This window comes from Eleutherodactylus coqui, chromosome 3 (assembly GCF_035609145.1).
Source record: "Eleutherodactylus coqui strain aEleCoq1 chromosome 3, aEleCoq1.hap1, whole genome shotgun sequence".
NCBI lineage: Eukaryota > Metazoa > Chordata > Amphibia > Anura > Eleutherodactylidae > Eleutherodactylus > Eleutherodactylus coqui.
In genome coordinates this window covers 184,040,543-184,112,102 of record NC_089839.1, presented here as the reverse complement: position 1 = coordinate 184,112,102, position 71,560 = coordinate 184,040,543, and the positions used below count along the sequence as shown (strand labels likewise).

Sequence of the window (71,560 nt, the reverse complement as noted above, 5' to 3'; positions counted from 1 at the left end):
TAGCCTGGCAGGCATCTATATTGTTATCAGCGATATTCTTTTTTTCCATTACTATTACTACTAACAATATAAGTGACATGACAATTTGATTCATTTATACAAAGTCAAAAATATTGCCACTTCTCTTCTTTATTGTGGCAGCCATTTTGACAACAGGAAGTGCAGCCATATTGGTTGTCACTTTTTAATTGTCCTCTCGGCAACTGACAATTAAAATTATCAATTTGTTAAAAACAGAACATGATAACAAAATATTTATCACAAGTTTCTGAGAAGATCATTCTAAAGTGACCACCAATATGACTGCGCTCCCTATTGCCACTTTCGCTAAGATGGCTGCAATGACCGAATGCTAAAAGGGTTTTTCCAGGACTCAAAATTATTTATATATGGCTGTGGAAGGTTGTGAAATAAATAGAAAAAAGACATACCACCTTTAGTAGCCCCCCTATCCAGCAGTGGAGTCCCAGTCCCTCCTCCAAAGCTGGAAGAAGCTGACTGCAGTCATTCGGTGTTCATTATGCGTATGATCGCTCAACCAATCACAGTCTTCAACAGTGATGGCTGAAGCCTGTAATTGGCTGAGTGGTCACATGAACAGAACGTGACCACAGATGGCTCCTTCCAGCTTTGGAGCAGGGATGGGGTCTCCAGAGTTGGATGGGATGCCTTCAAATGCGGGGTGAATGCCATGTCAAAATCTGTACAGCATTGTAGAATATGTTGGCAATATAAATAAATGTGTCTGATCATTGAGTGAGAGAAAAGGTACTAAGAAAGGAGTCATATGATACCAATCAACTGAGAGAGATGTGGTTTTCATTATACAATACAAACTCTCTCTATGCCTGGTGTGAGTGATGATCTATACAGAGTATGTTGGAACTAAGAGAGAATTTATATTTTGATTTGTGTCAATTTTGTGGCATAGAAAAGTCACAGACCACACTGAATGTGTGCAAAATTGTTCATATTTTCTTGCCACTTCTCAGTTTTGAAAACAGGCCAGAAAACAGGAGAGAAGTGAGTATAGGGTCTCTGGGGGTTCCGGGTCTGATTCTGCTGCGATATTTCGCAGGCGGTATCCGACCCGGCCATGGGCATGAGGCCTAAGTGTACGTTTCTGCATAAGAAAAACTTCTTGTGGCTGACCTTATTGGCAAGTTCATGCTTCCACTGGCTGCCACGGCTGGGTGGAGTCTCAGTCGCAAGCAGTTTTTGTTACATGGGAGCACACCCTAAGTTTCAAGTTCTTGAAAAGCAAGAGCATACCGTCGAGGCACACTATGTAGCGGTTATGGGGCCCCTGAGTGTAAAGGAAATGGATGGAGGCATTAAGGAAGCACATAGTTTTCCTGTCCCAGGGGTGAAGAAATATTAGACACCACTAGAAAAAGGCCCAATTTTAAAGAGGTTGATAAGGTGATAAAAGTCTAGTAGATGCAGGTCTCACCACTGAGACCCCCACAAATCCCAAGAACGGGGACACTGAGCCCCACCCTTCTGTCACTGCAGACTCATTACACCAACACCGCAGTGACATCAGATTGAATAGAGCAGTGGTCAAGCATGTATAGTCACCACTCCATTCATTTTAATGGGGCTGATGGAAATAGCCAGGTAGAAGTGCTCAGCTATCTCTGGCTGGCCCATTGATTGTCTGGCAGTGCTGCACATGTGCGACCACCACTCCGTTCCATCTCCACCTCATTGCGGGAGGCAGAGGCGTAACTTAAAGCTTCTGGGCCCCGGTGCAAAATCTGTAACAGGGCCCCCAACTGTAATGCTTGTAATATGGAGAAGAGAGGCCTTCTCCCTAAGGCTCCTGGGCCCGTGTGCAACCGCATCCCCTGCACCCCCTATAGTTACGCCCCTGGTGGGAGGAGCAATAAGCAAGCAGTGAGGAGAAGGGGGATACAGGAACCCTGTTCTCAGGATTGGTTATACAAGTTAATCTTGTTACAACCCCTTTAACTTGCTATGAGACATTTTTTCTATTTGTTCACGGTTGATTCTAAGGAAATGTTTTCTTTGGCTTTACTTTCTTGGCTTTTCCTTGGCTGTCTTTATATTCCTTGTGATCTGATTGGATGCTCTGGAGAATACTGACTCTTTTTGTTACAACAGCTTATATGTGATGCACCAGGCTAATGTTGTATATGGCAACCAAATCCTAGCTTCCGGCACCGATTAGAAAATTAAAGCAGTAATGCGATTTGTTGCTATGGGCAACACTGACCCTTTTTGTTGGCCCCAATTTTCATGGAGGCCTAAGTGACTCACTCATGTAGAGATGTAGCATAGTTAAACTTGACTATTAGAACTTTCTATGACAGCTTATCTTATTGTAAAACATTGACAAGCTATTCATCTTAACCAAAGACAACAAAAGCCATTGGGAAGCCTTTGAAATGACAAAATAAACTAAGGCACAGGAAGTTGTCAAAACTTGTCAAGTTTAGCTTTGCTTATTATGTATGTAACACTGTGGAGCATATCATTAAAAGCATCCTGATAACACCTCCTGGAATTAGATATATTTTTCTCTCCTAATATGTGAATTACAACATTCGCAGCATCTGAAAGCAGAAAACTGAAAAATCCATGTATAATGGACTTCACAAAAATATATTTTTTAAAAATTGCTTTGAAAATCTACTAAAAAAATGATAGATTAATAATAAGGCATAGGAGAAGGAAATGTGTTAATTTACTGTTGTAGATGACAGACCGGTTAATTGCATTCCAGCATTATGGGGCTCTGTTTGGATATATAATTTATTAATCATGAAAATGTTGAGGTGGTGAAGGGAAAATAGAATACAAAGTGGACTATCTATCTACCTCATATCTATCTATCTATCTATCTATCTATCTATCTATCTATCTATCTATCTATCTATCTATCTATCTCATATCTATCTCTATCTATCTCATCTCTATCTATCTATCTATCTATCTATCTACGTCATATCTATCTATCTCTATTTATCTCATATCCATCTATCTATCTCATATCTATCTATCTATCTATCTATCTATCTATCTATCTATCTATCTATCTATCTATCATCTGTCTCATATTTATCTATTCATATCTCTCTCTCATATCTATACATCTCATATCTATCTCTCATATCTATATCTATCTTTCTATCTCTCATATCTATCTATCTATCTATCTATCTATCTATCTATCATCTATTTCATATCTATCTATTTTCTCATGTCTATATCTATCTCATGTCTATATCTATCTCATATCTATCAACCATCTATCTCATATCAATCTATCCATATCTATCTATCTATCATCTATCTCATATCTATCTATATATATCATGTCTATATCTATCTCATATCTATCAATCATCTATCTCATATCAATCTAGTCATATCTATCTATCTATCTATCTATCTATCTATCCCATATCTATCTATCCATCTATCTATCTCTCATATCTATATCTATCTTTCCATCTCTCATATCTATCTATCCATCCATCTATCTATCGCTCATATCTATATCTATCTTTCTATCTCTCATATCTATATCTATCCATCTCTCATATCTATCTATCTATCTATCTATCATCTGTCTCATATTTATCTATTTATCTCTCTCTCCCATATCTATACATCTCATATCTATCTCTCATATCTATATCTATCTTTCTATCTCTCATATCTATCTATCTATCTCTCATATCTATCTATCTATCTATCTATCTATCTATCTATCTATCAATCATCTATTTCATATCTATCTATATATCTCATGTCTATATCTATCTCATGTCTATATCTATCTCATATCTATCAACCATCTATCTCATATCAATCCATCCATATCTATCTATCATCTATCTCATATCTATCTATATATATCATGTCTATATCTATCTCATATCTATCTATATATATCATGTCTATATCTATCTCATATCTATCAATTATCTATCTCATATCAATCTAGTCATATCTATCTATCCCATATCTATCTATCCATCTATCTATCTCTCATATCTATATCTATCTTTCCATCTCTCATATCTATCTATCCATCCATCTATCTATCTCTCATATCTATATCTATCTTTCTATCTCTCATATCTATATCTATCCATCTCTCATATCTATCTATCTATCTATCTATCTATCTATCTATCTATCTATCTATCTATCTATCTCATATCTATCTATATATCTCATATCTATATCTATCTATCTCATATCAATCTATTCATATCTATCTATCTATCTATCTATCTATCTATCTATCTATCTGTCTATCTATCAACTGAAACCCCCTTTAAGAACTGTAATGATGACTTTGACATATTTAATAATTAAAACCAGATAGTGAAATATTTTCCGTTTTCTAATGTGTTTTTATTTTCTGATTGCAGATCCTTTAATTCTATTCTTTACATGATTATGTAGGCAGTTACTTTGCCTAAACTGCAGTTTAGAACACTTAGAGATGGGACTGTCATAAGAATAATAAACTGACAGATTTTCCCACTTCTGTGACCTCTAAAGATCTGCTGTAATTTATGGTGGGACCTAGCAGCAAGTGCTTTATGTCTCTACAGCGCACCTACAGGATAAAGGAAGTATTACACAATTTGCATTGGAAATTAATACACTGTCCATGCAATGCACATGCTGGGTCCTGCAGAGTGAAAAATATTCTTTGTGGCCACTCTGGCTAAAATAAATTAAGGTTCCAAATGAGTAAAGATTGACAGTTCTAGCGATCATTTTGCATAAAGTGCTACAGGACATTAATGTCCATTAGGACTTTATCAGCTTTATTTGAGTGTAAATGAGCCTCCGGAGCTGATTGCTGAACACAGCAGGTGGTCTTAGCTCTGCATTCAGCTCCTTTGTTCTCACATGAGCTGTCACGGGCTGTCAGCACGAATTCAATGTAATCAGCAGCTCCCGTGGAGAATCACAGTGTGCGGTCCCTGTTATCTCTCTTCGGCTGAAGAGTACATGATGGCAGCATTTACACGCAATGATTATCGCTTATATGCTATTGTTTGAATGAATTTTGAGCTATAATCGTTGCGTGTAAATGGAGCTTAAGGCCTCATGTTCACGTGGGACAGATCTGCAGCGGGTCACCCGCACGTGTGATCCGCGCCCTATAGGGATGCATTGAACACCCGCAGGTAATTAAATACCTGCGGATGTCATTAAATACCTGTGGATGTCATTTTTCCTTGAGGCGCGGATTGCGTGTGCGGGAAAACACCCACAGCATGCTCCATTTTAGTGCGGGTCTCCCGCAGAGACGGCTCCCGCAGGCTTCTATTGAAGCCTATGGAAGCCATCCAGATCCGCGGCACACCCGCAGCTGAATTCCTGCTTTCCGGCGCGGAAGCACGGGAGAGCAGGAGTTGAAAAAAAAATGGAGTGTACGGCGCTGGCGTGCCGAGCACATCCCCCGGGCAGAAGAAAGAAGATCCGGCCGCGACGGAGGGCAGATCTGCAGCATCCGGACAGGTAAGAAATGCTTACTTTTTAGCCTCATGTCCGCGGGAAAGGAGGGACCTGCTGCGGGATTCTGCATGAAGAATCGGCGACGGGCCTGATTTTACCTGTGGACATAAGGCCTTAACCCCTTAGTGACGAAGCCTGTTTGCGCCTTAGTGACGGAGCCAAATTTTGGAAATCTGACATGCGTCGTTCAACGTAGCATAACTCCGTAAAGGCTTTACATATCCAAGTGATTCTGACATTGTTTTTTTCGCCACATGTTGTACTTCATTTTGGTTGTAAATAGAGACCGATATAATTTGTGTATATTTATTAAAAGTACCAATATTGGAAAAAGTTTGCAAAAATTGTCATTTTTTTCACATTTTCAACTGTAATATCTCAAATATGTCCAAACATACTGTACAAATTTTTGATAAGATATATATTTCCATCTGTTTACTTTATTCTGAATGCACACTTGAAAAACTTTTGTGTTTTTTTTAACCATTTATAGGACGTACAAATTTAACATTACTTTTCAGCATTTTGAGGAACACTTTGTTTTCCTGCACCAAGTGTCAGAATAATAGATACCCCCCCAAATGACCCCATTTTAAAAACTACACCCCTTAATGTATTCACTGAGGGGTGTCATGAGTATTTTGACCCCACCAGTTTTTTTCAGGAATTAATTCAATTTAGAGGAGAAAAAATAAAATTTCATATTTTTGCACATATGTCATTTTAAATACATATTTTTTTCCTATAGTGCCCATGAGAATGAGGATTTACACCCCAAAATGGATACCCCCGTTTCTCCCCTGTTCAGAAACATACCCATTGTGGCCCTAATCTTATGTCTGGATGCACAACGGGACCCAAAGTGAAAGGAGTAGTAGGTGTCTTTCAGAACATAAATTTTGCTTGAAGGCGTTTTAGGCCCATAGCACTTTTGTAGAGCTCTTGAGCGGCCAAAACCAAAGATAACCCCCACAAATGACCCCATTTTGAAAACTAGACCCCTTAACGAATTTATCTAGAGGTGCACTGCCCATTTTGACCCCACAGTTTTTGAATGAATTCAAGCAAAGCAAAAGGAAAAAAAATGTGATTTTCGTTTTTTTGGCAATTCTGTCGTTTTAAAAACTGCTTTTTTGTACAGCACACACATAAATGAAGACTTGCAACCCAAAATGGATACCCCTGTTTGTCCCGTATTCAGAGACATACCCATTGTGGCCCTAATCTTATGTCTGGATGCACAACGGGGCCCAAAATGAAAGGAGTAGTCGGTGGCTTTCAGAACATAAATTTTCCTTGAAGGCGTTTTAGGCCCCATAGCACTTTTGTAGAGCTCTTGAGCGGCCAAAACCAAAGAGAACCTCCACAAGTGACCCAATTTTGAAAACTAGACCCCTTAACGAATTTATCTAGGGGTGTACTGCCCATTTTGACCCCACAGTTTTTGAATGAATTCAATCAAAGCAAAAGGAAAAAAATGTGATTTTCGTTTTTTTGGCAATTCTGTCGTTTTAAAAACTGCTTTTTTGTACAGCACACACATAAATGAAGACTTGCACCCCAAAATGGATACCCCTGTTTGTCCCGTATTCAGAGACATACCCATTGTGGCCCTAATCTTTTGTCTGGATGCACAACGGGGCCCAAAATGAAAGAAGTAATCGGTGGCTTTCAGAACATAAATTTAGCATGATTTAGGCCCTATTGCCCACTTGTAGAGCCCTTGAGCGGCCAAAACGACAGAGAACCCCAACAAATGACCCCATTTTGAAAACTAGACCCCTTAACGAATTCATCTAAGGGTGTACTGTGTATTTTTACCCTACAATTTTTAAATAAATCTAAGCAAAGCAGTAGGAAAAAAATTACAATTTTCATTTTTTTGGCAGTTGTATCAATTTAAAAACTGTTTTTTTTGTACAGCACACATAGGAATGAAGACTTTCACCCCAAAATGGATACCCCTGTTTGTCCCGTGTTCAGAACCATACCCCTTGTGGCCCTAATCTACTTAAAGGACACATGGCTAGGCCTATAATGGAAGGAGCACCCGTTGGATTTCAGGGTACAACGGAATAAATTCCAGGCCCCATTGCCCACTTGTAGAGCCATTGAGCAGCCAAAATGATAAAGAACCCCCTCAAATGACCCCATTTTAAAAACTAGACATCTTAATGAATTCATCTAGGTGTGTATTGCATATTTTGACCCCACAGTATTTGAATAAATCTAAGCAAAGCAGAAGGAAAAAATTACGATTTTCATTTTTTTGGCAATTTTGTCCCCGGTATAATATCTCTGCTCCTGGCTACACATGGCAGCCAGGAGCAGAGGAATTTTAAATTTCCCCAGGCTCTAGCCCCTCTGTGCACGCGCCCGATGTCAATCATCGGGCGCGCATGCGCAGACGGGGATTCGGGTCCCGGGACATCGAGACATCGGGGAGGACTTAGGTGAGTATTTTCACCTCCCCTCATGGATCCGATCCATGAGGGGAGGTGAAACTGACTTTTTAAAAAACTTTTTAAAAACTTTTTCGCGATCACCGCTATCCAGTGGATAGCGGCGATCGCGTGCCCGGGGACCGCTCACAGCGGTCCCCGGTAACACCTCCTGGTTCCCGGCTACCTTCAGGAGCCGGGAGCCAGGAGATTTCAAATTTGCCGGGGGCTCCCAGGCTTCTGCGCATGTGCATGACGTCATCGTCTGGCGCGCATGCCCAGAAGGCCGCCGGCGGGTCCGGGAGGACCAGATCTCCGGGGGACACTGCCGACATTACTACATTTTTACACATTTTTGTTTACTTTTTTGCGATCGCCGCTATCCATTGGATAGCGCCGATCGCAATACCGGGGGGGACTGCCCGCATCCTGGGATGACAGCTCCATGCTGTCGGCTACCTGCGGGCACCGACAGCATGGAGCTGTCACATCCTCAGGCAAGTGGGCATTAATCCAAAGAGGATGCATAAAACTACGTCCTCTAGGATTAAAGCCCACTTGCTGAGGACGTAGTTTCCCGATCGGGCAGTCGTTAAGGGGTTAATCCCTCACCCTGATTATTTACTAATTTTCTAACAGGTTGTTTAAAAAACAGACAACCTATTGTTGATAATGATAATTTTTGCATATGTACACTATCCTACCAAAAATGTATGATGTTTTATTAGCATGTCACAAGTCCTAAACCATACTACATAAAATGCAGATCCTTGGAGATGTCAGCCATGGTTTGTGATTGAAACTGCATGCTATTGGATATATGGGTTATGCCGATGCCCATAAATCATCCATCACAAAGCTCAAAGCATCAGCCCATGTACAATACTGCAAGGAATGTCATCATTGGATAGTTGAGCAATGGAAGAATGTTCCATGGAGTGATGAAGCACACTACCTGGGTGTGGAGGATGCTGGGGAACGCCTTTTACCTGAGTGTGTTGTGCCAACAGGTAGGTACTGCAGAGGTTCTGTTATGTTCTGGGGATGTTTTACGTGGCATGGTCTCAGTCAGTTGGTTGTAACGGCAAGAACCATGAACACAGAGGTGTACCCTGACACTCTAGACACTAATGTGCTGACGACAATGTGGCAATACTCTAGGAATGGTCAGCCATACTTCCAATAAGACAACGAGCCTTGTCACTAATCCAACACTGTTTTACATTGATTTGAGGATATAGATGTTCCACGATTGGACTGGCTGCACAGAGTCTGACCTCAACCCTAGTAAACATCTTTGGGATGAACTGAAATTTGATCAGAAAATATGTAGTGTCCATCTTCTTTGAGAATACTCGTCAGACATTTGCAGGAAGAATAGAGAGAAATACCAGCTGAAGAGTATCAGATGTTACTAGAAACTATGCCATGGAGAGCATCCAATGTCATTAGGGCCAATGGAGGTCCCATTAATATATGTTAATAAATACTAATTTTGATTCTTGCAGTGTCCAATTACTTTTGGTAGGATAGTGTACGTACCCCTGAGACCTGTACAGGGTCACTGAACCACTTTCATCTGCACTAGTTTTAATAAATCTCATGATATACTGGTCTTTTATATTTTAGTGGACGATGCTCTTTCAGTAATACACCACTAAGACACTCAGAAAAAAAAAAGAAGTAAAAATTCCTTTTTTTCTAGGTAATAGACAGTGAATTGGTGTCTGATGGCCAGTTGTGTCCAGGTGGATTGCAGATTTTCCTGTCTAAATAATTATCAGTAGCCCCACAGAGATCCTGAGCCTGCTAAGGAGAGCATTTGGCCCCTGCTGTTCCAGCGTTGTTACATTACAGTGGAGCTAATGTAGGCGATTTCTCCAGTTACTCTTGAGCTCAATGACTTGTTTGTTTTGTTAACGAGTTATTTGGATAGAATGAATAGAGAGAATGGATGGGAAAGCGGTCATACAGAGTGGAAATTTGTGCTATGCAGCATGCCAGCAAATCTGTAGCAAAAAGGGGGATTTGGTTATTGATTTAATTTCTTGCAATGTCAAGGGTATCTAGATAATATACAGTATATGTGAGTAAAGGGCATTGAAGAATGATCAGTCTCCTCTCAAATCTGTACTGATTTTATATGCAGCATTTCAGTGATGTTTTGTAAAACTCAATTCAATTGCATTGTACATATACAAATGCAGAATGTGTGAAGACGGTCTAGCAGTGATGCCGAATATGTATGGAGCCTAGTACAGGTGAATCCATGAGAGAAAAAAGATATACTGCATAACAGAAGGTATTCTGTCCCAGAAGCATCACTTTTAGGTTATCTACACACTGGCGAGCCCGATATTGGGTCGTGAAACTTGGCCTGATATTGCGCTCGCCAACGTGTAGTATACCTGTGGATGCAAGATGTTTTTCTGTCAAAAACGCCTCCCATCACTTCAGTAAAGTAGCAATTAGAGATGAATACTCGTTTAGAGTAATTACTCGATCGAGCACTGCGATTTTCGAGTACTTCCGTACTCGGGTGAAAAGATTCGGGGGGCGCCGGGGGGCGGGGGGAGGCGTGGCGGAGCGGGAGGTAGCAGCAGGGAACAGTGGGGAGCCCTCTCTCTCCCTCTCCCCCCACTCTCCGCTGCAACCCCCCACTCACCCACGGCGCCCCCTGAATCTTTTCACCCGAGTACGGAAGTACTCGAAAATCGCGGTGCTCGGGCGAAAAAGGAGCGTGGCCGAGTAGGTTCGCTCATCTCTAGTAGCAATCCTATGGTGTGGCTTTCAGCTGCATAGGAGGATCGGCAAGTGTTGCCCATTGTTTTCAATGGGAAACCTTGCATCACATGTGCAGATCACATTGAAAATAATGGGCGATGCCTTCCAAGGAAAGCGAAAAGCTAGAGCCTGTCATGATTTTTTCCTCACCGCGATGGGATGTGGTGCTGGAAAACATTGCTCATATAAATACATTAAGGGACAATACAAAGATCTCTCCCATGATCTGTTTATACCCAGGACTGTGACGGTAACAAGAGGGCATCCGCTACGTTTAGAGGAAAGCAAGTTTCATTGCCAACACAGAAAAGTGTTCTTTACTGTAAGAAAAGTGAGACTGTGGAACTCTCTGTCTGAGGATGTGGTGATGGCAAAATCCATAGAGGAGTTTAAGAGGGAACTATATGCCTTTCTAGAGCGCTATTTCATTACAGGATATAGACATTAAATAACCAGAAGGGTTGTTGATCCGCGGATCTTCTGACTGCCGGACATGGAGTCAGGAGGGAATCTTCTCTGAAGACTGTTGATCTAGGGATTATTCTGACTGCCATTATGGAGTTTGGAAGGATTTTTTCCCTGGATGAGGCAAATTGGCTTCTGCCTCATTAGGGATTTTTTGCATTCCTCTGGATCAACATGGGGTGGGCAAACAGGCTAAACTAGGTGGACAGTGTCTCCCTTTAGCCTAGCATACTATGTATATTGCTGCATTCAAAAGAATGGGATTCATATTCATGCGTCTTGCAACACACAAATCTCATGCAATTTTCTCAGCCATGTGAAAGCGGCTTGAGTTAGCAATACTATGTCTCAAGTAGGCATTATATTGTGACATGCAAACTGCCTGCAAGTCCTAAACACAAACTCTTAGTGGGGCAACAAAGCTTCAATGGACACAGAAATGCCATTACCAAAACCCCTTCCATGACTGGAGGGGCAATACTGACACCCTCTATTTGCATTCTGTCATACTGTTCTAGTTCCTGGACCCAGTGGCGTACATAGAAGATATGACGCCCCATACCAAAAACCATAAATGGGCCCCCATTATGGTGTCTGGTTTTATGATTGAGGACAGGAGGGCCCAGCGTTGGTTTTGGATTCTACATGTTTTAAAATGACCTTTCAGCCAATTCTCTTTGCTAACAATGCAGTTCCTCTTTGGAGGACTCTTGTTTAAATGTTCTTGCTACCTGGTAGCAAAAGGGATAGTGTAATCAGAGCTGGAGCTCCCTCTCTCCAAGGGTCCCATAGCAATCGCATGGTTTGCCTCTATGGTACATATGCCCTTGCTTGGACACTTCTTCCATCTTCTAAGCTGTGCATTAGTAGTCTAAGTCACAACATACTGCTCTCTCATTGGCCAGGGCTGCTCACATGAGCAATAATAGCCAATCTGAAAGCAGAATGTAGTGCCTCAGACTCTTGATGCACAGAATGTATGGGCTAGTGAGTATAGCACTGTGACCATCGAAAAACCGATGAGAGGCTCTGGAACTGGTAGATCTATGGCAGAACAATGCACCCAGAAATTTTGACCCTGGAACCAGATCGTCACTTTAAGATAATTTACCAAATTTCCCACACTCTAATATAAAACCACTGGTACCTCATAATGCAAATGGATTGGTTAGTCTGTAAAGTGACAATACAGCCTAAGAACTTGGGTATACTGTACAATGTTCTAGTTGTAATATAGAATTGAATGCACTCAATGGGGCCCTACTGTATGTCTGCAGTTTTCTATGGATGATTAAAGGAATTTTCTTCTACCCAGTGGTCATGGGCATAGACAGAAATTGAAGGGCCCCATTGCAATCGAAAAGCAGCCACTGAGCAGGCTGAACAGAGTGACAGCATATAGATGCCAACAACGTAAATTATGACAATTCCTGGCATTCTCACTAGGTACAGATATGTACTCCCAGAGCCGGCTTGTGAATGTCACAGTTAATAGAAATAGTGACGAAGAGATGACAAGAGCTGTGAAATTCATTGAGGGCAGATTGTTCTACATCATCTGTGCAGAGAAACAGGAAAGAAAATAAATAAAAACTCTATGAAATAGTTTTAGATTTTATTACATAGTATAGTACATTGACTCATCCTCAGAGCTTGAAACAGGATAACTCTGGGGCATACAAATACACCCTTAGGCCAGGCCTCTACTGTGAATTTACAAGACACAACTATTGCACTTTGCAATCATGGCAGATTGCAGTGTAATATGGCTTGTTATCACTGCTAATCAGGGATAGGCTGGGGCTATAATGTCTAAAGGGTTAGAAAGCAAAAGCAATTTTGTGGGCATATCTATGCAAATAAAGGGTGTTGGTGAAGGCCCTGGTGTAACTATAGGGGATAAAGGGGTGGGGTTGCACCCGGGCACAGGAGCCTTAGTGGACCCATAAGGCCTCTTTTTTCCATATATGGAGTCCAGTACTATGAATAAAGCATTATAGTTGGGGGCCCTGTTACAGATTTAGCACTGGGGCCCAGGAGTTTCAAGTTACTCCTCTGCGTTAACGGGTTAAGAGAAGTTTAGGAGCCCAAGATAAACTTTTGCACCGAGGCCCATGAGCCTTTAGCTATGTCCCTGGGTGAAGGAACCCTAATAGTTCCCCACTGACTTTCAAGTATTGTGATCTCGTCATGTGATCATGGTTGCAAATTCCCAGTCTGAACGTTAAAGGAGTTGTCGGAGTAGTAGCTTCTCTGTAAAACCCCATTCTCCATGTGCTAACAATTAGGCTTATTCCCCTCAGCTCCCTGCTGTGCCCTGCGCTGCTGCTCAGTCCTCTGCACCTCGCTTGTTTACACGCTGCAGTCCTGCATGGTTTACAGGCGCTTCAGCCAATGATGGAGCTCAGCGTCCTCTTAAGCTCTAATATGTCCTTCTAGAGTACAGGCGCCCAAAATTGTACACAATATTCCATGTGTGGTCTGACCAGTGACTTGAAGGGGAAGAACAATGTTCTCATCATGTGCCCCTAGCTAAGGTGACTAGACATCCCGATTTAGGGGGGACAGTCCCACTTTGGGACCCTGTGTCCCGCTTTCCCCAGGGTCCCAAGCAGAACAGCCATTTATCACACTTCTGAGACATCTGTCCTGCTTTTGTCGCAATTTCAGGACGTCTGCTTATCATGAAGGTGATTACCAACCGGGGTTCCGCAGCTTCCCGGCTGGTAATCACTCTGCTGTGTTGCTGTGGGATGCACACTCTGATGGCAGTGGGTGCACCTGGGATCATCCTCCCCTCACCTTTCCTCGTTGATTCTGCAGAAGTCCAGTTGCACACACTGCGGCCAGTGTATGCATCCCGCAGCAACGCCGAGCAAAGGAGCAGGGGAGCTCTGAAGACAAGGGAAAAATGAGTATATCGGTCTCAGGGAGGCTCTATTACTATTTGTGCTACAGTAGGGGTTACTGTTACCACTGGTGTCAATATAGCTGACACTATTAGTAATAGTGCCCCCTATATCAGCCCCAGTAGTAATAGTATTACTTCTGAGGCCATTGTGGTGGTCACTATTACTACTGGGGCGAATATAGGGGACATTATTACTACTGATGCCACTGTGGTAGTCACTATTACTATTAAGGCTGATGTAGGGGTCACCATAACTACTGGGCCCAATATGAAGGTCACGGTTACTGATGGGGCTAATAGAGGGGACACTACTAGAGATGAGCGAGCATACTCTATAAGGCAAACTATTCGAGTGAGTAGTGCCTTATTCGAGTACCTGCCCGCTCGTCTCTAAAGACGGCAGGAGGAGGGGAGATCTCTCTCTCCCTCTCCCCCTCCCCCTCCCCCCCCCCCCCCCCCGCGCTCCCCGCTCAACGCTGCATCTCACCTCTCACCCGCTCCGGCAGCCGAATCTTTAGAGACGAGCGGGCAGATACTCGAATAAGGCACTACTCGCTCGAGTAGTTTGCCTTATCGAGTATGCTCGCTCATCTCTAGCCACTACTACTGGGGCCACTGGGGACAATATCACTACTGTGGCCAATACAGGGGACATTATTATTACTGAAGCCATTGTGGGGGTCACTATTACTCCTGGGGCTAATATATGGGACACTATTAATACTGGGGCTGATATAGGGGATACCATTACTATTGAAGCGATTCTGTACGTGGCAGCATAGCTCAAGCTGACCTAGGGTGCATTTACACATGGCGGAAATGCTGTGAAGTTCTGAATTGAAGAGAGGGAGAGAGATTTCCCTTCCGTTCCTCCCCGCTCTCCCCCGCCGATCCCCACCCCCGCAGAATCGTTAGACGAGCGGGGAGATACTCGGCTAAGGCACTACTCGCTCGAGTAATGTGCCTTAGCTAGTATACTCGCTCATCTCTATTCCTAAACCTTTCCCATTTATTGTCTGTACTGTTATTTCTGAGGACACTGGCCCATTCGATAAGGTTAAGGGCTGGTCGAAGGTTGACTTCCTAAAGTTTAGCATTTTCGTAGCTCACTGATAAAACTCCCTTTTGAAAGACAAGTGCAAATTTATTATCTTACCTTCGACTTAAAAAAAGACTCCTCCCCTAAATGGCATCTAAAATTGAACACAAATATGCACAAGCAATTTCTCATAAAGTGCTATTTCCTTAGGTTTTACTGTGCATAGTCATCTGAGGTCACATTGCAAGGCATCACATGGGGAAGGTCGCTGTAGGACCCAGGCCTTAAAAAGATGTGACTCTTGATTATGCTTTCTGCTTTCCACTATCGATCTTCTTTGTCATTCACACTACAAATAAAGCTGTTTAATTTTCTAGATTTCCTTCCATTTGCTAGTCATTATTAGTATGTGTTTAATCAACAGTTATTTGGCTTAGCGAATGATGTTCTTGAGAGTCTGTTGAACATTACAATGACATCTGGTGGCCATCAAGGATTTAATGAACAGTTCTATTAAGTCCATTAGGCTTCCTTCACATACTTTTATGTAGCTTCTTGTGCTTGTAAAACACGCCATGAATTTCATGAGCTTTTTTTGTGCTTTTTTTTTTGGTTCTGATGTTTTTGACTTACGCTTTTTCATGCATTCTTTTTGCTATAGAGAAGTCTATCGAAAAATGCCTGAATAAAACGCAACAAAAACATGCTGGGTTTAAAATAAAACAGCAAAACGGTAAAAACACCCAGACAACAAAAGACTACAAAAAAATACTGTTTGTAGTGCGTTTCATAACTCCATCTCAGCAAAATATTTAAGGCTCAGACCCTGTGTACCTGAATAATCTGTAGTGCGGGTGACTGCGGTGGCTCGCCATTGGTCATGTGCAGTTTAGTTTGTTTTCTTTAACGTTTGTACTTCCCATGCTGTCGCTAAGCAATGGCGCGGGTATCCACAGCCCACACGCAATGTTAATTGTGGGCATACTACATATAAAATTGCAGTAAAAAAAGCAAATATTTTGTGATGTAAATCAAATCCTGGACATTTATGGCATATAAACAGGATACAGTAGGCCATAAATCTCTGATAGATGCAGGACCCACACCTGTGTGAAGAATGGGGGCCTTCCAACTCATCTGGGGAGGCTGCTCCGCGGTTGATGTAAATTCCATAGAAGAGAATAAAGAGATCCACACACATACACAACCACCTCTTCACTCATTCTCCACCTTGATACAACAGCAGTGGGCAGCCTCACCCATACATGGCATGTGTTCAATTTCTTTCAACGCACACATTGAGTTCAATGGGAGTTTAAAATTATCTCAGTTGGGCCACCTTCTGTTTTCTTTTTTCACGAAAGTGAAAAAACGTATTGCACTCGGATGACACGTGTGCGCTAAAAATGCAAAAACTGAACAAAAACTGATGTAAAACCCACATATACTCGCATTAGTATATAACCTAACAGTCATGCATTAAAGTCAATAGGTACTGAGAAAAAAGAAAAAAGGAGTGAACATGGATGATATTCGTACACTCCCTTTTTCACAGGTCATTGCTAAACAATGGTAGAAAAAGAACTGTGCACCCTTTCCATTTTGTTCTTAGTGCATGAATAAAAATGGATGACACATGGAACAAAACAAAGGGCACATGCAATGCATACGGATGCAGAGAGGATATACAGATAGCTCAAAATAGGTCTGTTTTTCAAAGACCAAAATCAGATAAGCTTGTCTGAATCACACAGTCCGGCACGGCACACAACCAGTATGCTGCCCATCTATGGTGGCCAATGGCTGCACGATTTTGCAGTAAAATAGTTCAGTCATTGGCCATTGCAGGTGGGTGGGGTTTGGCCGAATTTGACAGGCCAGACCGTGTGTCCTTAGTCTTAGTGTACAATCTGCAACGTATGAGTCTGCCCTAATGCTGAGGTGCAGGTGAAGAGTTAGAAGTCTCACCCAAGACCTAAAGGGGTCTGTAGACTGCTCTATCGCATGAAAATGAAACATTCTCCGAGTACAGCCTGTTTATTGCAAGCGCCTTGTGGGCGTATTTTTTTCACCCATATTATGTATAAGTGTCCCAGACCGGCCATGGGTGTACTGACCTTGAACTCATACAGCATTACAAATTTCTATAATACTGTGAGTTCGGGTCAGTAGACTCCAAGTTGGTCTGGAGGTGGGGGGCTTCTAGCGAAATTTAATTTCTTCTTTGCGTCTTGTCTCAGAAGTAGCCTTCCGGTTTCAGGACAAAATTCTGTCCTAGGAGCAGATGAGAGGCGGGTATATAACCAGCAGTTCTTCTTCTTTGCCGCCCACCCTGATTCACCAGTCTTGGGTCTTGTTTTCAGCAGTCCAAGATGGGCTAACACAATCTTTAGACTACCTAATCCTCATAGTGCATTGGTAGTGTTAGACTATTAATACACTATACCTGCTCTCTGATTTCCCAGAGCTGCTCATGTGATCAGCACTATCCAATAAGAGAGCAGTGTGCATTGAAGGAGATAGAGAATTGCTGCAGCCATCTTTGATGGCCAAAAACAAGGCCTGAAATTGGCAGATCAGAGGGGTGGCAAAGAAGAACTGCAGGTAATATACCTCCTGAGGGTCACTTTAAAGTCAGTACGTGGAATATGCTCACCTATAGAAGTGCAGAATATTACACCTATGGCTACTCCTAGTCGATAATACTGCAGAAAAAAATGTTGTGCTATTTAGCTAATAAGAGTGGCGAAAGAATAGATCAGACTGTAGTGATGAGTCCACTGTATTCACGAGGAGACGCTTTCCTGCCTTCTGCGTTGACTGATAGGTTGGCGATGGACAAGCTACTGTGTACATGTGCATATACGGCAACCTGACAGGCAAGGGAAGCATCTCTTCATGTTTGCATTGGACTTATAGCTATCAATCAGCTGTATTCTTTCTGCGTTCCTATTACATTTTTTTTCGCTGTTTTGGTTAGTTGCAGTACGGACCTGTAACTGACATTCTGTCCATACACTGGAGAGCACAGCAGCTGATAGTCACTTTAAAGGGGTATTCTAGCAATGGGACATTTTTCTTCAGTTCCACTGGATGGGTGAAAACGGATAGATTGGCGGAGGTCCAACTGCTGAGACTCCACAGATCCTAAGAATGGGGAACCCATGCACCCCCTATTTCACAGTTCAAGTTACAATCTCCCATTTCTGTAGTGTAGTAAAACAAGAAGTAATAAAATTCCATGAGAGATTCAATGCATTCCACCCCACCATAAACCTGACATTAAGCTACTCATATACTGAAATCAACTTTTTGAACACCACCATAAAAATTTTGAACAACTCAATACCGACATCCCTATACCGAAAACCTATTGATCGGCCCACATACCTCAGATGGGACAGTTACCATCCTAAGCACATCAAAAAGTCCATTGTCTACAGCCCGGCCATCAAATACAACCGGATCTGCTCCAACCCAACAAACAGAGAGGAACATCTATACGGTACCATCTTAAAATTACATTTCACCTCAACTGATGACCAAATCACCAGAGCCACCAAGATACCCAAAAATCAACTACTCCAGTACACAGAGAAGGAAGGAAACAATCATGTACCTCTAGTAGTGACCTACAATCTGCAGCTAGGGGTACTAAGGAAAACCACAAAGAAACACCATCACACCCTACACAAGCATGACCATCTGAAAAACATATTCCCAGACCCTTCCCTTCTGTGTTACAGACAAAACCCAAATTTGAGGAACTTTATAAATCTGGAGTGAATTGCCCTCTGACACACAAAAAGTAACTTATCCCTATAATGTAAGGAGCTGCCAGACCAGCTCACATGTACAGACCGCATATACAAATCCCCAACACACAGCAGGACTATAACATCCCAGGGACATTCACATGTTCCACGTCTGATGTTGTGTACCTGATCCTGTGCAGTAAATGTCCTGTTGCGGCCCTTTTATGTTGGAGAAACAGGACAAAAACTGAAAGCGAGGATGAGATCTCACCACCATATAATTGAAGAGAGAAAGATAGAACTACCTGTGGCGAAGCCCTTTTCTAGTCATGGACACAACATAGAACATATGAAAGTTATTATACTTACCTCAATTTCAAATCACAAAGCCACAGAAGAATTTGGGAGTACAAATTTATAACAACTTTTGACACTTTCAACAGAGGGTTAAATTGTTCAAGAGGATTCATGTGTGCATGGGAAGTATGAGAAATCTATAGCAGAGATAACACTCGGGCCTGGTGACCCCCTAACACTAATTTAGAGACCATAAAACCTTCACATCTTTAGCAGAGGACTATTTAAGCATTTATTTATTTCTCTACCCATCCTGTTGTAGTATACTTTCAAGTGCAAATTGATCACATCCATGTCTGTGCCTTGTTATAAGTGTGTGTATATATATCCATGCCTCTCCTGATCTATTTCATTATCCCTGAGAGGTTTGAAAGCTTGCTATAACATCGTGTATTTTTGTTAGCTATTAAAAGGTATCATATCTACAGGATTACTTGGTTTCTTTTGCTGGGAACAATCACATGTAGCATAGTGAGGAATGGAGCCACTGGTTGCACATGCGCTCAGCGATTTCTAACAGGTGGTTGGAAACAGAGGGATGGGTTTTTCTATACCGGCCACGAAACGTGGAGATGCGAAAAAATCCTTTAATTGAAAGCGTGAAATCAGCTTCAAATCAAAAACAATATCAAAAACTGCATGCTGTGGTTTTTGATGCAGATCCACGTCAAAGTGTCAATGTGCTTTGGATTTTGTCGAGGACCTACAACATATAATCTATGTGTAAAAATACCATAAAAGCTCTGAAGACCCCCTTTAAGATTAAGGCTGGCTGCACGCGACTGGGTTGGATTCCGAATGTGGGAGCCCGCAGCGGAATCCAACCCTATGCCCAGCCGGCATCCGCGTGTATCTGTTTTTCTTCTTCTTTTTTCTCTGTACTGTGGATGGACCGCACGGCAAACTGTCGGACATGTGAAATACAGTTGTTTTTTTAAAATCCCAGCTTTTCCGGCGTTGTTGCTAGTCAATGACGTGGAATCCGCAACCTTTCCACAATGTCATTGCGGAAGGGCTGCGGGTCAGATAGCTTCTATTGACTTTAATGGAAGCTGTCCGTGCGGAATCTGCACTGACATAGAGCATGCTACTTTTTTTTTTCTCCGCAGGCGGAACATTGTAATTGCTTTCCACAGCATGTTATGGGCGGTATTTGCTGCAGAATCCGAAGGCGAACACTCGCTCCAGATTCCACAATGCAAACCCGTCCATGTGCAGCCGAACGTACTCAAACTATGCTGAAAACTAGATCAAATCACTTTCCTCCTTGGTGTCTGCATCTGATAGGCAACATTGAAGCTTTGTATCAGATTTCTTTGATGCCCACAGTACTTTTGTATTCCATTACCTAGAGTTTTACATGCAACATCTGAGTGGCGTGGTTTCTATATGCAGAATGTCCCTCTGTGTGATCGCAGTTTGGCTTCATGGGGCACACTTTGCAACCTGCAAGCTGTGTGCACATTATATTCGTTTTTTTTTTGTTTTTTTTTAACTTAAACATTAAGACAAAAGCTTTCAGCTGGACGTCCATTTATTGTGGGACTACAATCCCCACTGTCCTTCCATGTACACAATCTATAGTTTCACCAGATATACTCAGACTGTGGACCATAGACTCCAAGCAGTGCATTCACTATAGGAAGTGGTAGAGCAAGACCGCAGTCCTATCCTGTGATATGAGGCTATCTCGGGAAAGTGCTTGAACTGTAGCCTGAAGGAGGCAGGTGGTTCTCTCTCTTTGGTGTCTGCAGAGTTTGGGAACCTTTTGGCTTTTGCTGGTTACGGTTCATACCGAGGGGCGACTGAGATTTTCCAAGTAGAAACTGCTCCCATTTGGGTAGTTCTTGTTCCACAGATTTCCAATACTGACTCTGAAAGACATAAAAAGAAAGAAGTCGTCCTTTGTTACAATGTTACCTGGGACTTTCAACAACACTATTCTCTACTCCAGATCTAATGGAAATGAACGCAAACACTGTCAAATGGACTTTGTTAATAACAATAAATAGATCTGTTCTTTCCCATTCAAGGTCCTGTTACAATACTCCGGCATCCAATAATGTGGTCTCACTATAAAAGATTTACAGAGGTTGTCCTGGGTTAGAAAAACATAGCTACTTTCTTGTAAATACAGCGACACCCTTGCCCATGGGTTGCGTCTGGTATTGCAGCTCAGCTGCCATTCACTTCATAGCAGCTGAACTGCAGTACCGCATACAACCCTATAGCCAAGGGTGGTGCTGTATTGGGAAGAAAGCAGCCATGTTTTTCTAACCCTGGACAACCTCTTTAGGAAAGTTTATTTAGAAGAAGTATCTTAAAGGCGATTTTCACGTGCGTTGTAAGATGCATAGAAATCGCACATGAAAAGAACCCATTAATTTATGTCTGAGATAGAAAAATCACAGCATGGTTTGGGCGATATCGATCATTATTCTCTATGGAACCCAAAAAAATTGGATCGCAATCACATGCCATAACATTTTTCTACTTTTTTACTATTGGTATGAAAATCACATGTGCAGTGATGCGTTTTTATTTTTAAAAAACATCCCGCTCACAATAAAAAAATTGCATGTTTGCAAGTGCGATATCATTTCGAATCTCTCAGAAAGATATCGCACTTGCCCATGTAAATACAACCTCACCCTGAGGTGGGGGCTTAAGAGGAAGGATTCTGGCGAACTGCCAACAGGAACCACCTTATATATTGATTCACCCACTACTGATCTGTCATTGATGACTTAATAGAATAAACACATTCTTAGTCACATTGGGTTGTTTTAGTTGGAGTTAGACTCAGACTTTTGTGGGTCAGACAAAACCTTAAATTGTGTACATAGAGAAGGAATTGTGTATATTAAGATTACATGAAGGACACTTAAAGGGGTTGTCCCGCGCCGAAACGGGTTTTTTTTTTTTTCACCCCCCCCCCGGTCGGCGCGAGACAACCCCGATGCAGGGAGGTAAAGAAAGCTTACCGGAGAGCTTACCTTAATCCCCGCGCTCCGGTGACTTCAATACTTACCGCTGAAGATGGCCGCCGGGATCCTCTGTCTCCGTGGACCGCAGCTCTTCTGTGCGGTCCATTGCCGATTCCAGCCTCCTGATTGGCTGGAATCGGCACGTGATGGGGCGGAGCTACACGGAGCCTGCATTCTGCACGAGCGGCTCCATAGAAGACTGCAGAAGACCCGGACTGCGCAAGCGCGGCTAATTTGGCCATCGGAGGGCGAAAATTAGTCGGCACCATGGAGACGAGGACGCCAGCAACGGAGCAGGTAAGTAAAAAACTTTTTATAACTTCTGTATGGCTCATAATTAATGCACAATGTATATTACAAAGTGCATTATTATGGCCATACAGAAGTGTATAGACCCACTTGCTGCCGCGGGACAACCCCTTTAAGGCCCATTTACACGGCCCGATGATTGCTCAAAGATCGCTCAAACGACAGTTTGAGTGACAGCTTTGAGCGATCATTTTGCATAAACTATTAAGTAGCTACTCAACTACTTAAGAGCAATTAAGTGTGCAAATGAAGCCTTGGCTGAAAGCAGTTAATAGCCTGAGGGCTCTTATCTGCATTCAGATCCTTTGTTCTCCAGCAGGAAACAATGCTATCAGCATTCCCTGTGGAGAACTGCTGATAAGGCTGAACTATGATTTTTAGGTTGAACTGAATTTAACAATCAGCTAGCAGTGCAAGATTGGTGCACATTTAGACGCAACGATTATCGCTAAATGATCGCCTTTTAGCGATATAGATATATATATATTTTTTTATAGCGATCATAGCTCGATGTAAATGGGCCTTTAGAGCGGTTGTCCGAGTTGTTATTTTATATTAAAACTCTGTTCGCTGAGCTCCATCATTGGCTGCAGCAGCCTGTGACACGACACACGCACGTGGCGGCAGCCTGTAAACATGGCATCAGGGGGGACTAATAGCAGTTGTGCGGTACACAGTGGGGATAGGGGAGTATATACTATATACTGGTTAGTTATGTTACTACATGGGAAACTGGATTTCAACATAAAAAAACAACTTGAACAACCCCTTTTAAGGAAAATGTCAAACTAGTATACAGAATTATATATCTTGAACTCAAAATATATTGACTTTTAATTATTACAAAAACTAGATTGTTGATTTTCTTTTTTTTTTTTTTAGTTCAGAGACTTCTGGTATTGGTAACTATGCCGCCCAATCTGCCAGTGGCATCTCCTGTCATCAGATTTAAAGGGCTTGTTCAGTTTAAAATTAACTTTTTAAAACGTTTTTTGAATTATCTAAAACAATAAAACAAACAGTGCTTACCCGTCCTCAGCCCCAGCGATCCAGTGTTGAAGCCCCATGATTCTACCAGTCTGTGCTGACAGCACAAGTCAGGTGACCTATGCCAGCCAATCTGAGGCCATAGCGTCACTGGCTGTTTTCCTGGCATCAGAGCTAACACTCTGGGTGCTATGATGGCAGAATGGCCTCTGATTGGCAGGAAGTGGTCACCTGACTTCCGCTGTCCATACGGACCGGGAGAATCGTGGGGCTGCAGCGTTGGATCGCTAGGGCTCAGCTGGGCAAGTACCATTTGATTTATTGTTTCAAACTTCTGGCAGATGACGCACTCAGGAGCAGCGCGGGAAATACATTTTGTATGCGATTAGATGTTCACAAAATCTAAAAGGGGCCACCAGCTGTCGACTATTGACAATGCTACTTTCATGCACTACATAAGGACAGTTGGCACACAACACATATAGTGGGTTCAGACATTCCAGCAATGATATGGTTGCTTCAGACCTACTACATGCTGAACCTGGTGCTAATCCTGAAGGGAGGTAGAAGAATAAGCAAATTTTCTTAATCGCCAGAAAGTAGCCAAATGAGCGGACAAAAAAATTTGTACGAACACTCATTTCCCGATCACTGGGCTCTGTGAAGCTGCCACTCATCACCTGACAAATGAGCAAACACCCATTTGTCAGGTAAGGGATAACTTGCTGAGATGAGAATACCCCTTTAATACTGGCAGTAGAAGGCATTGGGTCTCACCCTACCTACAGCACAACCTGCAGATTTAAACTGCATTTTGCATTTTCTTTATATAGAGGTTTTCCAGGTCTTTAAAACTGATGGCCTATGCTCAAGCTAGGCCACTGATATTAGATTGGTGGGCTCTGAGTCTGGGCATCCCCACCAATCAACTGTTTGAAGGTGCCATGGCGGTCTGGCAAGCACTTTGTCCCTTTCCTTCTGTACCTGGCACAGCTCTATCATTTTAGTAGTGGCTGTGCCGGGTATTACAATTTGCTACAGCTTCACCTCATTCAAGTGACTGGGACCGAGCTGCAATACTAGGCACCACCACTACTCTGAACTATAATACTCTATAAAGGTAAAACACTCACCTCGAGCTCCATGATGGTGCTGCTGGGGGCAACTTGTGATCTTTTCTTTAAACTCTTCTCAGCTTTCCGCAAATCCTAGACTCAAAGATGATTTGTGATGCACATAAGGGAAAAACAGCACTTGTTCGTCATATGTTACTCCTCTACTTCTTGCTAAGCTACAGGCCAGAAGAGGAGGTAAATGCAGGTAGTCTTATGCTTGCCGGATCAGACTACACAGTTTGTAGTCTGTAACCATAGAGACGCATATATCTGCATAAGAGCTGCAGACACAAAACAGCAATACATTTTTAACCACTTAAGGACACAGCCCTTTTTTTTATCCATTTTTGAATTCTCCTCCTCCTTTTTTTGGCGGGGCTTGTAGTATTTTTTCAATGGTACAATTTAATGTACTAAATAATGTAATGAAAAAAATTATAGAAAAAAAAATAATTTGCAATTTTGCCATCTTGGGGGGCTTACAGCGTACGCAATATGGCAAAAAAAGTAACAATAAGTTTATCCCGTGGGTCAGTACGCTTACGACAATACCAAATTAAGGTTTATTTACTGTGGTACTTTTTAATTATGAAATATAATTTAAATAATGAAATATCATTGAAAAATATATATTTTCTGTTGCAATCTTCTGATTGCCATAGCTTTTTTTTTATCTTTCTGTCAATGAGGTCGTATGAGGACTTGTTTTTAGCGGGATGATCTGTGATTCCTATCGGTACCATTTTGGAGTATATACGACTTTTTGTATGCTTTTATAAAAGTCTTTCTTTATCCAAAAAGTACAAATCTGGTAGTGAGGGATAAATAATGCGTTATTTTGATAAACCGGACTTTTATGAACACGGCAACATCAAATATGTTTTTAGCGTTTTTTTAATTTGTTTTTGTCGTGATTTAACTGGGGGTGTGGTTAAACTTTTAATAGCCTTCAATTTTTACATAAGAAAACAAATAAAAATATGTTTTCACTGATCTTTAGTTTTTTCCTAATCCCTATTGGACTTCTACCATATACTGTAATTCTTCAGTATTGCAGTATATGGAATTTCTGCTGGCATGCTATTAGAGCAGGACTCAGGCCTTTCTTAATAGGCACAGACATGTGGCAGAAGGCTCCTGGCACGGCACCTTACAATCTGATCGAGGGGGAGCCATTCTGGACCTCTAAATGACGATCGGCATTAAAATGCCACTGTCAGAATTGACAGTAACATTTAAAGAGTTAACAACCACAATCAATGTGAACACGGATTGTAGCTAATATGGCCCGATACTGGATTCTAAAGTATGTAGATAATATTAGATCTTCCCTGTCCTGGCCGCTGTAGGTGAAATTGCTGCCGGATATCAATTTTCCTCTGGAAAAGCGGCTGCTTTAGGTGGATATGGTAGCGTGGGTTGGGTTGTGAGCCAGTGACTCGGTTGTATGCGATGAGACAAACACTTTTAAGAAGTTGCTAATCATACAGTCCCTAATATATAAATTGAACGCAACCAATATGCTCCCTTGGTAAAATACAAATGGGACATACTGTATGCAATTTGGTGGAGACACTTCTAAAATTTAGAGGGGTTTTCCAACACTAAGGTATTAATCCCCTATCCTCATAATAGGTCATCAATAGAGATGAGCGAGTATACTCGCTAAGGCACATTACTCGAGCGAGTAGTGCCTTAGCCGAATATCTCCCCGCTCGTCTCTAAAGACTCGGGGGCCGGCGGGGGGCAGGGAGCGGCGGGGGAGATCTCTCTCCCTCCCGCTCCCCCCTGCTCCCCGCCGCAACTCACCTGTCACCGGCGCCCGAATGTTTAGAGACGAGCGGGGAGATACTCGGCTAAGGCACTGCTCGCTCGAGTAATGTGCCTTAGCGAGTATACTCGGTCATCTCTAGTCATCAATATCTGATAACTGGGTGTCCGCTGCCCTGAACTCCCGCTGATCAGCTGATTGAAAAGACAGCGGTACTTGGGTGAGGGCCCGGCCACTTCAGTCCATACCAGGCACAGTACTGAATATTCTATAGCTGCTGTGCCTAGTATAGCAGCTCACTTTCATTCACTTGAGTGGGGCCGAGCGTCTCTCCGACCATGTGACTGATGAACGTGAGGTCACATGCCTGAGAAGAGGTAGCGGCGCTCATGTGAATGCGCTGCCTCTTCAGACATCTGATTGGTTAGGGGTCCTGAGCAGTGGACCCCCACTGATCAGATATTGAAGACCTACACTGAAGAAGGCTGAGGTTTTATCCATCATCTACATGGAGATTTTCACAAAACTTACATGTAGAAGTGCTCGATTCCTGCTGTGTGCAGCCTCTGATAACTGGCCGGACGGCTCCTGCTGCTCCTCTCTGATTCTTATCTCCTCTAAGAGTTTACTTTTCTCTGCAGCTCTAATGAATACATAAGGAGAAAAGCCATCGAGATGCATTTATTACTGGTGCCAGGACTTTGGTGTAAGTCGCACCTTCTTTTTGGTACAAATCAATTTAGACAAACTTAAGGCCCACTTAGACGAGATGAATGTTGGGCAAACGATGCTCAACACTCTTCCCTGCATATACTCGCTCCCGTGCTGCTGCAGTATGGCTGGCTCACAGCGGGACAGCTGCAGGAGATTTCTCTCCTTGCGCTCCCCTGCCCCTCTCCGTTGACTTAACAGAGTGGCTGTTCAGTACTGAACGGCTGCTATTTACACTGAACGATGATCGTTCAGCACATCGTCCATCGTTTATGCTGCATAAACGATGGATGATAAGCTGATCGCTGAGTATAAACTGCAGCCATTCAGTAGTGAACGGCCACTATGTTAAGTCAATGGAGAGGGGCGGGGGAGCATGAGGAGGGAAATCTCCTGCAGCCTCCCTGCCCCCTGCTGACTGCTCTGTGAGCGAGCCAGCGATACTAGCTAGTGTATGCAGGGACAAGTGTCGGACATTGTTTGCCTGACATTTGCCCCGTCTACATGGACTTCACGGGCACCAAAAGGAACAGATGTTCAGCCCCATAAGACACTTTTCAAAAGTACCTAGACAAGAGTGCAGGGCTCAAATGGCGTGAGAGTGCAGTGTCCCAGCGTCCGCCTTGACACGAGGCCCACATTAAGGAGCTTGGAGGGTAGAGTTGGCACTTCCCAGGCTCCTCCCTGGAGGAACGCATGCCACCTCCGTCCAAGTACCGCTAGGCCTCTTCCAGGCAACGCTGGGACAGCGATTACCTGTATACATGTGGTAGACTGTAGACTTGTCACGTGTGACACCACCGTTCCTTACACATTGGTATGATCCTCAGCAGAGAAATGGAAGTCCACAAACACAATTAACTTTAGTACCTCAGTCCCTGGGAATGGACAGGGGCTGGAAAAGCTTTACTTGTAACTTGACAGCGTACAGCTTAATACACACCAGTGCAGGTAGGACAGTAGACTGTGAGGTCAGGGAGGAGACACAGGATGACATCGGTCCTACAGTCCACGTTATCTGTATGGTACCGCTCCTTGAAGAGGAATACTGTAGTGGATGGGAGTATGTGGGTAGGCACACTCAGGAGGATGGGGGTAGGCACACTCCACAGACACTCACTTGATTCAAATCAGATCACTGCATGGCGGACATCTCTCTCTCCACTCAGCTCTCACTTTCAGATAAGGGTTCCAGGGATAGGGACATCAGGATACCTCTCCTTTTCCTCCATCACTTCACCACATGAGGGTTGAAGGTACCCCCATGTGGCTGGCACTCCACTCCACGCTCAACAGTTGAAGACGATGAAAGACCTAGACATGTCCCACTCACTCATATTTATATGGTTTAACACACCACCTGACTAGACAGATATCAATACTTTTCCAGACATATCCCAGCCACTTTCAGACATTAACCTCTTATATGCTGCAGCTGTGCAATACACATAACGAAACACTAGACATTTTGCAGAGTGTATCTACACAAAAGACATAACATGTATGAAAATTAGAGAGGGGCCAGAAATATAGACTTCGGGCCACTACAAGGGTTTTAGACCTTTTAATCAATTGAGAATTTTAATTTGGTGCACTTTGTTCTGGACAGAGGGCAAAAAACAGTAACTGTTCCCTCTCCTGTATATGGGGAACGAATTCTAGACCAGAATCCTGGAACAGAAGTGCTACAAATAACCGTGCAACTCTGGTCTTTTGTAGTTTTTTTTTACAACGTTCATTATAAAGGGATAAATAAAAATAATGTGTTATTTTGTTAGATCAGACGATACCAAATATGTTTTAAGGGTTTTTTTTGGTTTTGCTTTTTTCATTATGAACACAGGAAAAGAGTGGGGGGTTAAAATTTTAATATCCTTCATTTCTGTACAATAATAAAAAAAAAATTCACTTATCTTTACTCTTCTTTAAAAAAAAAAAACCCATAGGGCACTTGAATTAATAACATACATTGCAATGCTTCAGTATTGCAGTATATGAAATTTCAGCTGGCATTCTATTAGGGCAGGCCACAAGCCTGTCTTAATAGGCAAAGATACGTGGCAGAAGTCACCTGGCTGCTATGACACCCGGATGGCACCTTGCAATCCGACAGCGGGGGAGCCATTCTGGACCTGTAAATGCTGATGGGGCATTAAAAATACGCATCAATCAGAATTGACAGCAGCATTTAAAAGGTTAATAGCCATGATCGGTGTGGACACTGATTGTAGCTATTGCGGCCTGATATCGGTTTTCAAAGTATGTAGGTATTGTTAAATCTTCCCGCTGCAGGTGAAAAGCCCTTGAGGTGCATTTATTACTACCGTAGTACTGTGCCAGAACTTTGGTGCAAGTTGCACCTTCCTTCTTGCGGCAGAAATCAAGTTAGACGGAAGTCAGAAGGAACAAATGTTAAGCCCCACTAGAAACTTCTCAAAAGTACCTAGACAAGTGGGCGGGGCTTGAATGGCACGAGAGTTTTAGACCTTTAAATAAATGGAGAATTTAAATTTGGTGCATTTTGTGCTGGACAGAGGGGAAAACACATTAACTTTTCCCTCTCCTGTATATGCGGTACAAGTTCTAGAGCAGAATCCTGGAACAGAAGTAATAAAGATAGTCGTCAACACTCGCTAGTTTGCAGAGTTGAAATTTTTTTTCACTGGTTATTTATATCCATAATTTCCCATCCGGCGTGCCTTGTGTTCGCGCTTTACTTTGCTTTGTGCCACTTTGCAGGAGATTACATCGTGTGGATGTACTACTGAGACATGAAACAGATCTGAAGCAGTCACAACATATGTTTGCAGCACAGTAATCGTCAGATGGTTCCATATACCGGGGGCGACGATGTCAGGTGTGACGCTCTGCAGCAATGCACTTACATGGCTTCATGCAGCTTCTGTAGCTCCGCCTCTCTGGATGAGAAGAAAGTCATTATATTCTTTCAAGTCTGCTAAAACAAAGCAGAAAAATCTCAATAATGCAAAGGAGATTCAATTCTAACATGTTAAAGGGGTTACCCCTCCAAAATCATTCATCCCAAGGATAGGTGATAAATAATCAATGGGGTCCAACCACTCCAGGGGTTAGGGGAACGACGCACCCTGATTCCCCCTAGTGATGGAAGCGATGGTGAGCGTGTGTGACCACAGCTAATTTCACTGTCTGAGCGTAGCACTCAGTTATTTCCGGCAGCCCTACAGAAGTGAATGGAGCGGTGATCACGCTGGTCCATGCACTATTGGGAGTGCACCATTCTCCATGGTCGGACCCACAATGATCAATCACCCACCTATCTTATGACCCCTCCCCATCTTATTCGCACATTGGTCCTTGATGTTGAGATATGAGAAGCTGTCAGGTGGAAACCTGACATCGTAGATCTTCTTTTAGCTGACCTGGTCGATGCCGGTAACATTGAGGGAGCATGGTGGTCACTGGTGATGTCCTTTCCTTGACTAAGAGCTCTTCCACAAAGGTCGAATTCTCAGCAAAATGTACCGATTGACACACTTACCGATCGTCGCTTGTTTAATTTTCTTCTACAACGACTGAGAATCTGCTTATAGGGATGGACGATCACTGATACATAACCCAAAGGTCGGTTATGTTGCTGATCACTGAGCATTTTACTGCTCACATAAACGAGCCAATTAGCGAATGGGCTAATCGTTGGTCCATTTACATGGCCTGATTGTCAGGCGAACGAGCGTTCAGAGGAATGACCAGGCTTAAAATAAAAGGACTATTATCTGGTGGAAAGTCTAGGAGTTATAACTGCCAGTGACCACAAAGATCCCCCCATGTTGCAGACAGGAAGCGCAAACAGCGCTCTATGGGTGCGTTCACACAGCGCTGATTTGCTGCTGATTTTGTTACAGCAGATTTCACCCCTTTAATTTGAACCCAAGTGAAAGGGTGAAATCTGCTGCAGATCTGCACCAAAATCTGCGGTAAATTATCAACGTGTGAACATACCCTAAAACCGTTTCCTGGACCCTTGTGTGGGGAAAGAGGTTAAGATGGTGGTACTGATAGTCCAGTGTATATACAAGAGAGTACTCTGTGATGGAAATGTGCACCTAATGGGACACTGGCCTAAAATTCTCCCACCTACAGTAGGCTGTCCTAAGAAGATAACCTCCATCCACAGCCCACCTATGAGCCAGTGAGCCACAGCTCTGGCAGACTGCAGATGTCCAAGGTGGGTTCACACGTGGCATAAAGATACGTCACAGACACACATCTTACATGCGGACTCTCATATGGGGGAGGATTTGCCACAGAAAATCTGCGGATTTTGTTCTTTTCCTTTCAGGGGTCTAATCCACAGCAATTCTGCTGCAATGCACAATGGATTTTGTGCTGGATTTGTATGTAGCCTATTTTTATGCCCTAAGGCACAGGCAAGCGCGATATCAGGCTGTAAGGCTGCCATCACACTGGCATGAAAAATCACATGAAATCTGTGTGCTGCGAGACGAACAAATAGGAAACCTATTCTTTTGAATGAGGTCACAGACATGAGCGATGTTTTCCCACATGGCACCATGATGCTTTGCAGAAAACAAATGGCAGCATGTTCTATCTGGCTGTGAGATCTCTCAGCGCCAGCACCATTGTTTTTGATTTGAGGGAGAACTCTGCGATCCTCTGCTGCACCTGTAACAGCCGCAGTGGGCATTCCCTTCATCCCCGCAGTGATGCCAGGCTGTTTTCACATGGTGGGGAGCGTGATATCTGGTCGCGAGTCATGGCCTGATATCGCCCTCGCCAGTGTGAAGGCAGCCTGCGTCACATAGCGGAGTGGTGTAGATTTACATCAAATGCCACTCTGTTGGCGCGGATTCTGACACAGATAAGCAGCAAACTTCACTCCTTCAACTAAGGCCTCATGTCCACGGGCATAAATGAATTGGGGAATCTATACGTGTTACCCGCATGTGCGATCCGCAGGGCAATCAGCCCCTAGACAATCATTGGGCATCCGCAGGTAATTGAATACCTGCGCATATCATTTTTCCTGATTTATATGAGGTACAAATCGCAGCATGCTTCATTTTCTGCGGATTCCCACACGGACGGCTTCCACTGAAGTCAACAGAAGCCATCAGATCTGCGGCACACTGTGGAGGAGCCGCTGATAAGCGAGAAAGCAGGCATCCGCCTTGCAGAAGAAAGACGATCTGGCCTGGACTGAGAAGACCCGTACCGCATCTGGAGAAATAAGAAAATGTCCATGGCTGTGGGCACTGGTGGATTCCGCACTTGGAATCCGCGCATACCATAAACATGAGGCCTAAGAGCGTGAAATGAGCTGCAGATCTTGGGGCTAAAAGCGGATCAAATTCGGCACTAATTGATGTGAATTTTTGCGCAGATCTTCACACATAGCGAAACTGGTGTAGAATTTGAGGTGGATTTTGAAGCAGATCTACAGCAGACTTCATCTAAAAAGGTGAAACCTGCTGCGGATCTGCCCCAGAATCTGCACCATTGGTTAGGATGGTAAACGCAGATTTTGGTGTGGATTTTTCCGCCATGCCCCAGTGGTCAAACACTCACACCCCATCTGTGGATTGGGGAGAAGTTCTTACGTTCGTTAGCAGGACAACCTCTGTAAAGGGATTATCCAACCGTGTAGAGCCGAAGGTCCGTCCTCCGGAAGAAATCCGTTACGCCAAAAGCGAGTTTATTTCGTTGCCCGTCTCCTAAAGACAAAATGGAATAAAACGTGATCAAAAAGTTGTATGTACCCCAAAATGGCACCAATAGAAGCTACAGATCATCCATAAAAAAACAAGCCCCCACCGGCTCCAGGGATGGAAAAAAAAAAGTGATGGCTCTCAGAAATGGCAGAAAGCCATTTTTTGGTAAAGAAAAAAAATATTATTTTTGAATGTATAAATCCATTCTAAAACCGCAGTGTATTCGGTATCGCTGCGGCCGTACTGACCTGACTAACATGTTGTAGCTTTCTAACTGATTCACGGAGGAGCCGTCAGATGTGACGAATGCATCAACGGGCTTGCGCCTCTTAACACATTTATCGCAGGAATGTCGGCACTCACTTTACTAAGGCCACTCATACGCAGCAATAACCCTCCATGGATCTCAAAGGGGTCTCTCACACATGTATTCGCCGCACGCAAAATTACACGCGCAATATACAGATAACAGAACCCATTGATTTCAATAGGTTGGCACACATTTCATTTTTTTGCGTTCGCATTTTGTGCGTGTGGAAAACAAACGCTGCCTGCCCTACTTTTGTGCAAAGGTCTCTATTGAAGTCTATAGAGGGTGCGCAAATTGTGCACAATACGCAAGGGGATGGGTGATACGCTGCGCAATTCCACAGGTAAAACACCACATTGGAACCTCATTAGGCTAAACAGTCATTTAAATCAGGGCATGGTTACATACCGCTATTCTCGTCTATGACAGTGGATGAGAACAGGACACACTGTGATTTCTATTGCTGTATTGTTTCTACAGACCGCCAGCCCCCGACCTCCTGGACAGGTTATTACGGGGTCCGTGCGGAATACATGGACAGCACTGGCTGTGTGAATAGACCATTGAAAGGTCCAGGATTTTAGCAATGTATTCACTGACAGCAAGCAGAGATCCTGAAATGGCACAGAACTAATAGCAAAAGTCTATTGCAACAGTTGCAGAAGGTTGCATTTCTACAACTTATTAGTAAAGATGACACGACAGCCGGAATCTTCACAGAACACAGTCCATCATAGACTGTCAGGAGTTGCTGGGATTTGTAGTGCACGCCAAGTAACAGCCACAACCTGTACAAGCTGTTCAAGAACACGTCGAGCCCACACTGTCACCTTCGGAGGAATCTCCTCTGCTGGTCATTATCTACACACGTGGCACATGAGGTTCTGCAGGGACTGCGGCCATCCATCATCTCATTCCTCCGCCGCTAACTCTTTACTTCCGTGTACGGCCGTAACCATAGCAACTAACCGGAAGCCGTGTAGAAGAGCTCAGACCCGTCACGTGATCAACATCGTCCCGCCTCCCGCAGATTAACTCGTCTGCTTTATGTATGAGCTGAGAAATACAAACTCCTGTGTGCCGCTGCTGCCCTCTAGTGTCAGTTCTGTGTAATTACATGAACTGCCGGTACTACACGATTTTGCTGATGTCCCCCGGTCACACACTTTCCCTCGTTTTTTTTTTAACCCGTCATAGACTTCTATGACAGCTTGCTGAGTGACACGCAGGAGGATAGGGCTGGTGCTATCTTCTGCTGCGCGCGACATACGCTCATGAGAGCAAGCCCATTAAGATCGGTGCGTTCGATATACCGTGTTTGGAGCGCTTGACACACAAAAATGTGCACAAACCCACTTATCTGTTTAAGCCCTGAGGCGATATTGACACGAGAGCGAATCTCACAAGAGTTTTGCGCGCTGTGAGACGTACAAGAGCCGTGCGAGTATGACCTCCATTCTTGTGTAGGGAGTCCCGGGTGATGTTTTCGCCCACAGCTTCGCTGTGAGGTAGTCAATCGCTGCATGTCCCATTTTTTCACGTCCCTCGGAACGCCTTGCCCGTTGTTTTCAATGGGACGGTCAAACACATTGCATGCCGCGCAATTTGCGCGCAGACCGCTTTTCTTCCAGGACATCTGTACTGCGGATGGTCCGCACGGCTCACTGTCAGATATGCGCAGTGAGGATTTTTTTTTTAAATCTCCTGCTCTTCCCGAGAATTGGGCGGCCTCCATTGACCTCAATGTAAGCCGTCCGTGCTGGAACCGCGCTGAAATGGAGCATGCTGCGATTTAATTTCCGCATGCAAAGATCCGCACATCAAATCTGCATGCTTTAATTTAGCTGTGGACGCCCATGTCTCCCTATGGGCGCCTGACCTGCGAATCGTCTGCGCGTGTGCCTCGCGCGGATTCTGCTATTTAAATCCACTTGTGGACATTGGGCCTTAGTGCGTGTGCAGAATTAGGGGGAGGGGAGGTTTGTGAGACCCCCTTCTTCCTTTAGGGACTTTTCACACAGGACAGAATATTCCAGAACCGTGCTGCAGAATACTACTGCAGAGTATTCCGCCCCTGAATTCCGCACGGCTAATGCGCAGATTTTGATTCAGAATAGCTGACAATTCCGTATCAAAATCCGCAGTTAGTCGTGTTGTGGAATATTCCATCCCGCGTGAAAGGTCCCATACAACTACCCTGTTTCCCTGTAATAAGACATACCCAGAAAATAAGACATAGCATGATTTTCCCGAATTTTTGAGGATGCAAAATGATTTTTCAGGCTTTTTGAGGATGCTTGAAATATAAGTCCTGCTCCAAAATTAAGCCCTGCTAACAGTTAATTTAAAAAGTCAATTTAAATAGTGTCCAGGCAGCTATACATGTAAAAAAGTTAAACCTTTTTGAAGAAAAATTAATATAAAAGACACTGTCTTATTTTAGGGGAAACACAATTTATCCAAATTCAGCATGATGAACACAGCTGTCTATTAGGGCAAACCCGCTGCCGTAGGATCAACTATACTCACTGGCAGAACGGAGCGAGCGGCGCTGGAACAAGGAAAATTTCTTAACTTTCGTTATCAGCTCAAATTCCAAGCCAGAGTTTGAAAAAAGAGTCGGGAAGATAGCCCATGTTCGATCCTCCCAGCACCATGTGTTCACTACCTGCGAGGAAGATCCTATGTTTTCTCAGTCGTACAAATCACGGAGAGAAATGCCAGCAGTGAAAACGAAACCAGTGAACGCCTATTGAGATCAGAGGTTTCGTTTTGTCCCATCATATGACGGTGATTATCATGGCCGTATAAGGGGAGAAAAACACGCTCGTGTGTCTAAGCAGCATGGCTGCTCCTCATTCTCTCTAAGTCCTTCCCATCCATCAACATAAAAGTCTGGGTACATTGGGCTGGTACTGGTGTATCTTGTCTCCACTGGAACTAGGGGTGGAGACAAGGGGTTGGGCACTGACAGGGAAGGTGCTGGTGACACCCCCAGCAGTGCATTGGCTGTTTCCCGGAGCATGTCTTGTACCAGCTCCGGCTGTGTTACCCTTTACTGCCAAATATCAACCTCTCTCCCCTCCCAGTTTTCAGCAGGTCAGGCCCCTGGTGGCTTACCGGTGTAGCATGTGTTGCCCCACCTAGGCAGCGGGTTAACGGAGTTTGCCTTCTGTTCCCCCCTTTCCCGCAGGTATCAGATTAGCACTGTCGCTCAGCTCAGAGAGTGACAGCGGGGGACGGTAAGACTGGTGGCGTCTTAAGCAGCGCTGCAGGAGATAGACCGCGCAGGAGCCGCAACAGCACAAGGGGCAGCGGCGGGGTAAGTGGAAACAGCAGCTGTGAGATGAAATGAGGGGAGGCTGACTGCGAAAGTGAATGGAGGCACCAGGGGAAAACTTATAGGAGAGTGCAGGTCCTCCTGCACTGCTGCTGCTACAGAAGCTATATCTGCTCCTGTCCTCCTCCTGTGCCACTGAAGCCGGTGCTGCTCTCTCCATGACTGGATTGAGGGCTGTGGCACCGCTGACAGCTGGGGGAGGTGCTATTTGGCAGTAATGTCTAACACAGCCGGGACATGAGCAGCCAATCCAGTGATGGAGGCATCACCAGCACCTTCCTAGTCAGTGACTCAGCCCAACCCATTGTCTCCACCCATAGTACCAGTGGAGACAAGATAAACCAGTACCCATTGGGCCCAGGGCATTTACAAGGCATCCACTTGGCCTCTTCCATCCTGGTGCTCCTCTAAGGACTGAGCAAAGTCTCTCCCCTTCAAAAGCGGTACACTCCAACTTCAGCCAACTCTCTGGCTAGACTTGGAAGTCCAAGCTGCACGGGTCTCGCAGGCATTCTCCTACTTCATCAACCTTGCAAGGCTACCTGGGATCTCCCACACACTTCTGCCAGAAGATTCCCTTTCATGCATCTTGCAAACACACACACATATATTATATATATATATATATATATATATATATATATATATATATATATATATATATAAAAAGCGCAGTCATATGACATGCAACATGATACATTTTTCAGACATAACCCAGACATTAACCCATGCAGTGCTGCAGAGGTGCAATATACGTCATATTCATACAACACAAAGGGTCTGACAATACAGTAAGCATGAGCCAAATACATTCATACTGATGGAGGGGCCCCACTAACTCTGGGCCACTACAAAAACATTGCAAATGTGAAGGTAACTATTGAAGGTCATTGGTTTTATAATTCTGCATTTTTACCCACACTCATATCGTGGGATTTTATCACCCGTGTGAAAACACCCTAAGGGTGGATTCAAACAGGTGTATTGGTGTACCTGTTGCGTGCGCAATAAGGGCAAATAGAATCAATTGATTTAAATGGGTTTGTTCACGTCTTTTTTTGTGCTCACATTTCATGCGCACAGAAACAATTTGCAGGATGCTCTGCTTTTGTGTACATTTGCGCACCAAATGTCCCCCTAGTAGTCTATGATGGGGGGGGGCAAATACATGCACAAAGCTGAAGAAGATGCACAATACACTGCACAATTCCGCAGAAATAAGAACACATCTGAAACTCATTAGGCTAAATAGTCATTTAAATTGGGGTGTGGTTGTTTCCCGTGCGCAAATAACCATGCCCTGCGGAGCAAACGGTGCAGTAAAATACGCCAATATAAGCTCAAAAAGCCTCGTTCACAGCGCAAATCAGTGTGCTGAGGTGTGTGCAGTTGTGCATACACTTGTATGAAGCCACCCTTAGGGCGGCTTCAGACGACCATATATCGGCCAGGTATTCACGCCGGCCGATATACGTCGTCTCTCTCTGCAGGGGGAGGAGGCAGTGCTCTGAGCTCCCGCCCCCTCTCTGCCTCCTCTCCGCCCCTCTGCACTATTTGCAATGACAGAAGGCGGGACGGGTTGGGGGGGTAGGGTGCTAAATACCGGGAATTAGCTCTGCCCCCATCCCGCCTCCTCTCATTGCAAATAGTGCAGAGGGGCAGAGAGGGGGTGGAGAGGAAGCAGAGAGGGGGCGGGAGCTCAGAGCACTGCTCCCGCCTCTTCCAGCCTCCTCCCCCTGCAGAGAGGGATGCCAATATAAGGTTGTCTGAATAAGCCCTTAGTTTGTGCCTTTATTAACCCCTTCACTCCTAAGCAAACAGCCAGAGGAGAGAGGCAGAGAGCTGGTGAGGGCGAGGGAAGGGGGGACTACTCAGATGGTAGTGTATATTGTCCCGCCGTGAAAACGGTGGCCAATATACGCTCCTGTGAATAAGCCCTTAAAGATTCTTTGCTAGCTACTGTTAGCCCTATGAGATAAACCTATTGGCGGAATGTAGGTGACTCGCTGAGTGCGGGGATGGAAGTGTTAGGCTTCCTACACACGGCCGAACACGATATTGGCTGTGAAACTCGGCCCAATATTGTACTCGCTCACATGCGGTGTACGGGCAGATGTGAGGCGTAAAAAATGCTTCTCACCACTTTGGTGAGTTTGGTAAGTGTTTTCCTTAATTTTCAATGGGTATCCTCGTGTGCCCATCGGACGCCGTGCAGTGTGCTTTCCAGCCCCATTGAAAATAATGGGCGAGCCGTTCCGTTCTCGCAACACACAAATCTCACATGATTTTCAGAGCCGTGTGAAAGCAGCCTTAAGCCCCTGCAGGCCGGATTCTACCTCTGCCGGAAGTGGTGTCCACCCGTATTGTCACTTTTCTTTTTCTTCTGTACTGCCTAGCGATGACGCGGAATCCGCGCTCTTTTCGTAATGTCATTCAATAGAAGCTGTCTGCACGGAATCCGCGGAAAATTGAGCACGCTGCAATTTTTCCTCCACTTGCAGAAACTGCAATTGGTTTCCACAGGTGTGCAGGAAGAATCGATTTCCCATAGCATGCTATGGGTGGTATCTGCCAAGGATCCGCAGTGTGGACGCCCGCCACGGAATCTGCAGCAAATACCTGGCCGTGGGGTGCCCTTAGGCCACTCCCACACACACTGCTTTAAAGTGTTTTTGAATGACGTTTTTAAGCACATTCATCAGCGGTTGTTAACACACCCCATTATTACAGTGGGTGATGAGGTGCAATAAAAGGCGCTGAAACACAGAAAAATAGGGCAGACAGCATTCGAAAATCGAGGCTTCAGAAACGCTGCTTTCGAACGTTTGTCTGAGAAGCCCCAGTGAAACCAATGGAGGTGTTTTACGGCGTTTAGTGTGACGTTTCAAACACCACGCGAAACGCTGTAAAAAATGGTGTGAGAAAGCGGCCTTTTTTTTAACTTTTAGTATATTTTATTTTTTGTAATAAGTAAAAGAAAACTTTATTCAACTTATTTTCACTTCTTTTCTTAGTATTAGTATACATCGGAAGTCTAAGGCCTCGCTCACACAAACGCTGTTTTAGCACATTATAGGCGCACAAAGAAAGTGCTTCTATTAGAACCAATGGTTTCCTATAGGACCGTTCAGAAGAAGGAGTTTTAGACTCACTGAATACTCGCCCCAACAAAGATAGGACATGCGAGTGCAAAGCTGCGAGGAAAGATAGGACCTGAGACCTATCTTTGGTGTGTGCTTTCCATAGACCCCTATGGGAGCTGGATAACACGCACCTCCGATTTTGCGAACGGGCAATTTCACAGGTAATTAAAATAGCTGGAAATTCGCTATTGAATGGCCATTCACGCAATGTTTAGTACAGTGTAGACGTGATTTTTTTCACACGCTTATACCGCGCTAAAACAGTGCTCGTGTGAACAAGGTCTAGTCTAAGACACTATATGCTCCTCTGGGTGGCCAGTGCTGCGTACATGGACTGGAAGGTTGCTTTAAGCCCTGCCATAGGCTTGGCTTAATAGGCAGAAATACATTACAGCCCTGGGGCCCTCCTAAGGCTTCTGGCAGCCATGTCATCCAAGCGTTACCCTGCAGTCTCATTGTGGGCTGCAATACAGGAGACAAAGCCATTGTCCGGCCATGTAGATACTGCTGTCAAGCTGCAATCACAGTTATCTACAATCATGCTGCTGTGGCCAAGTGGGGGCTATCAAAAGCAGCCAGCACCCTTCATGCATGGAGTATAATTGGCTCCATGTGTGCTGTCCTATTTGCATGGACAGAGCGGTTAGAAGTAGGCACATCAAAAATCGTGTCTAAGGATGAAGTCACACGAACGTATATTGGCTCGGTTTTTACGCCGAGCCGATATACGTTGTCCTCGTGTGCAGGGGAGGGAGGATGGAAGAGCCAGGAGCAGGAACTGAGCTCCCGCCCCCTCTCTGCCTCCTCTCCGCCCCTCTGCACTATTTGCAATGGGGAGAGGTGGGACGGGGGCGGGGCTAATTCTCAGAACTTAGCCCCACCCCCACCCCGCCTCTTCCCATTGCAAATAGTGCAGAGGGGCGGAGAGGGGGACGGGAGCTCAGTTCCTTCTCCTGGCTCTTTCATCCTCCCCCCCCCTGCACACGAGAACAACGTATATCGGCTCGGCGTAAAAACCGAGCCGATATACGTTCGTGTGACTTCACCCTAAAAGAGCTGATGGTTTCCTATGGGTTTTTTCAGATGAACGAATTTTTGATGCGCCGAAAAAAATCGTGTGTCATAAGATAGCACAAGAGGCGTGTTTTTTTACATCAAGATTTCTCTTTACCAAAAGATGGGCCAAGTCCTAACTTTCAACTGCACAATGCCAGCGGCTCCTATAGACTCCTATGGGAGCCGGCCGGCAAAGGGGGGAGGAGGGAGTGGGAGCGACATGTTCTCGAATACTAGCCGCGACGTGCTCACAGCTGGGATTTGTTCACACGACTCCTATGGGAGCCGGACGGCAAAGGGGGGAGGAGGGAGTGGGAACAATGGGAAACACTCCACAATCTTCTGCCACTGCTTTTAGCCGTGGCGGAGGATCGCTACTTCTCCGAAGTGATGCGAGGCTGTTTTAACACAAAAACGCCTCACATCCGCGAGAACATCGTGTGTTGGTGATCACGATGTCAGGCAGAATTTCACAGCCCGATATCACACTCACCCGTGTGCAGATGCATAGAAAAATAGAGCATTCTGTGGTCTTTTTTTGGCGCTACCCAATTACTTGCGCAAAGTACAAGTTTGTGCAATTCCTGTGATGTTGCGATAAAAAAAAATTGCGTCCTATGTTTATGCGTTTTGCGTTTTTTTTTTTTAATCGCCCAGGTTCTCTATGGAGCCTCCTTTTTATCGTTTTAAACATTAGAAAGTTCTCTTGACATTCGCACTATAATGCGCAATTGTATTGCAGGCGGCAGTAATGCGAGATTATTCTCAGAAAAAAGTGTCGGCGATGCTCAAAAGTCATGGGAATTTCAGCGCTATTTTCTTGTGGCAAAATTGTGATTGCCAGTGTGAAGGAGCCTTTAAATACAGGTACCTGTTGTATTTTCCGAGCATTGGATGCAGCTAAACTTCCTCCCCCTCCCTTTTTTTTCAGCTGCCATAGGAGTCTGTGGAGACAGGGAATTTCAGTCGCTGATGTCTTATCTTTAAGTGCAATTTTTTTGTGCGGCTTAAAATTGTTCATCTACATTGGTTCTATTAGTCGCGTGTAACTTAGCTGCGCAAAATTTTCCATTTTCCATGTGAACGAGGCCTAATGATGAGAGTAGCGCACTGAACTGCATGCGCTTATCGATCCAACTTCACTCGTTGATGACACTTATTACTGTAGGTGATCTTTGAGTAACATTGCGCTCACCTTGTAGTCATAATATAACCCCAAATATATGCAAACGATGGAAATATTGCACTAAATTTTGCACGCTTACTAATACAGTTCATACCCATTCATACACAAGGTCCCTAAGTAACATATCTCTTGCTCTAAACTCTTAGGCTGCCTGTTCATGGGCGCTGCAAAATCCCGCTGGAGCCGCGACCCAGAAGCAGGAGTCGGCAGATGGATCTCCACGGTGAGCCTATCCGACAGACAGGCTCACAGCGGAGAATCGCGGCAATTCTCAGCATGCTGCGATTTGCTGGCCGCGAGCAGAGAATCGCTATGATTCTCCGCTCGTGGACAGGGGGGGCTGCGCTTTCCATAGCAATGCTATGAAAAGCGTTCACTGCGTTCCCCGTGGCCGGATAATCGCTGCAGAGAATGCAGTGAAAATTCGCCCGTGGACAGGAGCCCTAATTGGTACAGGACATGAGTTTTGGCTGCGTGGTACTTAAGCCTACATCCTGTGGATGACACAGGATCAGAAGAGAGCCCACATTATCCCGAAGCGGAAGCCAACTGATTGCCAGCCTCCTGCAACAGCGGGGAATCAAGGAGAACAGATATCCCCACTGTAAACCCCCTACAAGCTGCGATCTATGTAGATTGCGGCATGCAAAGGGTTCACAGAAGCGATAAGAAGTCCCACAATGCATTATCATAGCAATCATAGCTGTTTTAAGTCCCCTGTAGGGACATAAAAAAATGTAAAAAAAAGTATAAAAAATGCCTGTAAAAAAATTACGAAAAAAACTTTTTTGCGCTCTTTTCCCATATTTTTATGAAAAAAAATTTAAAAACCCCACACATATTTAGTATCATCGTGTCTGTAGTGACCTGTACAATAAATTGAACACACTATTTATTCCGCATGACAAAAAAATGTAAAACTAAAGTTAAACCTTGATAAGCAGAGGCAAAATCCTTATTTTGTTTGTTTTACCTCTGAGAAAATGTAGTAAAAGTTATTAAAAAAAACGTATATACCCCAAAATAAGGCTGAATTCACACGAGCGTATATCGGTTTTCACACCCGGACGATATATGCTGCCCCTTGGATGCATTGCTTTAAAATCAGTGCACAAGGGCGTATTTACGCCGCGTAAAAGCGCCCGGCCGGCCAAGATAGTGCATTTTACGCTGCCGACGGCTGCATAGACTCCTATGGGAGCTGCCGGAGAAGAGAGGTGGGAGGGAGTTTAGCAGCATGACTGCTAAACTCCCATCCCCTTCCCTTCTCCTCTCCGCCTCATGCCGGCTGTTCACAATAGGAGGAGTGAGATGGGGCAGAGCTAAGATCCTCCCCATCCCTCCCCCTCCTATTGCTGGCTGCCAACAAGGGGTGGAGAGAGGGCGGGAACTTAGCACACTAGCTCCCACACTGTCCCGCCTCCTCCCCTTGCAGACAGCCGGCAAGGGGGAGGTAAGTGGGAGAACAGCTTAGCAGAGCTAAAGTGTCTCCTCCCCGTCCAACGGCATTGCGGCCTCGGTGTATATGCATCAGGCTCGGGATGTCTGAACGGGGGACCAAACATTAGATTTGTGTACCTATTCACACGTTTTTATGGCGCCGGCGGGCGCACATGAAAACTCCTACAGTCATGTAAATCCACCCTAATACCGATAAAAAGCTCGTCACACAGAAAAAAAAGCCCTCACAGAGCTCCGACCATGGAACAATAAAAATATTATAGAGCTTTGAATGTAACGATGTAGGGAAAAAAATTCCAAAAAAGGGTTTTTATTGTGCAAAAGTGGAATACCTAAAAATTAATCATTTTGGTATTGTCATAATTGTACCAGCCCGCAGAAAAAAAGTGTCATGTCATTTATGCTGCCCGATTAACGCTGTTAACAAAAACCAAAACTGAGGCTAGTTGATGTGTTTTATTTCCCTGCTCTAAAAAAAAATAATAATAAAAGTTTTACATTATATGCACCCAAAATAGTACCAATAAGAACTACAGTTCACCGTGCAACAAACAAGCCCTCAACGGCCACGTCAGCGGAAAAATAAAAAAGTTATGGCTTTTGAAAAGTGGAGATGAAAATTGTTGCTTCTCTTGGGCCAAAATAGGCCGTGTCCTTAAGAATTTAAAAACCAGAATAACCCTGAATTATAAGTTAAGCGATGGAAATAACAGAGCGAATGCCGCGGGTTCCACCTATATGTGTATGACCAGCTGGATAGTCAGCACCAATACAGTATGCAGACCGCATGGGACCTTAGTATGTATTACTGCAGGCCAAATTGAAGTTGAGTATTTTTACAAATTCTTCTAGAGATGAGCGAGCACCAAAATGTTCGAGTGCTCGTTACTCGTGTCGAACTTCCCGCGATGCTCGAGGGTTCGTTTCGAGTAACGAACCCCATTAAAGTCAATGGGCGACTCGAGCATTTTTGTATATCGCCGATGCTCGCTAAGGTTTTCATTTGTGAAAATCTGGGAAATTCACAAAAGTGATGGGAACGACACAGCAACGGATAGGGCAGGCGAGGGGCTACATGTTGGGCTGCATCTCAAGTTCCCAGGTCCCACTATTAAGCCACAATAGCGGCAAGAGCGCCCCCCCGCACTGTGAGCATAAAGATCGTTCTCCTCTGCCACAGCTGTAACAGCTGTGGCAGAGAAGAACGATGTTAGCCCATTGAATTCAATGGAGCCGGCAATACAGCCGGCTCCATTGAAAGCAATGCGCTGCGGGCGATCGCGGGATGAATTGTCGGGAAGGGGTTAAATATATAAGCCCTTCCCTGCAATTCATCCAGAAATGTGTAAAAATAAAAAAAAATATATACTCACCCTGTCCCGGCAGACGGAGTTCAGCGGCGGCCGGCGGCAGTTCTCTGAACTGCTCTCTGTAGTATTCAGCAGCCGGGGATTTAAAATCCCCGCCTGCTTAATGAGCTGCCTCTGATTGGTCACAGCCTGACCAATCAGAGGCAGGTCTCACTCACACACCCATTCATGAATTCATGAATGGGTGAGTGACTGCTGTCTCTCATTGGCTCAGCGGGACCAATCAGATTGGTCCCTGCGCTGAGCCAATGAGACGCAGCAGTCACTCACCCATTCATGAATTCATGAATGGGTGTGTGAGTGAGACCTGCCTCTGATTGGTCAGGCTGTGACCAATTAGAGGCAGCTCATTCAGCAGGCGGGGATTTTAAAGCCCCGGCTGCTGAATAGTATAAAGAAGCAGTTCAGGAGAACTGCCGGCGGCCGCAGCTGACCTCCAGCTGCAGCGGAAAGGTGAGTACATATATATATTTTATTTTTACACATTTCTGGAGGAATTGCAGGGAAGGGCTTATATATTTAACCCCTTCCCGACAATTTATCCCACGATCGCCCGCAGCGCATTGCTTTCAATGGAGCCGGCTGTATTGCCGGCTCAATTGAATTCAATGGTCAGTGCTCGTTTAATCGAGACGAGTACCGCGTGGTGCTCATCTCGAGTAACGAGCATCTCGAGCACCCTAATACTCGAACGAGCATCAAGCTCGGACGAGTATGCTCGCTCATCTCTAAATTCTTCCCATTGGATGAGCCGATGTGATAGAGCAGTGGTGGCGAACCTGCGGCACGCAGAGCCCTCCCTGCTGGCACGCGTCACCTTTGGCCGCTCACCATGTTAGTGAATACCGGCAGGGGCCGCGGCTCCCCTGATGGCATTCACTAAGCAGTGCTGCTATGTGCGCTGATCCCGACCACCAGAGGCGTAACTTGAAGCTCCCGGGCCCCCGATGTAAAACTTGTAACAGGGCCCCCAACTATAATGCTTTACTCACAGTACTGGGTTCCCTATATGGAGGAGAGGCCTTATGGGCTCCCTAAGGCTCCTGGGCCCGGGTGCAACCGCATCCACTGCATCCTCTATAGTTACGCCCCTGCCGACCGCATATTAACGTTTTCTTCCCCACTTCTGCCCTAATCAGCAATTCCAGCAACCTGATTGTATGTTTGGTGAATCAGTCAACTCAAAGAATCAACTTGTCTTATGCTGCGAACCGTGGTAAGGAAACAGCATGGGACTAGGGACAGGCAGGGTAAGGGTTAAGTGTAGCGAACGCAGCAGGGGGTGGGGGGAGGAGCTAAGGCAGGAAAAGCAGAGGGAGGGGGAGCGGAAGAAGAAGAAGACCAGAAGACGGGAGACACGTGGAGAGGAAAGAAGTCTGGAGCAGAAAAGAAGCCCACCCACTCTCCCGGAAGGCCTGGCCAAGGGAGGAGAAAGAACAGTGTTAGGAGTTAGTTGAGTCCATCTTTTTAATTTTAATTTTTCTTTTTAGTTTTTCTTTCCGGAAGTTGTCACAGCTAGTGGTTGGCCCGGAATTGTCCATGCTGGTTAGGGATGGTTGAGGAGGGTTTGCAAGCCAGAGGATCGTGGGCTTACGAACGTCCTCTGGGACGGTTTATGGACTGAAAAAGTTAAACTGCATACAGCATGGATAGGTTTCGTGAAAGTTCAGGATTAACGTTACTAACAGGTTATTTAATAAAGCTGTGGCCTACCCCACATTTGTTCAGCAAGAAGTAGTCGGAGTATGTTATTTACTAGGTAAGTGAGCTGTTAAGAATTAAGTTATTGTCCCTAGTCCTGGAATTCCTGATTAGGACAGAAGTGGGGAAGAAAAAGTTAATATGCATCCCGGCCACACTGTGATGTCAGTGTGCAGCCGGGATCCTCCTCCCCCGACGTCTCCTACTTGGTTCAGCACTGCTGGAGGGCGTGCCGAGCAGAGGAGGAGCGGGGCTTACACAAGGAGGAGGGGGGAATGGAGGGTCACTGCGGGGTGTCACTGTGCTACTGGGGGGCCACTGCAGGGGGTCACTGTGCTACTGGGAGGCCGCTGCAGGGGGTCACTGTGATACTGGGGTGCCGCTGCTGGGGGTCACTGTGATACTGGGGGGTCACTGTGGGGGATCCTCTGATACGGGAGGGTCACTGCTGGGGGTCACTGTGATACTGTGGGGCCACTGTGCGGGAACACTGTGATACTGGGGACCGCTTGGGGGGTGGGTGTCACTGTGATACTGGGGGCCGCTGTGGGAGGGGGGGGGGGTCACTGTAATACTGGGGGCCGCTGTGGGGTTGTCCCTATTATTGCTGGAGCCGCTGGGGAGGGTCGCTAATATCGTTCTGGCCGCATGGGGGGGGGGGGGTCACTATTATAGCTGGGGTATGTTTACATGTGGCAGAAATGGGCAGGGCTGTTTCAAAATAGACTGGGTGCAGATTTTGACTGCTTTTTGAATGCGGAAATGCTCCACAGAAATTTCCGCTGAGGACATTCTGCAGTATTTCCGCATCCAAAAAGCAGTCAAAATCTGCACCCAGTCTATTTTGAAGCGGCCCTGTCCTTTTTAGAATGACGAGGGTAAAATCATACGTTGTGATAAGCCCCGCCCCCTGACGTGCTGGCACTTTGCAGTAAATAAGTGGGTTTGGGGTTGCAGTTTGGGCACTCGGTCTCTAAAAGGTTCACCATCACTGTGATAGAGAGGCTTGGGGAACTTTCATATGTTTATACCAGTTATGGAGAACCTCCTTTTGACTTCTGGACTGCATGCGACAAGCCGCTAATATTATGTTATTATATACTGATGAAGCTCCATTCCCATGACAGTTGAAATACTGCGTTACCATTGAGACTGCAGTTTGTTGTACTGCTGAACGTGTTCTACAGTAGTTGTTCCTGATAATTGATGATAGGAGTGAGACGCAGTACGGAGCAAGTTATGTGACTTTTTTCCTATCTCCCTTATTTTATACTTGTTACAATAAAAGTTTATGTTCTTGTAAGTCTGGTGTCCACTTCATATCCTGGTACCTGTGTCGCCTACCATCTACCGCAACACATTGGCTCTCCCTTGACTTTCAGAACCGCAGCAATTTGTTGTGGCCTCGAATCCACTAGTTGTTGAAATTGTTCTGCAGGAATATCGGCCCCTGCGGACAGGAAACTTCTTGTAGTTGCTGCAAATTAGCTGGAGGCACCGATATGTACTGACCGGCTGACAGGAAGGGGTCATCGGTTCATGCTGCTTGTGCCAAATTTTGACCTCCCATCAGCACGGTGCAACAGAAAGCTAGATTTATCTGACCAGGAGATGGTTTTCCACTACATAGGGATCCAACTTTTGAGCTCTTTTACCCACTGAGGTTCCACCTTTCTGTTTCTCTAAGGGTGGCTACCCACTAGCGACATTTTTTCTTGCGCTGTGTGAGCGAGTGCCTCGCAGCGGAGAGAAAACTCTGCAATATCACACACTGTTTTCAATTGGGCCAGCGGCAGCAGCGCTAGCCCCATTGAAAACATAGGGAATACAGCGTGGACTTCTGCCACAGCTGTGACAGCTATGGCAGAGGATTCAATGAATGGCTGAACGCTGCCTGTGATTTGCTGAGCACTGTGACCAATCACAGGCAGCGCTCAGCTATCATTCAACGGCTGAGCACTGCCTGTTATTGGCTGAGCGCTGAGCCAATGACACCAACACTTTTTGGGAGCAGGGATTTTTCAATCTCCGGCCTCCAGAACAGAGAAGACTACTGTGACAGAGAAAAGAGCCGGATGGCTCTTTTTTTTTACAGCTAGAGCTGATTTTCAGGGAAGGTCTTATATTTCAAGCGCTTCCCTGAAAATCATCGCTGCGGGGGTTGCCTGCAACACACTGCTTTCAATGGGGCTGCAACAGTGCTGACCCTATTGAAAGCAATGGGATAGCATCATAGACTTCTGCCACAGCTGTGGCAGAGGATTCCTTCATCCCCCAGGTCCTCGCGGAGATGACGAAATCCTCTGTCACAGCTGTAGCAGAAGTCCGCGATGAACTCCCTATGTTTACAATGGAGCTAGCGCTGCGTTGTATTCCACTGCAACGTTCACAAGGTCCCCTTGCTCTAGATGTTTTTCCGCAATCAAGCCATTCTTGGTATACTCTCCACACCGCTGTGCAAGAAACTCTACAAGGTTGGAAGTGTATGAAGTCCTGGCCCCAGCTAGTCTACTCTAGCCTAGTTTGAAGTTGCTCAGATCACTAAATATATATATGCAGTTCGCAAGGTGGCCAAGGAGGGTTATTAACCTGTTACTTAGGAAATCACATTTACACCCAAGTGCCTAATTGACCCCTTCAACCACTCCATTGTTAGTATACAATAGTCACATCTCTTGCCCTTCCCTGGGACATCGGGGCTCAGCACAGGCTCACTGGTTACTTTAGTTTAATGTAAGCACTGGGGCTCCTGTATAGAACGCAGTGCGGACAGTAATTGGAGGCGTTGTACATAGCAATTATCACTATTATTTTCTAACATGGAACACAGGAAAAACTTTTGGTCACCTTATATGAAACTTGTCTACATATAAGAATCATATACAGCGAGGCTTGGCATGACACAGATTTTATTCCTATGGAAATCCTCCCCATATACAGGCCACAGCCCAATAATGGCAGCTAATGTGCCATAAACAAGAGTGCCCCCAATAAAAGTAGTGCCAAGAAAGTGCCCCCCCCCAATAAACAGGAATGGGAGTTGGGGAAATACAGTCTCTTTTAAGATTAGAGGTGGATCTAAATTATGTTCTTATTTAAGGAGATCTAGTCTTGTGTCTCTATTAGTTTAGGGGGTCCATACTTAAGGAGTCTGGGGTCTCTATTGGTTTAAGAAGTCTTGAGGAGTCTGTATTTAGGGGTTATAAGCGAAAATGTATTTAGATGGATTTCTTTCTGAGTTTAGCGGCTCTGGGGGTCTGGTCTGTATGTATTAGTTTAGGGAGTGTTCTGTGTGGTTTGTATTCATTTTGGGGTGTGATGAAGGAGGATCATATGGTATGTACTATGTGCAATTCAAATGTCGTAGGTTGGGACATGCCCTATATAAATGAATGGGGCATACAATCCAAAATTTTGTATGATACATCGTAGTACACCACTTTGTATACTGCTTTTCCTATTACTAAACTATCCTTTCTCCAATCTCTCCTGAATCCAGCAGCGAGGCCCATCTTTCTGGCCAATCGCTAAACTGATGCCTCCACCTTGTGCCAGTCACTACACTGGTGCCCTCACCAGTCATTGTGCTGGCTGCCCATCTACTATAAAATACAATTTATACTTAGTCTCATCCATAAAGCTCTTCTCAGTGCTGCACTGTCCTGTATCTTCTCTTTCATTTCTACCCCATCCCCTGCTCTCCGCTCTGCTAATGATTTCAGACTAACATCTTCTATATTCTGAAACTCCCATTTCCCAGACTTTTCTCAAGCTGCACCAGTTCCCCGGAATGCGCTATGACAGATAATCAGGTAAATTCTCAATGCCCACAACTGTGCCCTAAAACACATCTCATTAAGGAAGCCTATTACATCTCCAAGTTTAACTCTTCTTCATCTACCCCTCTTCTTCATTCTCCCTCTAAGGCCTTATTCAAACAAGCATTTTTAAGTGGCTAATATAGCCGCCTTAAAAAAATCGCAACCATCTGAAGCATTGGATTCCAATGTATTCATTCAGATGAGTGATTTTTAGACCACGTAAAAACGTCACGCTGGGAATTATAGGACATTGGCAACCAAATATGGCTGAAAAACATAGGTCTTGCCCTATCTTTTGGCCAATATATGCTGGTTGTTCCCATAGACTCCTAGGGGAGCTGCAAAAAAAGGGAGGGGGAGGGAGTTTAGCAGCATCCAGCATCCACCGTAACTACAGGTGCCTCTATTTAGGCATTAAAAGACCTCCCAGGGTTTTCCCACGCTGTGGCATAGATACGCCGCAGCCGCTTGTGTGAATGGATAAGAAAACGCGAATTTCGTCCGCAACTTGATCCCGATGCGGTCAGCATGAAAGAGCCCTAAACCTGATCCCTTCATCCCATTGTATCCCCCACACACCCTAATACAGCTTTATGTATAGTACCTCACTTATATAAGATATGCCACCATCGAGTCCTGATCTATAGTGTATTTCATGCTATTCACACTGGCCACTGCTGCCTATATGCCAAAAAAATATGCTGAAGCGTTGAAAAGCAGCGATCACCAGAAATCCTCAGAATGACCAATAATGGTTAAATAGAGCCAGCCGTCTGCTTTTCCCAGCGTTGTACCCCGGGTAACTCCCTCCCACTCCCTTTTTTCCAGTTTCCATACGAGTCTATGGGAACTTGGTGCATATTTCGGCAAAAGATTCCCCTGTAGTGACCGACAGAAGACAGAGTGGCTGCTTTGTGCCCCCACACTGTAATAATACCCCATTTATGCCCCCTATAGTATGCCTCCCCATAAAGCAATTAAGACAATTAAGGGCTTAAAGGAGATGTCTCGAGGAAGCAGTGAATTTTTTTTTTGCCCAGTCCCCCTAATTAAGCATACATTACTAAGCCCCCCTGTAAATGACTTTTCTAGATGGTTTGTACTTACCGTTCCAGCGTTTCAGCAACTTATAAAAGTTTCCCCAAGATGGCCGCCAGCTCTTTTCCCGTCGCTTGCTGCAGCCCGATGTGCGCGCTCCCGAGACGCTACCAGCTGTGTCTCCATGGCAACCAGACGCCCCACAGCCGCCGACCAGTCACCCACCGCCAGGCAGCAGGTAACTGGCGCTAGCCCCCGGCTCCCCAGCGCTACGCTCCCGGCTCCCCAGCGCTAGACCCTGACAACAGACGAAGGCCCCGGAGCCCAGCGCTAGGTTCCGGAGCCCAGCGCTAGGTTCCGGAGCCCAGGTGAAGGCCCCGGAGCCCAGCGCTAGGTTCCGGGGCCTTCACCTGTTAGAGAAGATCACCCCCCGACCCATCACTTACCTGGGCGGCTTCTCGGGGCTGCTGGGCTGGGCTGGGCTTCTCCGCTGGGCAGCTCCAGTTTCTGCACCTTCCTCTAACAGAGGATGGTACAGAATGGCCGCTCCAGCGCGCTCCCGAGCAGTGACAGCTCGTCTGCGCATGCGCAGAAGAGCTGTAGCGGGGAGCACACTGAAGCGGCTCGTGCTGAAAGGAGAAGACCGGACTGCGCAAGCGCATCTAAAAAAGCAAGCTGCCAGCGAATTTAGACGGAACCATGGAGACGAGGACGCTAGCAACGGAGCAGGTAAGTGAATAACTTCTGTATGGCTCATATTTAATGCACGATGTATATTACAAAGTGCATTAATATGGCCATACGGAAGTTTATAACCCCACTTGCTTTCGCGAGACAACCCCTTTAAGGGTTAATAATTGTAAATATTCCTGGCCCAGTGAGTCCTGCAGCTTGTATAGCACATATAGCAAGGGCTTCTGCAGTAACAGGAAGAAGGCAACACAGATGTCTCATGCCAGTGAAGTCCAATGATGTTAGTGGTGAGGGCTCCCCTAGCCTATGGGCCCGGATGCAATTGCAACCTCTGCTAGCCCTATTGCTATGCCACTGTGCTATAGAAATAAAGATTAGTATTATTATATTGTAATTCTGCTGACGTCTCTTCTCCAACCTTGGCGAGTGTGAAGTCCCGACATAAGATTGCAGTATCTTGGAGCTGCCAGACGCAACGATTCTGAGAGTCCACCGTTCATCTACATGGAACATGGGCACATTGACTTTCGCTTTTATTGTTAACTTTAGTATTTCACTTGGGACACGTCCTCAACAAGGTTATCTGACGTTAAGGCCAACATCCCACGGGCGTATAGAGAATAGAATCCACTTATTTCCATGGCTTCATACACATCCGTGTATTTTCTTCTGCACATTTAGGTCACTAAAAAAATCTACAGCACGCTCTACTTTCCTGCACGTTTGAATACCAAAAGTCCCCATAGAAGTCAATGAGGATGTACAAGTGCATGCAAAATATGCTAGGAGTTGTGTGAAACGCTGGGAAAAGAACACATCCAGACCTCATTAAAGTAGCCATTTCAATCGGTGCGCATTTTTCTTTGGCCGCGTAAATGAACAAGCCTTGTGGGCACAAGCAGTACAGTAAAATACATCGATACATATGCAAAACAGTATCGTTCGTTCCATAAAAGTGCTATGAGCATGTGCACGCAAATACGCATAGACTGGTGTGAAGCTGGCCTTAGGGTCTACGGAAACATCAGCAGAAGACCTTTGAAGGCACTCTGGCCTCTCCTGCAATCGGACGCACTGTTTTGCGCATTCTATGTATTAAAAAACATTTTTGCGACTTGACTACAAAAGCAGAAACAAATAGGTCGTCTGCTAACTGCAATGTGGCCACTAGATGGCACCACAATACAGTTAGTGAGATGCTGGGACGCGGGTCCTTTGACCTTATTTCTAGAACGTCAATCCGAAACGTACAGAAATAAAATGTCCTCGGGCTTTCGCTGTATTTCTCATTTTCCTTCAGATCCCCAATCTGTAAAGAACAGGACAGTCGCTATCTGAAGTATCAGCGTCTGCTTTGCTGCTGCTCAGGATTTTAGTCTTTCTATGCCTTCCGGAGTCGCACTTTCAGAAGCTTCTATGCAAATCTGCTCTGTGTGTGTCAGTGCGCAGCGACTTATCGGCTTCTGCATTGTGTCTGAGTATCACTGACACCCAACATCTGTGCAGATGGTAATATATTGCTCTACCCAAGTTGATGCCTGGCTACAGTTAAAACAGACTTACGGCTCGGCGCACGCTACATATGACTATGAGAGTCGGGCGCAATTTGCATCAGACAGCACCCAGATGCCAGTTCACGGTCTGTCCCACGGACAATGTTCATGGACATTGGCTTGTCCTATTTCTTGTGTGTGAAGCAGGCAGGAATGGGAGTTCTTCCATGCGGACCGGCGGTATCTGTGAAGAGAACGTCCATGTGTATACAGCCTCATCGGCTATAGTAGGTCCATGTGCTGTTCGTGGAAATACACGGACCCAAAATACGCCACTGTGGTAGATATGACTGATACGGGCATATTAACACATGACAAATGTGCTGTGTATTTTCAGCGGTGGATTGGCGTGCGTAAAATAAGGGCTCTGTTACACATACGCATTTGTGCGCACAAAATATGCGCATGCATTGCGCAGAGAATAGAACAATTTTTTTCAATGGATTCATTCTCACTTTTGCATGTGCAAAAAACCCTAAACGAGAAATGCTCGATTTTGGTGCGTATTTGTGCACTTAAGGGTGGTCGCACACGGCCATAAGCGCATATACACTCGCTATTGTGTGATGTATATGTGCTATGTAGGACGCACAATAGTCTGCTATAGCACCCAGATTGGGCATTTTTCTGTGCTTTTTTGCACTGCCGGTACCGCTCACGTGTTTGAGTAAGCGGAGCAGCCAACTTAGTAGATGGGTCACCTGAACTACGTAGTAGTCAAGCCAGCCCATGTAGTCCCAGGTGTTACTGTTTAACCCCACGTTAGAGCTTGACTTTGGGCTGATGGGGGCTTTTGGTGCGCAATTGCAGTGTTCTCTAACACTTTAATAGTTCTGTTATAAACATAAAGCAAACGGATGAGGAACAGATGTATAATGAAAACAGTAAAGCCCCCTTCACACTGCTGTAAGCGTATTTGCGCACGCCTAAGCGCCATGTATTTGCAGAACGAACAATGTTTTTTTGTGCGTGTATCAGCATTAGAGATGAGCGAACCCACTGGGCCACGCCCCTTTTCCCCCCGAGCACCGCGATTTTCGAGTACTTCCGTACTCAGGTGAAAAGATTCGGGGGCACCGTGGGTGAGTGGGGGGTTGCAGCGGGAAGTGCGGGGGAAAGGGAGAGAGAGAAGGCTCCCCCCTGTTCCCCACTCCTACCCCCGCTCCACCACGCCTCCCCCCGCCCCCCGGCGACCCCCGAATCTTTTCAACCGAGTACGGAGTAATTACTCGAAACTATATTCGCTCATCTCTAATCAGCATATTTTATTGTAATCGCACCGATTACAATGGCTATTTAGTCTCATGAGTTGCAGATGTGCTCTTTTTGCTGTGCAATTGCGCAGTGTTTCATGCATCACCTAGCGTATTTTGCGTGCATTGGCAACCCCCCATTGACTTCTATGGGGACTTTGTGTGACCAAAATGTGCAGGAAACAAAGCACATGTCAATCAATGAACCCACTGAAATCAATGGATGCAATTCTCTGTGCAGCCGAGGAAAACAGATCTGGTAAATGGAATGAGTAACGGATAGTTTAAAAAAAAACGGAATGAAACATTCTCTTATGGTTCCTTTATTTTGTACAGAGTAATAGCTCAGCAGACCGCGCTATTTTCTCCATCCAAGAATGGAACGGATACATATGGAAGAGATTTTTTTCCCCATTGAAATCAATAGGACTTTTAACAAATCCATTTATATCCATTTTTCTGGTCTGAGAACGGGAAACATAACGCTGATGTGATTCTAAGTTGGTCATTCAATATATTGATCATCGCACATTTATGTCATGTAGTTAAATTTTAGGAAAGGTCATGAATTTCGCCCCCACCGCTCAAACGAAGAACTACTTATAATCTTTATTATTATACCCAGAGGCATAACTTGAAGCTCCTGGGCCTCAATGCAAAGCCTGGAACTGGGCCCCCAACTATAATGCTTTATTCATAGTACTGAGCCTTATGGGCCCCCTAAGGCTCCTGGGCCCGGGTGCAACCGCATCCCCTGCATACTCTATAGTTATGCCCCTGATTATACCACTATCACATACCCAAACTGCAGTTGGGCATCATGACGGCAAAAACACCGGACGTACTTGATCTGGCAGACTCCAACAGTGCCAATAGACCCCATTGGCTATAACAGGGTTTGTTGGGCTTCCTGCATTCCGTCCAGCATTATTTCATGGTGGATTTCCTGATGGAACTGCCTTAAAGGGGTTGTCCCGCGATAGCAAGTGGGGTTATGCACTTCTGTATGGCCATATTAATGCACTTTGTAATGTACATCGTGCATTAAATATGAGCCATACAGAAGTTATTCACTTACCCCCTCCGTTGCTGGCGTCCCCGTCGCCATGGATCCGTCTAATTCTGATGTCTTCTTGCTTTTTTAGACGCGCTTGCGCAGTCCGGTCTTCTCCCTTCTGAATGGGGCCGCTCGTGCCGGAGAGCTGGTCCTCGTAGCTCCGCCCCGTCACGTGTGCCGATTCCAGCCAATCAGGAGGCTGGAATCGGCAATGGACCGCACAGAGCCCACGGTGCACCATGGGAGAAGACCCGCGGTGCATCGTGGGTGAAGATCCCGGCGGCCATCTTGGTAAGGTAAGTAAGAAGTCGCCGCAGCGCGGGGATTCGGGTCAGTACTAAACCTTTTTTTTTTAACCCATCCCTTGGGTTTGTCTCGCGCCGAACGGGGGGCCTATTGAATAAAAAAAAAAAAGTGTTTTGGCGCGGGACAACCCCTTTAAAGGTTACCTTCAAATAGAGCTTTCAACACAGATGTAAAGATAAAAAAGTGGCCACACTTGGCTGAATGAGGGCAAAGTAATTTGTTGATAACAGATATACAGATTTACTGTGGGGCCCTGTAATCTGCATGGGGTGCAAAAATAGTCTGGGGGCACTATTAGAGGTCAGCCAAGCAAGCAGTGTTTCCGAACTTGTGTTGTGTAAGGAGGTTGTCTGTCTATCTGTTCTGATTTATATTATACTGTTTCTGTTTTTCTATGACTTTATGACTTTAAGTGTACAGGAAGCTCAGGGGGTGGCTGATTCTGGTGTGTAACCATGGGCCGAAAGCCAACTGTTTACCCTTAACCCCTTCATGACATGGCCTATTTTGGCGTTGAGGACCAAGCGATTTTTTGGTATTTTTCCATCTCCATTTTTCAAAAGCCATAACTTTTTTATTTTTCCGTGGACGCGGCCGTATAAGGGCTTGTTTTTTGCGTGGCGAACTGTAGTTTTTATCGATGCCAATTTTGGGTACATAGACTATATTGTAAATTATTTTTTTTTTTTAATGATAGCAGAGAGAGAAAACGCATCAATTCTGCCATAGATTTTTTTTATTTTTTTTTTACACCGTTAATCATGCAGCATAAATGAGACTTTCCATTTTTTCTGCAGACCGGTACGGTTACAACGATACCAAAATTCTAACATTTTTTTTAGGTTTTCCCACTTTTCTGCAATAAAAACCCTTTTTTTTGGAAATCTTTTTTCTATTCTAAATTGCTGCATTCAAAGTCACGTAACTTTTTTATTTTTTGATGTACAGAGCTCTATGAGGGCTTATTTTTTGCGAGACGAGCTGTAGATTTTATTGGTACCATTTTGGCGTACATACGACTTTTTTGATCACTTTTATTGCGTTTTTAGTGAGGCAAAATGCTAAAAACGAGCATTTTGCCTCAGTTTTTTAGCTTTTTTTTTAGCGTTTTTTTCGGTGCACAGTCAAAAGCATGTGCAACTTATTGTACGCATCGTTACGGACGCGACAATACCAAATATGTGGGGTTTTATTTTTTTATACCTTTTTTTATGCTAATCTGAGAAAAAGCATAAAAAATGGAAATTCATTTTTTAAATCTTTCTTTTTTTTATACTGTTTGTGTCCCTCTGAGGGACTTTAACCACTGCCCTGATGATCGCTGTTATAAGGCATGGCAGAGCTACTGCTCTCCCATGCCTTATCGCTCATACAGCGATCTCAGGCATAGGCAATACAGGACGCCAGTGTCTGGCGTCCTGTTGCCATGGTGACAGGCCGGGCTCTCGCGATGACATCGCGAGAGCCGGCCGGAGACACAGAGGGAGCCGCGCTCCCGCTGTGAACTCTTCCCCTGCCGCGATCTACTTAGATCGCGGCAGGGAAGGGGTTAAAAGTGGCGGGCGCATCTCCGATGTCCCCCCGCTGCTGCAGCGAGACGCCGGCTGTGACTGACAGCCGGCTCCCGCTGCGGGATAGCGCTGGATCACATATGATCCAGCGCTATCTCCAGGACGTAAGTTTACGCCCTGTTGCGGGAAGTACCCCGCTCCCAGGACGTAAACTTACGCCCTGCAGCGGTAATGGGTTAAATGCTGCCGGTAATTCTGACACTGGCATTTAAATCCCCTGATCGGAGTTTGGGGGTCCTGTAAGACCCACCACACGATGTGATCACGGGGTGCTGTTTTCTCGCCATGTCAGCCAGGGGCCTTCTGAAGGACCCCTAGGCTGCCATTGCAGGTTGCCTGTCAGAACACAGTATAGTGCAATACTATGGTATTGCATAATACTCTATGAGCGATCAATCAATTGCAAGTTGGGACTAAAAAAAATGTAAAAATGAGTTTTAAAAAGTTTTATTTATTAAAAAAAATAAAAGTATTAAAAGTTTAAAAAATCTTCTTTTCCCATATTTATAATGAAAAAAACAGTTTGGTATCGCTACATCAATAAAAGTCCAATCTATCACAGTAACACATTACTTACCCCGCACAGTGAATGTCTTTGAAAAAAAAAAAAATACACAACATCAGAATTGAGCCATTTTGGTCAACCTCAACTCCAAGAAAAAAATGGAATAAAAAGTGATCAAAAAGTTATATGGTCACCCCAAAATGGTACTAATAGAAACTACAGGGCGTCCTGCAAAAAAAAAGAGAGCCCTCACACAAAACGTTATTGCTGTCAGATGATGGCGTCCGGAAAAAATAATTGTATCTTTTTCAAAGATATTTTACTTTTTAAACATAGTACAGCACAAATACCTGTATTTGGTATCGGAGTGATCATACGGACCCACAGAATAAATGTATCATGTCGTTTTTACTGCAGTCTGTATACCATAAAAACAAGACCCCACAAACATGGCGTAATTATTTTTTTTTCTATTTTACTCCTCCTAAAATTTTTAAGGGTTTTTCAGTACATTTTAGGTTACATAAAATATTACCATTGAAAAATACAGTTTGCCCTGCAAAACAAACACGCTGGTAGACAACTACATGGATTGAAAAGAACTTCAAAGAACTATCTTTTGAAAATGGGGAGGAGAAACCAAAAAAGGGTTGCATCTAGAGATGAGCGAGCGTACTCGCTAAGGCAAACTACCATATATACTCGAGTATTAGCCGACCCGAGTATAAGCCGAGGCAATAAGTTTCACCACAAAAAACTGGGAAAACTTATTGACTCAAGTATAAGCCAAGCTATACTAGAGTATATACTAGGTAAGAAAAAACCTCCATACTCACCTCCCAGCCAGCGTCTGTGTCTGTGTGACAAGCTGCTTGAATTCTCCCCGCTGTCCTCTCTGCTCGGCTCTGTCAGTGCTGTGTAAGTAAGCGCTGAGATTGGATTGAGCGCCAGCCAATCACAGCTGGCGCTCGATCCAATCACAGCGCTTACTTACACAGCACTGATGGCAGGGGATTTGAAAGCCGAGCAGGGAGATGACAGCGAGGAAAATTCTAAAGCAGCTTGATTGGCTGTGAATGATTGAGCAACGGCTGTGATTGGCTGATGCTCGATCCGATCACAGCTCTTATTTACACAGCGCTGACGGTGGGGGATGCAGAGCCGTGCAAAGAGGACGGCGGGGGATGACAGCGGAGAGAATTCAAGCAGCCTGCCTCACCGCCACTGGAGGCACAGACGCCGGCTGGGAGGTGAGTATGGAGGTTTTTTTTTAAGCCTTCCCTGACTCGAGTATAAGCCGAGGGGGGCTTTTTCAGCACAAAAAAATGTGCTGAAAAACTAGGCTTATACTCGAGTATATACAGTACTTGAGCGAGTAGTGCCTTATGCAAGTACCTGCCCGCACGTCTCTAAAGATTCAGCTGCCGGCGGAAGAGAGCGGTGAGTTGCGGGAGTGAGCAGGGAGGAGCGGGGGGGAGAGAGTGAGAGAGAGATCTCCCCCCCCCCGTTCCTCCCTGCTCTCCCCTGTCGCTCCCTGCCCCCCGCCGGCACCCGAATCTTTAGGGACGAGTGGGCAGGTACTCGCATAAGGCCCTACTCGCTCGAGTAGTTTGCCTTAGCGCGTACGCTCGCTCATCTCTAGTCGCATCCTTAAGGGGTTAAAAAATTGATTGGGAAGATTTTCCTCCTGATGAGAGCTTTTCTTAAATATTGTATTGCAGGAGTTGTTGATGGGGATGAGGCAGAAAAAAAAAGAAATTGAAATGTTGGTGAATTGGCAGCGTAAACGCAGCAAATAATCTTCCCGAATAGTCTTCTAAATAACACATCTCATTATAACGCATTCTCCGAAAATGTCACATTTTTTTTTCTCCACAGGAAATTGTGTTGGCTCCTAAAGTTGACCTCAATTAATATGTTTTCCATTGTCACGCCTTGACGGGAAACAAATTACATTTGCATCAATCTTTATTGGCAACAATGAAATGTGGAGTTTTGTTTGGCACGATTCTCTCCAGCGAAAACTGCACCTTCTATTCTGGGAATAATAGCAAATATTCTGCATTATTTACAAAAACACTAATTTTTTGTGGTGCACAACCCTAATTACTTTACAGGCAGGACCATTGTGTGTGACATTAGACACCATTACACTGTCATATTGCTTTATTTTGTGTGCAGTCATGCTGCCTTCTGACTTTTTCTAGCCTCGTTCAAACAATGGGAAGAGTCTCAGGGCCAAGATGCAAATAAGATACTTCTGTTTCAGAGCTAAGTGTAGGCATTGCATTCATGGTTTATTGCTCAAGTGCAATTTTGTTTTATGTCTGTAACTCCAACGCACACTTATGTGTCTCCATGGTTACAGACTACAAACAAACCCTGTGCAGTCTGATCATACAGTCATATTCTCTTCTATCTGTTCCCTGCTTCTTGCTAATCTACTACATATAATTTAGCAAGAAGGGGACAGATGGAAAGATTAGACTACACAAGATTTGTTTGTGGTTTTCAACTATAAAGGCACATAGGTCTATACAGGGATACATATAGAACTACCCCTTAAAAAAGAAATGTTATGTATATGACTAGTCATATAACATGACAGGCACAAATACAGTAACTCAGCTTTATGTATAGTAATTAGAGCAGTCACCAAGTAATAATCACATACCAGTTCTACACAGTGATAGTGATTACAGTGCAGTTATCTCCATTGATAGTGATTACAATGCAGTTACCTCCAGTAGTTACAGATGACATCTCTGATTAGTGTTGTCTGTTTTTTTGTTTTTCTTCTCTATCTAGCCCAGATCAGTCTGACAACGACTTCTGGCCACAACTCATCCGTGCACACTCTCCCCATCCTCATGCTACCTACTTCTCTCTGTGTGATCCTCATAGTAATAGTGCCCCTCCTTCTCAGTGTCCCCTATAGTACTAGTGCGCCCTCTGTGTCCCACCTTAGTAAGAGTGCCCCCCTCTATGGCCCCCACTTAGTAAAAGTGCCTTTCCCCACTTACTACTTAATGAACTGTTGATTGCGCCACTGCTACTGAACCTCTAGTCATCAGGAGAACAATCTTCATAACTCAACACTACTGTAGCTGTCGCTGTGCCCTCTGTGCAAAGCATAATCTGACTCCTACCTGCAGTGTGCAGGAGACAGGGGAGGAGTTGGCTTATGTTCTGCACTCAGCACGACATCTGGCTACAGTAGTGTTGAATTATGAAGATTGCTCTTCTGGTGACTGGAGATTTGGGAGCAGAGGTGAATGGTATCAGGTTTTTATTTAAAGGGGTTATTTGGTTGCGATCTAATGCTACAGCCTGGTTCTCCTGGTCTTTGTTTTGGAACGGATACCACCTGACAGCTGCTGTCAATCAAAAGCCACGGTGATGAAATGCAATTCTCCTGGCATCATGGCTTCTGGCGATGCCAGGAGAATGGCACATGACTGCTGCAATCTCTAACTGGCTGCAGAGGTCAGCAAGTATCCATTGCAAAAAAAAGACTGGGAGGACCGAGGGGATGCAGTGTTGGATTGCTGGGGGAGAGGCCAATTAAGTACCACTGCTTTTGTTATTTCAACACATTTGCAGCTAAACTTAAAAAATCATCTGGCAAGTAGACAACCCCTTTAAACAAAGAAAAGTCATCTGACCAAGAAGAGTCATGCTGATTCATGAGCTACCAAGCTAACCACGCCAACCTTTCTCTTGACAGACTGCTTGATGCATCTCCTATAGTTCCTGTCATGTGATCAGTGGGGATCCCGAGCGGCAGACCTCTACCAATCAATTATTGATGACCTATCGTGAGGATAAGTCATTAATAGTAAAGGTTCTGGGCAACCCCTTTAAAGGGGTTGTATCAAAATTTCAACTTATCCCCCATCCACAAGATAAGGGGTAATTTGCTGATCCCCACTGAGACCCCTGCCAATCTTGAGAATGTGGTTCCTGTGTCCTCCTCACTATGGGCTTACTTCAGCCCCCACAATGAGGATGAGACTGAATAGAGCGCTATTCACACAAGGGCGCTGGCTGGGACTGCCAAGAGTGGCAAGCACTGGGGTATTTCTGTTAGCCCCATTGAAATGAGTGCAGCACCAACCGTGCATGCTTTGCCAGCACTTCATTCATTCTGACATCACTGCAGTGGAAGAAGTGACCCCCATAGTTATAGGCAGAAGTGGACACAGGACCTCCGTTCTTGAGATCGGTGGGGGTCTTAGCAGTGAATTCCCCACTGATCAGCAAGTTATACTCTATCCTGTAAATAGGGGATAACTTGAAATCTTGGTAGAACCCCATTAGGGCCAGTTTCATATGAGCGTATTAGGGATGAATGTCCTGGCCTGACCATGAGTCTACTGTCCGAAACTCAGAACATCACAGGGATCTACGCTTCTCTGAGTTTGGTTCAGTAGATCCGCGGTTGGGCTAGTTGGGCCGGGACATTCTTATGAAACTGACCTTACCGAGATTCCATTATGTGAGCCTCACAATATGTTTAATACGAGCGTCATAACCACACTTACTGGAAGGTACGGCATGTCCTTTTCTTGTTTTTTCAGACTACTTCATGTTGCAATAAGAACTGAAGTCATAAGACTATTTGTGGTTAGAAACTAAAGATTTCAAGAGCCAATAATGTAATTCTGTGTACGGAGAAAAGCTTTTAGCAGATTGTGTGCAGCTCAGAGACAGTTCGGAGTAGTAGCAGAAAGTACATTAAGTTGTCAGACTGCTAATACCGAGGTAAAGAATGCGGGGCAGAAGAATCGGAATTCTACACAGCATTCTCTGTCCAAGTTGTAGATTATTGCTTTATAATATAACGGACATTTCCCATTGACATGTCTGTAAATAATATACTGATGTCAGAACCCGATGATTCTACAGAGATGAGCAGCGCTACATAGCAGCTGCTTATCTCTTCCCGTAGAAGCAGTCTGTCATTGATTACTTTTCCTGGATATTCCTTCTTATATGTTTGCTCTTGTATTTTTAACTTCTTAAGGATGTGACCCTTTCTTCCCCCCATTTTCAGTTTCTCCTCCCTCTCTCTGAGGGTTTGATTTTTGCAGAACGAGTTGTATTCTTCAATTACACTATGGCTTTGGATCCCCGCCGATCATCTGATCCTCTGGCCTGCTGATCCTTCGGTGTAGTGTTTGTTGCAATATTTAAAAGAGTTGTACAAAGATTAACATTTATCACCTATACAAAAGTCTGATCACTGACTCACTACTGAGGCCCCCACTGATCCTAAGTATGAGGGTCTCTTGTCCCCCCTCTTCTGTCACTACAGGGATGCCTCATCCTGGGGGGTGCAGCAAGCCTGCAGTTAGGAGGAAGGGGGAAAACGGGACCTCCTTTCTTGGGATCGATGGGGATCTCAGCAGTGAGAGCTCCACCCTTTAGACTTTTATCAACTGCCCTATGGATAGGTGATAAAAGTCTATCTTTGTAAAGCCCTCTTAAGCATTGCATCAAACACTATGTATTAGAGCCTCGAACTACTATATTATTATGACCTTCTCTAACTTGGGCCAAAAATACAGTTTATTTCCGCTCTTCAACTCACCAACACTGACTCCAGAATTTGGCAATGCAGTCTTGAATCAGAACAGTATTACCATTACCGTACAGATATCAGGACTGGCAGAGCTCAAAAGTAGAAGATTAGAGCTCTTAATACTTACAGTATATCTGATGGTAAGGCTTGCGCTCTTTTAGCAATGCAGGGGTCAACGACCGGAGCTCCTGCAGCTCTTCAGTCCTACAGCTTCATAAACAGGATTTGTCAGCACATGCATCACATTTATTTGCTTATCTCTCTCTCAGCAGCTAGCCATAAAGTATCACTCAATACCAGTCAACATACAGGTCACGGCCTATGCTTTGTTCCCACTCTCTCTACTTATCTCTCTCCCCTCACTTATTCTTACCGAAAACTCTTGATTTCTTACCGAAAACTTGAGCATGGGAACACTGTCTTCATGTCTCACTTCCAGCTGCTCCTCTTTGGTGTCATCGATGTAGCTGCCTCTGGCCTCCTTCTGCTGCACTCCAGGTGGAAATGTGGTCACACATGCAGCCTACTCTGCTCCCTTCCGTGGCGCTGGCCTCTGCCACTTTAACCTGCCTTTGTGCTGCCCCACACTCTTCTTAAAATGGGACTGTCTGATGCTTATATATTATGCCTTCTCCTTCTTTTGATTCGATGCAACATCAAGCTGGAGGCGGATCATGGCTCCCATACATCCCCTATTTAGGGTGCTAACCACATCATCATGCATGCTGTACACAGGAAGCGGGACTTACATCCAAGTGCCTGTCAGTCTGCAGTGGCAGGAAACAAGTCTGACACTCATAGAAGTGGCAGAGCCACTCATATATTCAATGGAGAAGCAGCACCACCAGCACCACTTTGGGATGCAGGCTGCTAGGATGGACTCCCATTTGAATGCAGACTGCTAGGATGCCCTCTTCCTTGCATGCGGGTTGCTCGGATGCCATCTACCTTGCATGCCAGCTGCTATTGTAAGTGAGGGTACGATTTATTGCTGTTTAATGATGGTGAAATGTTGTTTTCTTTATAATGGCCCTGTCTCTATAAGAGGAGATAGAACAGAGGAACTCAGCTGAGCAGGAAGAAGAGACAGGAAGTAGTTGAGAGAGGAAATTGGTGCGGGATGGAGGTTGAAGCAGGAACCTCTCCTGGTATACTGTAGTGTCGGAGATACAATCCTGATACAATTCAATTTCCTCTGGGAGAAAGAGATACCGCTATTTAGAGGGTAGCAGAGGGCAGCTCAGCTGTGGACAGAGCTAGATGGGAGTTTCTCCTTGTTTGTGCCACAGGGTAATAGTAATTGTCCTACGGGCAGCTTTCCTTTGGTGAATAGAGAACCTGCACCGGTGGACCTAGAAGAAAGTTGTCCCCGGTCATCCAGGCATAGAGTTGTTGAAAGTATCCCAGGCTAATAGACTTAAAGGGGTTCTGTCAGCAAAATAAAAAAAATATACTCACCTACATCCCTTTACAGTCTAACTTGTGGAAAGAGAAAAGTAAAAACAACACAGCAAACTCACCTATTCCCGTTGTACTTGGTCCCTCCAGTGTTTAGGTGCCGCGTGAGGGGTCATCTTCCAGCGGCTCCTGCGCACACATGCACGCTCCCGCCAACCTGGCCATGTCTAACCTCTGCCGTCCACAGAGAGTCGGTGGCGAGTGCGCAAGCGTGCCGGGAAGCGGGACGCATTCGCACTGGTGACGACTCTCCGAGGACGGCAGAGGTTAGACGTGGTCAGGCCAATCAGTGGGTGACACGTCACTTGTGACACGTCGATCACTGACCCGTCCAGCTGTGGTCAGAGCAGGTGCAGAAGCTGGAACTTTATCAGCTTCTGCCCTGCGAGAGGGAGAGGAGAAGACCAGCAGGTTCCCGGTGACGAGCCCCGTAAGGCACAGGTGAGTATGATTTTTTTTTTTCCTGATAGAACCCCTTTAAAGACTGTTTAGTGAGACAAATATCATTATTGCTGATCATGGTCAACCGGGCTAGGACTCTGATTAACAACAGTTCATATGGATTCTTGAAGTTTATTGTCCAACTGAGATACAGTTTATCGAGTCACAAGTTACTGTTTTACAGTTGTTCAGCAATGGCGACTCCTGCGGCCTGTCTGTCAGACTGACATCGACCCAGAAAACCGGGAAAGCCCCGAACCTGCTGCCTGCGGTCCCCTACACTAGGAAGACTCCCACCTTGCATGTGGGCTGCTAGGATGCTCTCTGTCAAATTAATCCCTTTAGAGTTTCTTTGATTTGTGATGTCATCCTTACATTAAACCGCACTAGTTTGTTATACTCCAATGACTGTAGCATGCGTTTTCCTTTTTTCCTTAGTTCTTCTAGTCTGACAACTCTATATATTTCCATGATTGGTCTGCAGTAGAGATGAGCGAACGTACTCGTCCGAGCTTGATACTCGTTCGAGTATTAGGGTGTTTGAGATGCTCGTTACTAGAGGCGAGTACCACGCGATGTTCGAGTTACTTTAACTTTCATCTCTGAGACGTTAGCGCGCTTTTCTGGCCAATAGAAAGACAGGGAAGGCATTACAACTTCCCCCTGCGACGTTCAAGCCCTATACCACCCCCCTGCAGTGAGTGGCTGGCGAGATCAGGTGTCACCCGAGTATATAAATCGGCCCCTCCCGCGGCTCGCCACAGATGCGTTCTGACAGAGATCAGAGAAAGTGCTGCTGGTGCCGGAGCTCCTATAGGGAGAGCGTTAGGAGTTATTTTAGGCTTTAAGAACCCCAAAGGTCCTTCTTAGGGCCACATCTGACCGTGTGCAGTACTGTTGAGGCTGCTTTTAGCAGTGTTGCACAATTTTAGCAGTGTTGCACAATTTTTTTTTTGTATATCGGCCGTGCAGAGCATTGCGTCCGCAGTCTGAAGTCATTGTACAGAGTATAGGGCCAGTACTGGTGAGGCAGGGAAAGAGGCTATATAGGCAGTGGGCTTTTTCCAAAAAATTGGGGAAAAATACTATATTTGGACTGCCTGTGACCGTCTTCAGTTTACTGCGTGTCTGCTGGGGGTAGTAGTCCTAATTAATACGCAGCTAAGCGTTACAGCAGGCTTGCGCAAAATTGTTTCCTGGATCTGCTGTCTCTGTTACATCAGCGCTGTCATCCCGCCAGAGGGAAAGAGTATACATAATATTATACGCTGCCTACAGTATATATCTGCTGGGGGTAGTAGTCCTAATTAATACGCAGCTAAGCGTTACAGCAGGCTTGCGCAAAATTGTTTCCTGGATTTGCTGTCTCTGTTACATGATCGCCGTCATCCCGCCAGAGGGAAACAGTATACATAATATTATACGCTGCCTACAGTATCTATCTGCTGGGGGTAGTAGTCGTAATTAATACGCAGTTAAGCGTTACAGCAGGCTTGCGCAAAATTGTTTCCTGGATCTGCTGTCTCTGTTACATGATCGCCGTCATCCCGCCAGAGGGAAACAGTATACATAATATTATACGCTGCCTACAGTATCTATCTGCTGTATCAGCTCAGCATTTTAAAAAAATAGAAGCAAAATACTTAAGGCCTACTACTGGCCTTTGGCCACTTGACTGCTTCTGCGCTGTGAATTCCACTAGCTCAGTCATACGCACCTACGTCTCACTACGGGCGTGCACAAAATTGTTTCCTGGCTCTGCTGTGCGTTCCTTAAGAGAAGTCAGCCTCCAACCACAGGCCAATAAGCGGCACATTTAATTACAGCATTCTGTTTCTGCACTACTGGTAATACAGCATGCTGAGGGGTAGGGGTAGGCCTAGAGGACGTGGACGCGGCCGAGGACGCGGAGGCCCAAGTCAGGGTGTGGGCACAGGCCGAGCTCCTGATCCAGGTGTATCGCAGCCGACTGCTGCGGGATTAGGAGAGAGGCATGTTTCTGGCGTCCCCACATTCATCTCACAATTAATGGGTCCACGCGGTAGACCTTTATTAGAAAATGAGCAGTGTGAGCAGGTCCTGTCGTGGATGGCAGAAAGTGCATCCAGCAATCTATCGACCACCCAGAATTCTGCGCCGTCCACTGCTGCAACTCTGAATCCTCTGGCTGCTGCTCCTCCTTCCTCCCAGCCTCCTCACCCCATTACAATGACACATTCTGAGGAGCAGGCAGACTCCCAGGAACTGTTCCCGGGCCCCTGCCCAGAATGGGCAGCAATGGTTCCTCTCCCACCGGAGGAGTTTGTCGTGACCGATGCCCAACCTTTGGAAAGTTCCCGGGGTCCGAGGGATGAGGCTGGGGACTTCCGGCAACTGTCTCAAGAGCTTTCAGTGGGTGAGGAGGACGATAACGATGAGACACAGTTGTCTATCACTCAGGTAGTAGTAATTGGAGTAAGTCCGAGGGAGGAGCGCACAGAGGATTCGGAGGAAGAGCAGCAGAACGATGAGGTGACTGACCCCACCTGGTTTGCTAGCCTACTGAGGACAGGTCTTCAGAGGGGGAGGCAAGTGCAGCAGCAGGGTAGGTTGGAAGAGGCAGTGCGGTGGCCAGGGCTAGAGGCAGGGCCAGACCGAATAATCCACCAACTGTTTCCCAAAGCGCCCCCTCGTGCCATGCCACCCTGCAGAGGCCGAGGTGCTCAAAGGTCTGGCAGTTTTTCACTGAGAGTGCAGACGACCGACGAACAGTGGTGTGCAACCTTTGTCGCGCCAAGATCAGCGGGGGAGCCACCACCACCAGCCTCACCACCACCAGCATGCGCAGACATATGATGGCCAAGCACCCCACAAGGTGGGACGAAGGCCGTTCACCGCCTCCGGTTTGCACCGCTGCCTCTCCCCCTGTGCCCCAACCTGCCACTGAGATCCAACCCCCCTCTCAGGACACAGGCACTACCGTCTCCTGGCCTGCACCCACACCCTCACCTCCGCTGTGCTCGGCCCCATCCACCAATGTATCTCAGCGCACCGTCCAGCCGTCGCTAGCGCAAGTGTTGGAGCGCAAGCGCAAGTATGCCGCCATGCACCCGCACACTCAAGCGTTAAACGTGCACATAGCCAAATTTATCAGCCTGGAGATGCTGCCGTATAGGGTTGTGGAAACGGAGGCTTTCAAAGGTATGATGGTGGCGGCGGCCCCGCGCTACTCAGTTCCCAGTTGCCACTACTTTTCCCGATGTGCCGTCCCAGCTCTGCACGACCACGTCTCCCGCAACATTGTACGCGCCCTCACCAACGCAGTTACTGGCAAGGTCCACTTAACAATAGACACGTGGACAAGCACAGGCGGGCAGGGCCACTATATCTCCCTGACGGCACATTGGGTGAATTTAGTGGAGGCTGGGACAGAGTCAGAGCCTGGGACCGCTCACGTCCTACCCACCCCCAGAATTGCGGGCCCCAGCTCGGTGGTGGTATCTGCGGCGGTGTATGCTTCCTCCACTAAACCACCCTCCTCCTCCTTCTCCTACGCAACCTCTGTCTCGCAATCAAGATGTGTCAGCAGCAGCACGTCGCCAGCAGTCGGTATCGCGTGGCTTGGCAGCACAGCGGTGGGCAAGCGTCAGCAGGCCGTGCTGAAACTACTCAGCTTAGGAGAGAAGAGGCACAAGGCCCACGAATTGCTGCAGGGTCTGACAGAGCAGACCGACCGCTGGCTTGCGCCGCTGAGCCTCCAACCGGGCATGGTCGTGTGTGACAACGGCCGTAACCTGGTGGCGGCTCTGCAGCTCGGCAGCCTCACGCACGTGCCATGCCTGGCCCACGTCTTTAATTTGGTGGTTCAGCGCTTTCTGAAAAGCTACCCACGCTTGTCAGACCTGCTCGGAAAGGTGCGCCGGCTCTGCGCACATTTCCGCAAGTCCCACATGGACGCTGCCACCCTGCGCACCCTGCAACATCGGTTTCATCTGCCAGTGCACCGACTGCTGTGCGACGTGCCCACACAGTGGAACTCTACGCTCCACATGTTGGCCAGGCTCTATGAGCAGCGTAGAGCTATAGTGGAATACCAACTCCAACATGGGCGGCGTAGTGGGAGTCAGCCTCCTCAATTCTTTACAGAAGAGTGGGCCTGGTTGGCAGACATCTGCCAGGTCCTTCGAAACTTTGAGGAGTCTACCAAGATGGTGAGCGGCGATGCTGCAATCATTAGCGTCACCATTCCTCTGCTATGCCTCTTGAGAAGTTCCCTGCAAAGCATAAAGGCAGACGCTTTGCGCTCGGAAACAGAGGCGGGGGAAGACAGTATGTCGCTGGATAGTCAGAGCACCCTCCTGTCTATATCTCAGCGCGTTGAGGAGGAGGAGGAGGAGCATGAGGAGGATGAGGAGGAGGGGGAAGAGACAGCTTGGCCCAATGCTGAGGGTACCCATGCTGCTTGCCTGTCATCCTTTCAGCGTGTATGGCCTGAGGAGGAGGAGGAGGATCCTGAAAGTGATCTTCCTAGTGCGGACAGCCATATGTTGCGTACAGGTACCCTGGCACACATGGCTGACTTCATGTTAGGATGGCTTTCTCGTGACCCTCGCGTTACACGCATTCTGGCCACTACGGATTACTGGGTGTTCACACTGCTCGACCCACGGTATAAGGAGAGCCTTTCCACTCTCATACCCGAAGAGGAAAGGGGTTCGAGAGTGATGCTATACCACAGGACCCTGGCGGACAAACTGATGGTAAAATTCCCATCCGACAGCGCTAGTGGCCGAAGGCGCAGTTCCGAGGACCAGGTAGCAGGGGAGGCGCAGAGATCAGGCAGCATGTACAGCACAGGCAGGGGAACACTCTCTAAGGCCTTTGACAGCTTTCTGGCTCCCCAGCAAGACTGTGTCACCGCTCCCCAGTCAAGGCTGAGTCGTCGGGAGCACTGTAAAAGGATGGTGAGGGAGTACGTAGCCGATTGCACGACCGTCCTCCGTGACGCCTCTGCCCCCTACAACTACTGGGTGTCGAAGCTGGACACGTGGCCTGAACTCGCGCTGTATGCCCTGGAGGTGCTTGCTTGTCCTGCGGCTAGCGTCTTGTCAGAGAGGGTGTTTAGTGCGGCTGGGGGAATCATCACGGATAAGCGTACCCGCCTGTCAACTGACAGTGCCGACAGGCTTACAATCATAAAGATGAACAAAGCCTGGATTTCCCCAGACTTCTCTTCTCCACCAGCGGACAGCAGCGGTACCTAAACAATACGTAGGCTGCACCCGCGGATGGAAGCATCGTTCTCTATCACCATCAAAAACGGGGACCTTTTAGCTTCATCAATCTGTGTATTATATTCATCCTCCTCCTCCTGCTCCTCCTCCTGAAACCTCACGTAATCACGACGAACGGGCAAATTATCTTAGGCCCACAAGGCTCAGTCATATAATTTTTGTAAACAATTTTTATACGTTTCAATGCTCATTAAAGCGTTGAAACTTTCACCTGAACCAATTTTTATTTTAACTGGGCTGCTTCCAGGCCTAGTTACAAATTAAGCCACATTAACCAAAGCGATTAATGGGTTTCACCTGCCCTCTTGGTTGGGCATGGGCAATGTTTCTGACGTACATTAGTACTGTTGGTACACCAATTTTTTGGGGCCCTCGCCTGCAGTGTAATCCAATTAATTTTTTGCCCACCTGCATTAAAGCTGACGTTACATCAGCTGTGCTGGGCACTGCAATGGGATATATTTATGTACCGCCGGTGGGTTCCAGGGAGCCACCCATGCTGTGGGTCCACAGGGAGTTGTAACTGCATGTGTCTACTTCTAAAGAACCCCAGTCTGACTGGGGCATGCAGTGTGGGCCGAAGCCC

The 71,560-nt window shown here is 45.6% G+C and overlaps 1 protein-coding gene across 3 annotated transcripts; it reads right to left on the bottom strand.

The window, feature by feature from the left end:
* Nucleotides 1-19,306: 19,306 nt before the first annotated feature.
* CEP15 (centrosomal protein 15) lies at nucleotides 19,307-34,115 on the bottom strand. 3 transcript variants are annotated; one of them, XM_066596620.1, is made up of 6 exons: nucleotides 33,995-34,115; nucleotides 32,744-32,857; nucleotides 30,029-30,099; nucleotides 26,964-27,075; nucleotides 24,680-24,754; nucleotides 19,307-21,137 (listed from the first exon to the last, which is right to left on the bottom strand). In XM_066596620.1, exons 3-6 carry the CDS (start codon nucleotides 30,079-30,081, stop codon nucleotides 20,949-20,951), a joined length of 429 nt encoding a protein of 142 aa, XP_066452717.1. In that variant the 5' UTR covers nucleotides 30,082-30,099; nucleotides 32,744-32,857; nucleotides 33,995-34,115; the 3' UTR covers nucleotides 19,307-20,948. The 3 variants fall into 3 exon arrangements, with proteins under 3 accessions (XP_066452717.1, XP_066452716.1, XP_066452718.1); XM_066596619.1 differs by having other exon boundaries at nucleotides 30,029-30,096; XM_066596621.1 differs by lacking the exon at nucleotides 33,995-34,115 and adding an exon at nucleotides 33,573-33,986 and having other exon boundaries at nucleotides 30,029-30,096.
* Nucleotides 34,116-71,560: the final 37,445 nt, after the last annotated feature.

Bases quoted from the DNA above. Each gene is read 5' to 3' on its own strand.
- CEP15 (XM_066596620.1), bottom strand. From the start codon at position 30,081: ATGACTTTCTTCTCATCCAGAGAGGCGGAGCTACAGAAGCTGCATGAA. The intron at 24,755-26,963 runs GTAAGTTTTGTG...CTTTGAGTCTAG, and splicing joins GGAATCGAGCACTTCTACAT to GATTTGCGGAAAGCTGAGAA. The intron at 21,138-24,679 runs GTGAGTGTTTTA...TATGTCTTTCAG, and splicing joins GCACCATCATGGAGCTCGAG to AGTCAGTATTGGAAATCTGT.